Raw genomic sequence first — 72089 nt, forward strand, 5'->3', positions numbered from 1 at the left:
TTTAGTTAAATACGTATGGTCTGGTGTTCTATTTTTCATAAAAAAAAGTATGAAAAATTACCAGACAACGAAATTAAATACTACTTCTTTATAGACCATTAATCAAACTCTAAAAGCCATTTCTTTTTCATCTCCAATTCAATTATCAGTAAAAAACTTGAGAAACGTTATGTAAAGGTAATTAATATTTTAAAAGTAGTAAACAGGAAAGCGGTGGTGGCATGTTAATAAAAAAGAAAACGATTAAAAGTCGTTTCAAAAATGAAATTATTTAGAATTCTAAGTTGTTGCTTATATGAGAAAAAGGTCAGATTCAGCTGCAGAGGTTATCAAACTTAAAAATGTCAGAACTCAGAGTTAAATCCATTTTAAGAATGTGGTGGAATGATGTGGAAGGAAATCAAAATGAGTATGTTTCACAGAGAATTAATTACTGCTTGTTTCGAAAACCGGGGGGAAAAATAAGGAGGGTTTCTAACATGAATTGAGACTCTACCCTTGAAATATTCCATTTCCGCTACAATGAATGACGTGATGGAGTTTCTCGGTCTTCTCAATGAACTAAAAAAAATATTTAGACTTTATAAATGCGATGTAAATTAACCTTTTTCTTTACTTTACCTCGCAATTCATTAAATTTAAAATTCATGGTCATTGTTTGCAAAAGGAAGTAAACAGCAGCAAATTAAAAAGGGAAGATATTTTTTGTATTTTCGCAAGAGTAGCCTGGAGGTAATCTGATGTGAACACGTGCATGCTTTGGAGTAAAAGACCGTTCTCACTGCATGCGAATTGAGAGCTCGTCCGCATCCATGTTTTTATTCTTCGCATTCAATGAGAATGGTAATGAAAAAGGTAATATCCGACATTTGTCTCACGCAGAGCGGAATGTCGGAGATCAAAAGTTAGGACACGCTACTCGATGGCAGCTTCACTGAAGAACATTCTACTCTGTCGAAGCTGTACGAGAGTGAAGTTTTTCGATGGTGCTTTCATTGAGTAGTATTTCCATGCGTATGACCTGCGACATTCCACTAATTAAGGGGAAGGGCAGTGATAATTCCAGTGCATACAATTACTCATTGTTTGCAGGTGATAACATCAGACACTTACAGTCTCATAATTGTTCCTTGAGAAAATGCAAAATTTATTTTATTTCTAGAATAGCTTTCATTTTGACCTGTTATACTAAAATGAGGGGAGGACAAATTTAAAATACATATCCAAAATTATCATGCTTACTTCTTTTTGCATATTTCACTTTTCACTTTTTCACTTTCTGTTGCATGTTTCCTTTCTCTAATATCTTGATACTTTTTTAATGAATATTTTATTACTTATATATATATAATTTTATCATTTCTTTATCCTTTTCCCCTTTTTTAATCCATAATAGTTTTTTTTACTGTTTTTTTTAATAAATTTTGTTTTTTTATATTTACTTGGTTTTTATATATGCATTAAATTTTTTAAATTTATTTGTTTTCTATTTATTTTTCTACTGAGCTGTATAACTAAACAAAGCTTGAAATTTTCTTGAAAATGCACAATCGTTTTGCTGTCTTTAATGAAATTTGATGTAAATTTTTTTTTATTTCACAACTTAAGGCTCTTATTGTCTGTTGACTAATATTTTTAACTTATATTTTAATAAATCTTTAATATTTAAATGTATTTTTGTATTTAAAGCTACCAATTACAAAATTTAATTCTGGTTAGTTACAATGTTCAACTAACTAATAAATTTGCATTTGAGTTGAACTAATAAAGATAATGTGATGAAATTCTTTCATGACGAATTGTGCTCTATTTATTTTGGACGACTAGATAAATTGACGTGACAACTGATAATTTGACCAGTTTTGATGAAAAAAGTAAATACAAAACCTCGAAATTTCGAATTGAACTCAGAAGACAAACTTCAGAGAGATGAATACAAAAAAAAATTTGTACGAGACACAAATGAGCGTATTACACAAATGAATGTAATTTATGATTTGTATTTTATTAGGTATATTGTTTTTAAAGGTCAAATTATACATGATGCAAATGCAGTTCCAAAGGCAGAATTCTGCTGTTAATTGTTTTAAAGGAGAGTTCCTTATAGAGATTTGGGAGTTATTTATTTAAAATTGCAGTTGAGAAAGCTATATTGAATTTTTCTGCTTAAAAATAAAACAGCCTTAATTTTCCCCCAGGGGGTTTGTTTTAACTCTACAATGCGGTACTTTTTCTTTTTGTAAAATCTTTTATTTTTAAAATTATCTTTCAAATTATTACGAATTTCTTGCTTCCTTGAAAGAAAAAAAAATACTTCTTTACAAATTAATGCAATTTTTAAATTTGAAAAATGACTAAATAAAAATACTTCTGATTTTCACAAAAGTTTCATTTTTTTTAATGTATCATAAAAAAGAACTAATGCCTGAATAAGATTGCAGAGTTAAGGCAAATACGGGCTTCACGAACCCGGGTGCCCCAGTGACGTCCATCTTCCTTTATTTGCTTTATTTCGAGAGTAAATATATTCTGAAAACTACTGAAATTTCGCTAATTTTGACATTTTATCTTAAGGAATAGTTTTTAAATATGTAACTGCAAAAATTTTTAAAGCTCATTTGCCCAAATATGCTGTTTAAATCATTGATATCTTATTTCATATCCTTTCGAAACTAAGTTCTGAGATCTCTATAACCGAATTATTTGTATGCAAAGGAAGATGAACGGTATTTTGCGCGTGACCTAGTTATATTATTTCAGAGAGTTTTTGAAACTTTTTTTTTCTTCTGGGTTTTGGTGCTTTAGATGAGTTTTACTGAAAGTAAATTAGATTACAAAAGTATTCTTAAAAATGAAGGTATCACTCCTTCAAATGTACAGACTTTATTATACAGAGACTACAGACTTCTGTGTGAAATATTGGTATTTTAATTTTGGAAGTCTGAAAATGTAGGAATTATGAGTGTTGCTTCATTATCCAAATTTACTTATTTTGAAAGAATAATTCAGTGGGTCGAGTTTGTATAAAAAAAAAACTTTTCGAGCTTGGAGAGTTTAATGTATTTTTTTGAAAAAAATAAAAATGGGTGCTCTTTCCATGGAATTCCAATGAGCTTTGAATTTTAGAGCTTTCTATTGATTTTGCTAAACTGTTACTACATACTAGTTTTTACTATATACAGTCAGGGTGCGTAGCATTTTTAAAAAGTGCTTAAAGGTGCTTATTTTTGATTTACGTTTCTTTAAAAGCCCTTAAAGGTGCTTTTTTTATTTGGGGTACGTAAAAAGTGCTTAATTTTCTAATTTTTAAAAAGAGATTTTTTCATTGTCGTATCGATTGGCGTTCTAAATTACAAAAAATGTATAATTTTCACAATTTTCTCTGCAATATTTATCAGAAACTAGTCATTTTATCATGATTATGTAAAGTTTTTGACAATGTTTCCTTGGATAGATCCTAATTATGAATTTTATTTATTTATTTTTTTTTTTTGGAGAATGCTTAAAAATATTTTTGGGTGCTTAAAAAATACATAAAAGGTGCTTTTTTTGTTGAAAAATCTAGCTACACACCCTGATACTATATGTTTCTTTACGTATGGAAAATCAAATTCCGTTGTTTTGAATTTTCTAATACACTTGTTTTTTTTTCAAATATGTTTAATTATTAACATTTACAGTAGGTGTATTAATGAGAGTGATAATTACCTTAGAACAATTACACTTGGAACAAATTCATCTAAAAAATGTGCCTAGTTAATTTTGTTTTTTCGGATCATATTTTTACATCAGAAGGGAACGTGAATTGTTCCCCAAATTCAAAATTAAAACAGTGCCCGCCGTATATTTGTTTTTACCACAATGTATATTTGTACTGTATATTTGTTTTTTCTAGAATAGAAAGTTTCTGTGAATGTAGGGAGCATTGTGATGGAATTATGCCATTCAAGTGTTTTCAAAACACACTTCAAATTTCTTAACAGAGTAAACTGCTCAAGAAATAATATCTGGCTTTTAAATGATGAAAGCATATTGTGAACGTTAAGAGAAAATTGCGAATCATATCCTGTTTATTAACGTATATTTTTCAAAAAAAAAAATTCTTTATTTTGGTACTGAAATTCCTTACTGTTTTCAAGAAAATAAATTTTCCCCTTGGAAGCGGATTCTATAAAAAAAAAGCTTCTTCAACTCCAGAAATTTTCTATTTATCATTTTTAAATTTATGTATTTATAAATTATGAAGATGGAAAAATCTGGATTTTTGCACTCTGCTGCTGTAATGTTTCAAAAAAAAATTAAATGAAGGAATGAAAATTACCGATGTCTTTAAAAATTAATAAATAGAAAAATTTGATGAAAAAATTAATGAATCAGAAATCTTTTTAAGAACTTAAGCAATATGAATATTTTCTCAAAAATAAAACAACCTAACAAACCAGATTAATTGTGTCAAACAATTTATTATAGTGTTGCTTTCTTTATATTCTTATTATTATAATTATAAGTCGAATTTAATAAATATTGGTATTAGCAATTGAACAGTCGTAGCACTTTTTATTTTAGCCGCTTTTTTTTTGGTAAATCGAAATTCTAAATTGTTAAAAAAAAAACTACTGATATTTATGTAAAGTATTTCTTATAAAGCAATTTTCAAAATATGAATCACAAAATATGAATTTACAGTTTATTAAGAAACCATTAAAAATATTTAATACACAAAAAATTTGAAATAATTCCTTTTTGGGTGAAAAAAATTGGGGATTAATCGCAATTTTTTTAATAATATTTAGTCACCCTGTGGCTGGCGTGACCGTTAATTTTACCTCATATTTATTTTCTTCATTTCTTTTCATTTTGGATTTTAAAAAAATTATCTATCAAATGAATGGGTTTTCCTAAAAATGGCAAAAAATGTATAATTGTATTTAATGATTATTGAGTATGATAACTGAATGATCATTCAATTATCACGCTCAATATACAGCGAAGTCATTTTGATGTATTTTATTCAGCTAAGTATTTCATCATCTTTATTTTTAGAATACATTGATTTACTCAATAAATTTTGTTTTGTGTAATTAAGCAGAAAATCAAAATAACTGAACTACAAGTACGAAACCTTTGTATGTGTAAAGAAAGAAAATTATTATTACTCTCATTTTTAAATATAGAAGGTTGAGTTCCTTGGTTTTAAAAGTGCAGAATTTCAGATTTTGCATTTTTCGGAGGGAATAAAGATACATGGTTAATTTGTCTTACTATTTGTTTTTTGAGAGTTCTTAAATTTTAAACGCCCACGTTTTTAAATTGAAAGAAAAAGTTCAATTAAATGTTTTAAATAACTAAAATAATATATGAACTTTATTTAAATTTAATTTATTTAATTTTTGAAAATTTCATAATGACTGTTGCTTTCTAATTTTAAAGTTCTTCCATGATATCATAACCAAGCAATATGTTACTAAAAATTTTATATATTTATTCTTATCAAATTTTCGTTTTATATTGATGTGATTAATGATTTGGAGAAAAATTAATTCTATTTTATCCACATATTGCGCATTTTACCAAATCAAAAAATTTCGGAAGTTAAATTTTAATAGTTGATTTAATAAAATGTATAGTTATTTCCTTCCTGGATTTACAAAAACTGCTTAAATTCTGTCAAAGCCAAGCAAAGTATGGTTACTTAAATTTTGAATCCTCTTATTCAGAAAATCATTATTTATAATATCGTGTCATGTAAATGCATAAATGTAGATGTGTCCTGTATCTAAGTATACAGGATGCATCATAAATGTGCTTGCTATAAATGTATTTATTGATAAGCGAAGAAAATTTCCTCCAAATTTGTCTTAAAATATATTTTTAATAAAGAAAAAATATACATTTTAAGACAAATTTGAAAGATTAATAAATAAATAATAAAAGATTGATGCACTTGAGGCTGAAGAGGCTCTCTTTTAGTTTTATTTCATTTTAATTTGTACTAAAATAATACACAGTGAAAACTTTTACCAATTATGCTATTAGAATATTAAAAAGTTATTCTATGGAAGGTTAATGAAGCAAAACAACTTTATATTTTGTAACTTTTAATTTATTAACATTTTTTATTCTTTCATGGCGAAATTCTCTTTAGCTTAGTCTGTTACATAATTTATGTTAATTTTTTCCAAAATAGAAAGTTTTAATAGATTGATTAAACTTTGTGGTTTCAGTCAAAATATGACTCTTGCTTTCTAAAAAATATTTTATTTATTTATTTTTCAAAGTATTTCGTATTCAACTAATATCACAGCTATGCAAATTAATAATAAGTTTTAAAACTTTCTATTTACTATTATGAACTTTTATTATGTGCTTCTACTATGGAGTATACATATTGGTTCATGATATGAGTTTATATGTTTAGTGTATGCTTTTTTTCTATGAGGCTCTTATATATATGGAGTATACTTCTACTATGGAGTATACTTCTGTATTGATTCATCTTATAAGCCTATATGTTTATTGTAAGCTTCTGCTATGAAGCTTTTATGTATATTTGTTAATGTTTCTAATATTTATTACATACCTTTTATATTCTACTGTATTTTTTTAAAAATAGAAAGCGTCTAAAAAGTGTTAGTTGGCTTGAAATTCAGTTCAGGAGTTTTGAATTACCCATAGACTGATAAAATTGGATTAGACTGTTCGCGCACCCCCACAACTCCCTCTGAAGGACCCCCCCCCCTCATCACAAGAATATGAATTATTAACGTTGATTGGTTGTTGGTGGATTTAACAAGAATAATAAAGTTTATTTTATTTCCTTATTAACTCAGCGGCTTTGTTACCTTCTCCTTTATCACTACTTTAAATGAAAGGCTGTCCAATAAAGAAAAAAATGCTTAATTTTTGTTTACTTTTCGAAATAATATAAAACTACACTAAAATTTAATAATTTTTAAGCAAATTTAAAATTTTCAAAAATATCAAAAACATTTTCCTTCCTTCATTCCTTAGATAACGTATTTTCAAAAAGTTCATTGCTTCGTGTTTCCTTTACATCGGAAAAACCGTCAGTATAAATTATTTAATTACTTCAAAACTAAGACGCAATTTAAAGAGACGCGAAGCGCATTTCGCATTTTCCGACTTAAGTGTACGTAGCTACGAAAAATAATACTAATAATTTTTTTGTTAATAGTTCTACTAAACTGATTTACGTGACGCAAAAAGCAACAAAAAAAACTTGAACTTGAACTTTCAATAATTTAAAAATTTATAATCGCAAAGGGAATGTCAAAATGTTCCATAACTCTTTAGAAATGTGCAAAATTTCTTGTCTCATAGTTTTTAATAATTGTCTTGTCTCATAGTTTTCGAGTTATGGTAGGAGACACGTTCAGCCAAAATTTTCCGAAACGGCGTGTGATTGCGGCCATATTTTTTTTTTTTTTTTTTTTAAATAGAGGTTTCTGTCAACTGCGTTTATCTTCTCTGTGAAAATTTACTTAATTTGAATAATTTTAAATTGAACGAATATTTCTAAGCAAAGTATTTCGCTTTCAGATTTAACTGAATTCAGTTATAAGTTATATATATTTATATATAAGATAAGCTAAAATATTGAGAAAATATGGAAAAAATAAAAAAATAATGACCAGAAGAAAATTATCGAAAATATTTTTTAAAAGTATTTAAAAAAATATAATTTTTGATATCTAAAAAAAAAAAATTAAAAATCCGGAAAACAATACAAAGAAAAGATACAATCTCTTCTACAGCCCACACGATTATATCCGCAAAAATGAGTGCTTTCTAATATTGTATTAATATAGCCGAAGCAATATATATCAATACAATAGTGTGAGGAGCACTCAAAAAAATTGAAACCAAATTCGAACACATTAAGTAAAAAATATATGCGAAAAAACAAACAAATATATCAAGCAAAAAACAGAAAATAAAATGTAAAGAGATTAGAGAACAGTACACGAAAGGAAATCCACGTAGTGAAGAGCGAATTAAAATGAACTTACGCGTACCGGAATCTTTCAAGAATGATTTAAAATATCTTCGTAATAAGATTGCCAGATTACAAAATATGAAAACCGAAGCATAAATAAAGTGATATCTTATGGCACGTTCTTACTGCAATACTGAAGCGCGTCTAACTTGTTGGTTACCTTGGATGGGCCCAAAAATGGATGTGCGCTAGGTAATAATATTATACAGGATAATTTAAAGTTTGTAATTTATAAGTTTAATAATTAAAGTAATATTAGAAAATTAATAATTATTTCAAAAAGAAGAAAAGAAACAGGATTTTCTCGTTTTGAATTGATTTTTAGCAGGCGCCAAATTATTATTACTGCTGAAATCCAAAAATTAGGCTCAAAGAGCAATGCCCTAAAACACACGAAATTAGAAAACCGAACTAAAAACGGAGACAAAAAGACGGAAAGTAAGTTAAGTTAATAGTAGATAATATATATATATATAAAAATATAAAATTATCATAGAAGATGTGTTTTAACTTAAATACTAAACATAAAATGTTTTTTGTGTGCTTTAATTAACAAAATAGAACTTTTTTATTATGAACATGTTTATGCCATTTAAAAAAATAGCTTTAAAAATTTTCTGCTAAATATAATTATTTTTACCAATAAATAAATTAATTTATTAATTTTCATCGCGTGTGACTAATAAAATGCAAATTAAATTCCGACATAAGAAATTTATCACCTAGATTGCGCCAACTTAAGAGTGTCCAAGCATTTTGATAGGAAATTTTATGTTGCGAAAAGTAGTTTTTTTTTTCCTTTTCTAAATAATAAAATAAAGGTTTTTGTTTTATTCTTCACTTCAGTTTTTGTTCCCTTACAAAATGCCCCAAATCTTCCCTTAATATTAACCTATAATTTTGAAACTCTGTTAGATATTAATTATGGCAAGCTAAATAATTATAGACAAAAAATTTGTATTTTATCCAGACGGCTCTCCCCAGCTGCCATTTGAGCAGTTACAGCTTAGCAGTTTATTCCCAGCTGCTAATTGGACAATTCAGCAGTCTACCAATATTATTTGTCTATGGAAAAACTTCTCTGAATGATAAGCTAACTTGATTGATTCGAGAAATTCTGTTTTATGCTATAAAACAGAAGGTAATATTTTAAGTAAATATGGATAATGAAGAGATTTGTTTGTCTTCTGAGTTCAAGGTTCGAAATAATCCCCCAAAAAATAACACTTCCCACTCTATTAATTTGTGGATAATCTGTTTATCAAGGGTGATATAATATAAACATTTAAACAAACGCTTAGAAATACCGAATAATTAAACAGTCTTAGATTTATTGTTTTTTTCTCCCTAAGAAAAAATAATTAATCAGCCTAAATTTCAAACCCTTCATATTTTTGTTTTGTTTTTGTTCAGATTTACTAAAATGGATTGAGCTAATTTAAAGCTAATCCCCTTTTATTAGATATCAATATCAAAATTACATATTGTGCCTTTTCTTTTTTACAATGTATGACAAAGTGTAGTTTGAGGTTTATCAAAACATTTTTTTTAAATTCAGAGATATTATTTTTGTTTTAACTCATATTTTTTTACCTGGATTATAATTTTATAGTTTATTTGTATGAAAAAAAATTTATTTTTGATAATTCTTACTTTTTTTCGATCACAACATTTAAGAGACGAAAATTGTTGACTATAACTTTAGTACGTCTAAATTTGCACGTCTCTACTTATTACCTCTTTAAAAATGTTTACAATATTTACTCTTTAAATTTCTTGTTTTATTTCAGGGTCTAATGTAAATTATTTTTCAGGTGGAACTAATAAATATTTTAGATTAATTTTAGTTCTCAAAAAGTGTTGGCAATCGATTTCTTTCACGTGAATGAGTTCCTTAGTGTCTGCTACTAATAGATAGAGATGAAGATGGCAGGAAATCTTAAGAAAACACTGAAACTTCAACTTTTTCTAAATTAGGTAAGGCTTGACAAATATTTTTGAACTAATGATAATGTATTCAAGACAATTCATTTTGTAAAAATTATTTTTCTCGACAACTTGCGTTTTATTGGAGTCAGGGTTGGCTTTTTGTCGGCAGAAACTGGTTATAACCGCTAAAAACTGGCAGAAACTAAAAAAACTTCTATATTAGTTCTAGTAATTGCTTATTGACATTTTGTTTAAGTAAACTGAAGTAACTGTAACAAACTTTTTAATTCATTGTTTGTAAATATATATATTATTTTGTTTATATTAAATATAAATAGTGCAGTATATCAAATATTTATATAAAATAAAGAATAATGCAATGTAATAATAAATATAAATACTAGATTTTAGGTTATTATATTAAACTCTGAAATTCAGTAATTATTATCATTTAATTCTTAACGTAACTGAATAGAGCTATTTTCAAATAGTTTTTTTTTCAAGACATAATTTGCATGGCAACAATCCAATTATTATAACAGTAACAGTTTTAATATTTTGTGGATGGCAATGCCTGCTAGTTCTGCTGGACTTGAGAGAATCTTCTCGAATTTCTCGTTCGTGCATAGCAAATTGAGAAATTGTTTAGGTTTAGAAACTGCATCAAAAGTTGTCTTTTGTTATAGATTACTGCAGAATGCAAACAATGTAATAATTGATTTTGAATGGTGATAATTTTGTAAATAAATTGTACTTTGTTTAACATTTACTTGTTTTTTCTATGAATTATCCATTATATGTCAATCTCAGTACTTACCTTTATGTCATTTTCTGAATTTCTGCCACAAATGTGGCAGAAAAGGGTTTCTGCCATGCCAGTTTTAACCGGTTTCTACCAGTGGTTTTAACCACCTCGGCAGAAACTTGCCAACCTTGGTTGGAGTGGTATGTTACTACACCACTAAGTGTATTGAATTTACGGCAAAGTTAAGTTTCTGTCGTTTGATGGCAATCTTTGTATTTCTCTTTCAGTTAACGTAAATGACGTCATTTTATATGTAGTTAGTGGGGCCTGTTGCCTAACAAGTGAGTCATGTATTTTTGGCAGTGCCAGCTGAATGGTTGCAAAGGCAACTTCTAATCTATTTAAGTCCTTTTGTTTTCTAACATAACTGATTGGCCAAAATCACAATCACATAAGTAATGCTAATAATAATGTTATAATAGCAACTACTCTACCTCTCTTATATAAGACTGGCGAGTTAAGAACCGAAATTCTGTTTACCCGTCTTTTGATTGACGGTCATTTGTTTCATGTAATAAAATATCAGCAGCTTTTCCATATCACAAAGGGCCGGGATAGCCTGGTTGGTATAGGGCACTGGGCCCATGTGCAAGAGGTCGCGGATTCGATTCCTTCCCTGCCAGCCGATGACTCCCTCGTGTAGTAAATGGTGAGTGATGCACATTTAATCTGTCGAGTCACTAAGTCATCCATGTTCTCATAACAAATCATACCTCCAGGCATGCTGATCCAAGAGTTTCCTTGTTTTCTGAATTGGGTTTTAAATTATAAGACTACGGAGTTGAACATTAGTAGTCGTAAACCCGAACTCGGGTCGGCTGTTCAACGACGGTAGTAAAAAAGGGAAAAAAAACACAAACTAAATGGATCTTGAATTTAATTTAGCACATCAGTGAGAGCGGAAAATCATACATTAAATTCCGTTTCTGAAGATACAAGAGAATCTGTGTATTAAAGTTTTAATGTATTCAATGCTTATATCTATCTTCCATCTTGCCTCTTTCTTTAAACCTTTAAACAATGATCCCTCCCACGTTTATGAGCCACTGCATTAAAGTGTACTTGACAATAAAAATTTAAGACAGTGGATGATCAATTGTAAGTTCAGAGGTGATTGTGATCCGGAAAAAATCGGGATTTCCTGATTTTTTGCTAACTACGATCCAGAAGTTTCCGGGAATCCAAGGTGTAGAAGTTTCAAGAAATCATCGATCACATTTATATATAAAAATTCTAGTATGCTTTGTTTAAAAATAATAGAACTAGAATTTATTCTTAGCTCTCTTTCATTTGTAAATTTTCTTTTTCTTGTGGAATAATAAATGTGATTAGAGATAAAAATTTACTTATAAGTAATTATTCATTCAAATTATACTACATATAATTTATTTAGAATTTGATGTTTGAAAATATCAAAAATTATTTAAATTTATAAAGATATTTTGTATATATATTTTGAAATGCGTCATTAATAATTTAACTCAAGAAATTTTCCAGATTTTTTAGTTGGACTCACAATTACCTCTGTAAGTTTCAATATATTTTAAAATTATCACCTCAAAATTTTTTTTTGTTAAAATTTTTAAATAGCTTCTAGTTTAGAAATCAGTTATTCTACAGTTTAACAAGCTGATAACTGATTTCTGCCCTGTGTGCGGCTCTTTTGCCGGAACACAAGGATGAACCGGCAAAATTCCAAAATATTGTTTCATTTCACAAATTAATCAGCTAATCAGTAAACTAGCTACGTAATCTGCTTATTACCTACTGGGCTCTAGTTGAACTCAAAGCAATATCTTTTCTGGAAAAGCAATGTCTCCGTACACTTAAATTGCATCAATGAACACATTAGTTGACAGAATCAATCACTTTCAAAAATATAATAAAAAGAATCGAATGGTTTAAAGTATTATTACACTTCAATAAAAAGAATGTCGTCAATGAATCAGGTCAATGATTAAAGAAATCAAATTAGTTGATAGAATGCGAGTAACAAATTTTTGAACTTTAACGATGGTTGGTTGGTTCTAATGCCACTTGCCACACAGGCAAGCCTGCTTGGTGAAAGGCAGAGTGTGCCATTCTTGTTTTTCAGTGGCGCCATCTATGGCCAAGAATTCGACTTCGCCACACCATACGTCACACCTGTTTATAAGGCGGACCCATTCATTCATCCTAAGATCATAATTTTGACCTGAATCAGAGAACGATCAATCTCCAATCAAGTATCCCCAGAGGTATTGATTTGTTATGGGAACATGGAGGACTTTGCGACTCGACAGAATTTTAGCTTGCATCAGTCATCAACTACACGGGGAGTCTTAGGCCGGCGAGGTTCGAACCCACGAACTCTCGGACATGGGCCCAGCGCCCTACCCCTACCGACCAGGCTATCCCGGCACTTTAACGATGAGTAAGCCATTAATAGACGCAGTACCTTATAAAAATGCGGAACTTAATTCCGCCCCTTAACGAAGCAGAACAGTCAATCTGCAAATTTAGAAAGTAGGGATTCTCGGCTCCGTCATTTTAGTTTTCTTAACATTAAGATAATTAAGAAAAGGGAAGCAAAAATAATCCATTGAATTATAATAAATTCTATACCAGGGATGGCCAACCTGCGGCTCGCGAACGACATGCGGCTCTTTGAAGGATTATTTGTGGCTCTCGATAAATGTACTGAATTTACAATTGCAGGGGAAAGATAAAATAATATCTGACCTCTCTCACAGTGTATCTTTAGTTTTCGAACTAAATTACAACTTTTTCAAAAGGATATTAAAAATAAAACATTTTGTCATTTTCCTCGAATTAGAAGAAATTGTTCCAATATTAGACAAGAAAAACTTAACGAGTATATAAAAAAAGCTGGAAGGAATATTGATGGAATTCCAAAATAGATTTCAAGACTTGAAATATTTTAAATTGTCTCCTGATTTTTTACTGAATTAACATTTGAAATTAACATAATTCAAGGTGAGTTTTCCATTTCCAATATAATTATGGCCCAAAAAGCATCTGGAGAATTAGAATTAATAAAGATGCACGAAGATCAAGCTCTATAATTAAAATGTAAGTCGAAGTCGATTACTGAATTTTGGAAATTTGTACCAGAATTGAAGTATCCTGAATTAAAAAAGGCTACTTGTCGAATTATTTCAGTATTCGGAGCAACGTACTCATGTGAATCATTTTATTCCACTTTAAAATTCCTGAAATCCAAACACCGATCAGTATTAACTAACCAGCATCTCAAAGAATTACTGAGAAGTGCTGTCACCAATTATTCACCAAATTTTAAAGAATTATCATGAGAAGTAAAATGAAGTGTTTAACTTTTAATATTTAAACTCAAGACACATATTTTGTGCTTTTATTTACATGTTTTCAATAATTATAATTTCTGTAAAAAATAAATTTACACCTTTTTTGCATGCCATTTAAATATGTATTTAATTGCGGTTCGCGAAAAATTTCAAATTTTGAAAAATGGCTCGACTATCAAGGAGCTTAGCCACCCCTGTTCTATAGCTTATTGAACATTGAGATGTAATGATTTCAATTTAATGATGTTAAATTTTTCCCCTCAGGTTACCAAAAATTAATTTGCAAGAAGCGATGTAAGTAGGTGTTCATGATTTCAGTGTTATGTAGCTGAATGCTATTCGTAAGTTTTAAAGTTTTATTTTATTTGCAATTTATTCAAAGAATGGTATGAGACTTTTCTTTGTAAAGGTAAGTTTTCTGATAATATTTCTTTTTAAGGCAAGTTCTTTTATTTAGAAGTTCTTTTTGGTGCGATATTCTAATTAATCGCAAAGTGTTAGAGTAGCTACTCTAATGATGCGTTATTTCTTCTCGTTAAAAAAATGACAAAATTTTGTCTGGGTTTTTCTTTTCTGGTTCCTATATTTTCGTTAAAGCGTTCCTGATAGACATCTTTACCACTTAGGTAGTGAAATTCGTCATCCCAACATCCGCTTTCGACTGCATGCGAAGAAATTCATTCATTCCGTCATCGCGTTGCATCTGCGTTTCCTACTTTTAGTTTGTTTGTTTTTCAGTCTTTTCAATTTGTTTTTTATTTTTAATTTTTTCATTGTGTTTCCCAAGCTTTTTTCCCCACTGTTTCTCTTACCCCCCAAATTTTTTATTTTTCTAGATTGTTTCAATTCTTTTCTCCAATTTCTTTCCTTTGTGCTTTTTCCATTTTTTTCCCGTTTTGTTTCTTCCAATTTTTATTTTCGTTGTGTCATTTCCCATGTGTCCATTGTATCTTTTTCAAAAAAAATTTTTCTTATTGTATTTTTCTAGGATGATTCAATTATTTTCTTCAATTTCTTTCCTTTGCCCTTTTTCCATTTTTTCCCGTTTTATTTCATCCAATTTTTATTTTCGTGGTGTCATTTTCTATGTTTATATTGTATCTTTTCAAAAAAAAAATTTTTACATTTTTCTTGGTTGATTCAATTGTTATCTTCAATTCCCTTCCTTTGTACTTTTCCATTTTTTTTCCCGTTTTGTTTCATCCAATTTTTATTTTCGTTGTGTCATTTCCCATGTGTCCATTGTATCTTTTTCAAAGTTTTTTTTTCTTATTGTATTTTTCTAGATTGTTTCAATTGTTTTTTTCAATTCCTTTCCTTCGTACTTTTTCCATTTTTTCCCGTTTTGTTTCATCCAATTTTTATTTTCGTGGTTTCTTTTCCCATGTGTCCATTGTATATTTTTCAAAGTTATTTTTCTTATTGTATTTTTCTAGATAGTTTCAATTGTTTTCTTCAATTCCTTTCCTTCGTACTTTTTCCATTGTTTTCCCGTTTTGTTTCTTCCAAATTTTATTTCCTGGTCTTATTTTTCATGTGTCCATTGTATTTTTTCAAAAAATTTTTTTGCATTTTTCTAGGTTGATTCAATTGTTTTCTTCAATTCCTTTCCTTTGTACTTCTTCCATTTTTTTCCCCGTTTTGTTTCATCTAATTTTTATTTTCGTATTGTCTTTTTCCAAGTGTCCATTGCATCTTTCCTTTTTTTGTATTTTTCTAGATTGTTTCAATTGTTTTCTTCAATTCCTTTCCTTCGTACTTTTTCCATTTTTTCCCGTTTTCTTTCATCCAATTTTTATTTTCGTGGTGTCATTTTACATGTGTCCATTGTATCTTTTCAATTTTTTTTTTTTGTATTTTTCTAGATTGTTTCAATTGTTATCTTCAATTCCCTTCCTTTGTACTTTTTCCATTTTTTTCCCGTTTTGCTTTATCCAATTTTTATTTTCGTTGTGTCATTTCCCGTGTGTCCATTGTATCTTTTTCAAAGTTTTTTTTTCTTATTGTATTTTTCTAGATTGTTTCAATTGTTTTGTTCAATTCCTTTCATTCGTACTTTTTCCATTTTTTACCCGTTTTGCTTCATCTAATTTTTATTTTCGTGGTGTCATTTTCTATATGTATATTGTATCTTTACAATTTTTTTTGTGTTTTTCTAGATTGTTTCAACTGTTTTCTTCAATTCCTTTCCTTCGCACTTTTTCCATTTTATTCCCGTTTTGTTTCTTCCAAATTTTATTTCCTGGTCTTATTTTCCATGTGTCCATTGTATTTTTTGAAAAAAAATTTTTGCATTTTTCTAGGTTGATTCAATTGTTTTCTTCAAATCCTTTTCTTCGTTCTTTTTCCATTTTTTTCCCGTTTTGTTTCTTCCAATTTTTATTTTCGTTGTGTCTTTTCCCATGTGTCCATTGTATATTTTTCAAAGTTTTTTTCTTATTGTATTTTTCTAGATTGTTTCAATTGTTTTTTTCAATTCCTTTCCTTTGTACTTCTTCCATTTTTTCCCGTTTTGTTTCATCCAATTTTTATTTTCGTGGTGTCTTTTCCCATGTGTCCATTGTATATTTTTCAAAGTTATTTTTCTTATTGTATTTTTCTAGATTGTTTCAATTGTTTTGTTCAATTCCTTTCATTCGTACATTTTCCATTTTTTTCCCGTTTCGTTTTATCTAATTTTTATTTTCGTATAGTCTTTTTCCAAGTGTCCATTGCATCTTTCCTTTTTTTTTGTATTTTTCTAGATTGTTTCAATTGTTTTCTTCAATTCCTTTCCTTCGTACTTTTTCCATTTTTTCCCGTTTTCTTTCATCCAATTTTTATTTTCGTGGTGTCATTTTCCATGTGTCCATTGTATCTTTTCAATTTTTTTTTGTATTTTTCTAGATTGTTTCATTTGTTATCTTCAATTCCCTTCCTTTGTACTTTTTCCATTTTTTTCCCGTTTTGTTTCATCCAATTTTTATTTTCGTTGTGTCATTTCCCATGTGTCCATTGTATCTTTTTCAAAGTTTTTTTTTCTTATTGTATTTTTCTAGGTTGATTCAATTGTTTTCTTCAATTTCTTTTCTTTGCCCTTTTTCCATTTTTTCCCGTTTTTTTTCATCCAATTTTTATTTTCGTTGTGTCATTTTCCATGTGTCTATTGTATATTTTTCATAGTTTTTTTTAAATTGTATTTTTCAATATTGTGTCAATTGTTTTCTTCAATTCCTTTCCTTCGTACTTTTTCCATTGTTTTCCCGTTTTGTTTCTTCCAAATTTTATTTCCTGGTCTTATTTTCCATGTGTCCATTGTATTTTTTCAAAAAAATTTTTTGCATTTTTCTAGGCTGATTCAATTGTTTTCTTCAATTCCTTTCCTTCGTTCTTTTTCCATTTTTTCCCGTTTTCTTTCATCCAATTTTTATTTTCGTGGTGTCATTTTCCATGTGTCCATTGTATCTTTTCAATTTTTTTTTTGTATTTTTCTAGATTGTTTCATTTGTTATCTTCAATTCCCTTCCTTTGTACTTTTTCCATTTTTTTCCCGTTTTGTTTCATCCAATTTTTATTTTCGTTGTGTCATTTCCCATGTGTCCATTGTATCTTTTTCAAAGTTTTTTTTTCTTATTGTATTTTTCTAGGTTGATTCAATTGTTTTCTTCAATTTCTTTCCTTTGCCCTTTTTCCATTTTTTCCCGTTTTTTTTCATCCAATTTTTATTTTCGTTGTGTCATTTTCCATGTGCCTATTGTATATTTTTCATAGTTTTTTTTTATTGTATTTTTCAATATTGTGGCAATTGTTTTCTTCAATTCCTTTCCTTCGTACTTTTTCCATTGTTTTCCCGTTTTGTTTCTTCCAAATTTTATTTCCTGGTCTTATTTTCCATGTGTCCATTGTATCTTTTCAAAAAAAATTTTTGCATTTTTCTATTTTGATTCAATTGTTTTCTTCAATTCCTTTCCTTCGTTCTTTTTCCATTTTTTTACCGTTTTGTTTCATCTAATTTTTATTTTCGTATTGTATTTTTCCAAGTGTCCATTGCATCTTTTCAATTTTTTTTTGTATTTTTCTAGATTGTTTCAATTGTTTTCTTCAATTCCTTTCCTTCGCACTTTTTCAATTTTTTCCAGTTTTGTTTCATCCAATTTTTATTTTCGTGGTGTCATTTTCCATGTGTCCATTGTATCTCTTCAATTTGTTTTTGTATTTTTCCAGATTGTTTCAATTGTTTTCTTCAATTCCTTTCCTTCGTACTTTTTCCATTTCTTTCCCGTTTTGTTTCATCCAATTTTTATTTTCCTGGTGTCATTTTCCATGTGTCCATTGTATGTTTTCAACTTTTTTCTTATTGTATTTTTCTAGATAGTTTCAATAGTTTTCTTCAATTCCTTTCCTTCGTACTTTTTCCATTTTTTCCCCTTTATGTTTCTTCCAATTTTTATTTTCGTTGTGTCATTTCCCATGTGTCCATTGTATCTTTTTCAAAGTTTTTTTTTCTTATTGTAGTTTTCTAGGTTGATTCAATTGTTTTCTTCAATTTCTTTCCTCTGCCCTTTTTCCATTTTTTTCCCGTTTTGTTTAATCCAATTTTTATTTTCGTTGTGTCATTTTCCATGTGTCCATTGTATATTTTTCAAAGTTTTTTTTTCTTATTGTAGTTTTCTAGGTTGATTCAATTGTTTTCTTCAATTTCTTTCCTCTGCCCTTTTTCCATTTTTTTCCCGTTTTGTTTAATCCAATTTTTATTTTCGTTGTGTCATTTCCCATGTGTCCATTGTATCTTTTTCAAAGTTTTTTTTTCTTATTGTAGTTTTCTAGGTTGATTCAATTGTTTTCTTCAATTTCTTTCCTCTGCCCTTTTTCCATTTTTTTCCCGTTTTGTTTAATCCAATTTTTATTTTCGTTGTGTCATTTTCCATGTGTCCATTGTATATTTTTCAAACATGTTTGTTTCTTATTGTATTTTTCTAGATTGTTTCAATTGTTTTGTTCAATTCCTTTCATTCGTACTTTTTCCATTTTTTTCCCGTTTTGTTTCATTTAATTTTTATTTTCGTATTGTCTTTTTCCAAGTGTCCATTGCATCTTTCCTTTTTTTTTGTATTTTTCTAGATTGTTTCAATTGTTTTCTTCAATTCCTTTCCTTCGTACTTTTTCCATTTTTTCCCTTTTTTTTCTTTCATCCAATTTTTATTTTCTTGGTGTCATTTTCCATGTGTCCATTGTATCTTTTCAATTTTTTTATTATTGTATTCTTCTAGATAGTTTCAATAGTTTTCTTCAATTCTTTTCCTACGTACTTTTTCCATTTTTTTCCCATTTTGTTTCTTCCAATTTTTATTTTCGTTGTGTCATTTCCCATGTGTCCATTGTATCTTTTTCAAAGTTTTTTTTTCTTATTGTATTTTTCTAGGTTGATTCAATTGTTTTCTTCAATTTCTTTCTTTTGCCCTTTTTCCATTTTTTTCCCGTTTTTTTTCATCCAATTTTTATTTTCGTTGTGTCATTTTCCATGTGTCCATTGTATATTTTTCATAGTTTTTTTTTCTTATTGTATTTTTCAATATTGTGTCAATTGTTTTCTTCAATTCCTTTCCTTCGTACTTTTTCCATTTTTTCCCGTTTTGTTTCATCCAATTTTTATTTTCCTGGTGTCATTTTCCATGTGTCCATTGTATATTTTTCAAAAGTTTTTTTTTCTTATTGTATTTTTATAGATTGTTTCAATTGCTTTCTTCAATTCCTTTCCTTCGTACTTTTTCCATTTTTTTCCCGTTTTGTTTCATCCAATTTTTATTTTCGTGGTGTCATTTTCCATGAGTCCATTGTATGTTTTCAATTTTTTTTTTGTATTTTTCTAGATTGTTTCAAATGTTTTCTCCAATTTTTATTTTCGTGGTGTCTTTTCCCATGTGTCCATTGTATATTTTTCAAAGTTTATTTTCTTATTGTATTTTTCTAGATTGTTTCAATTGTTTTCTGCAATTTCTTCCCTTTGCTCATTTTCCATTTTTTTCCCCTTTTTGTTTCATCCAATTGTTATTATTCCGTTTGATGATGGTGCTTTGTTGTTCCTTATTTTATTATGTTTTTTCACAGTCTATTCTTGGAACACTTAATTTTTTTTTATTGTATTATTCTTCCGTTTACTTGCAGTGTTTTGTTTTTCGCCCTATCACTGTGTTTCTTTTCCAATACTTCATTAAGTTTAATTTCCTTTTTTTCGGTATGTTTGTTTTCCGGTTTTTCATTATATTTGTTTTCCGTTTTTTCATTATGATTGTTTTCCCTTTCTTCATTATGTTCTGTTATATTCCTTTGTTTTATTTATTTTCATGGTGTTTTATTTTCAGTTTTTTCATTACGTATGTTTTCTGTTTGTTCCAGAAACTTTATTTTTTGTTTTTTTTCTCTCGTTTGTTTTGGTTGCTTTGTTTTTAGTCTTTTCCCTATTTTCCACATTTTCATTACATTTCGTTTCATATGTTTATGATGCATTGTTTTTTTTTACATACATTCATGTTTTTTCCCCCTTTTGTTTACAGTGTTTTCTACCTTTTTCCATTATGTTTTATCCCGTTTTATCTTTGTTTCTTTCTTCATTTAGCAGTATTCTTTTTCGCTTTTTCATTGAGTTTGTTTTGTTTTCGATTTTTTTTATTATTTTGTTTTTTCTTTTATTCTTGGAGGTGCTTTTTTTCATGCTTTCATTGATCTTGTCTTTTTTTTTTTTTGTATGAAGTGTTTTGTATATTGCCTTTTCATCGTTTTTGTTTTCTCGTTATTCATGGCGCTTTATTTTCGTTCGTTCAAGATGCTTTGTTTTCCATTTTTTCATTATGTTTTCGGTTTGTTTTTGATGATTTGTTAGTTTTATCTTTTCATGGTATTTGTTTTCCGTTTCTCTATTGTTTTACTTTCATATGCTCACGGTGCTTTGTTTCTCTTTTTTTTAAACCTTTTTTGCCCATTTGTTCTGGGTGCTTTTTTTTCTAGTGATTGTCTTAAAATTATATTAGTTTTGTTTTTTGCTTTTATTATCTGTTTTTTCATTGTTTTTTTTTATTTTTCTTTTTTTTCTTTTTTTTTTTAGGTTTTCCGTTTTTTTTATCTATTTGCTCAATCTGCTTTGCTTTTTGTCTTTTCATTTGCCTTTAGTGTTTCTTTTTACGTTTTTTCATTTGATCGCGTCGGCTTTTTCTTTTTTTCGTCTTTTCATTTTTTTCCCTTTGTTAATGGTGGTTTTTTTAATATTTTCATTGAGCTTGTCTTGCAATGTTTAATTTTTTGTCCCCATTTTTACTATGGTGTTTTTCTTTTCATTTTCTTCCTATCATTTGTTTTTGTGCATGCTTCTTGCGCTTTATTTTAATTTTAAAACATTTAATTATTCCAAGTTTGCTTTCGATCTCCTGCAAAATTAATGATATTTAACAAGCTATGCTGTTTTTAATACAACATGTTTTAGATTTTTAGGATTATTTTGCATAGAACTATGATTGAATCATCCAAAAGGGTCCTTATCTAACATTGTTAATTGTTATTTGGATGCGGATCGATGAAACAATGTCGGAAATTTGAAGACTTATGCCGTAAGTAAAGCATATGTTTTTCGTCTTTTTTTTTTTTTTATTTCTTTTTTTTCTTTTTTTTATTATGAAACAGCAGATTATATATTTATATAACACAATAAATAAATACGAAATGGACAGAAAGAAGTAAGAGAAAAACGGAGAAAATTAGGAAAATAAATAAATTTTATTTAAATGAATATGGAGTAATGTTTATTTATCCAAAAAGCAAGTAGACAAACTCTTTCAAAATTTGATTTTAAAAAACAATAGATGGCCCCACTTAAGTAATTAAATTCTATATGACGGGTTGAGATTTCGTTCGTTATTTCTCGCTCCCGTGATATTGACGGGCTGGAAGCTAATTCATTTTCTTTTATTTTTTCTGTCCAGAAAAACATTTTATTTCTACTCAAGATAAAATTTATTTTTTAAGCTAATCCAAGCAATAAGCTAATCCATTTATAAGCTAATCCAATATCGCAATTTGTGTTTTCGAGTTCTTAAAGTCCAATATGGCGATTCATATATGTAATTTAATTATGCAGGGTGTTTATAAAGTCCCGGACAAATTTTGATGTTTAGTAACTCATAAAGTAATAAAGATAGATTAAAATTAATAACATAATGGTTAGATAGACTCAAAAAGTTTCATGACCCTTGTCAATGAACTTCCACGTGTGCCCCCTTCATCGCAAGGAGAATATCAAGTCGATAGTCAATTTCACGCAAGATAGCGGCAAGCATGTCGGCATTCACGGAGGCTATTGCGGTTGTAATTCTGGCTTTTAGGTCTTCAATGTTCGACACGATCCTCCTGTAAACATTGTCCTTTATAAATCCCCAAAGAAAAAAATCCAGCGGCGTTATATCAGGTGATCTGGGTGGCCAAGGAATTGGACCTCCTCGCCCAATCCATCTTCCTGTAAAATGGTCATTCAAAGAACTACGAACGATGATACCCCAATGAGGTGGTGCACCATCTTGTTGCAAAAAGACATGTGGCTGAAGCTCTTCTAATACGAAGTTTTCCAGCATGTTTAAGTATACGATTGATGAGACCGTCTTTTCTGTAAAAAAGAAAGCTACCTGGCGTGAAATTGACTATCGACTTGATATTATTCTCCGTGCGACGAAAGGGGCACACGTGGAAGTTCACTGACAAGGGTCATGAAACTTTTTGAGTCTATCTAACCATTTATGCTATTAATTTTAATCTATCTTTATTATTTTATGAGTTATTAAACATCAAAATGGGTCCGGGACTTTTTGACACCCTGTATATCTTAGTTCAAAAAATTATATTAAACATGTATAGTATATAAATTGATATCCTGTGTTCAAGTTTTTACATACTGTTCAATTGTTTGTTCGAGTTTGCAACTTTCTGAGATTTCCACTTTGTGTCACAATCACCCATGCCTTTATTTACGAATGAATTGAAATTAGTTATGAATTTCTAATTTTGATTATTCATTAAAATTAAAAATTAATTATGAGTTTTAATGATAAATTAAAATGCGTGATTTCTTTAAAAATCTCATCATGATGACCAACAAATATTTTAAACACCCAACATCTTTACAAATATCTTAAACATTTCTATTTATATGAGGTCGTTCAAGTGAAGCCCGTTCTTTAGTCTCCCTCTCTCTTCTTGTCCGCAAAAATAAGCAAATCCCGTCCTCTGTTTCAGGGGGAACCTCACCCTGAAATATGAAAATATTAACGTTTTTCTTGAATTTTTTTTTAAGTAATAGAGACAATGCAGAGACTCCATGTTTTTTTAATGTTATTTAGCTAAAATTTAAGTCTATTTTAAAAAAATTTCTTTCACAAAATAATAAAAAATAAGTTGGTGGCAGCTCCGTGCGTGGCCGGTCATCCAAAAGTAGCACCTCACTGGCCTCATGAATTTAAAAGTCCTGAAGCATAGGAAAACGATTTTGCTTAGATTTTCTGAAACATAAAGACATTATCTAAAAAGTAGAGTAGCGGTTTTTTGATTTTCGCAAAATAACCAAAATGGCGGCAACTTAAAAAAAAATTAAGTTTTTCATTAAAAAAGTATTCATTAAAATACTCATATAAAATCGAAATATAAAAATATCAAAAGTATCCTATGATACTTTCTAAAGAATATATTTTTACATAATTCAAAATAAAGAACAGCTTATTTCGTTGTATAGATCCATGAGAAAAACGTTAGGCCAGGTCAGAAAAACAGCGTTTTGAGAAAAACGCATTTAAAGTTTTGACTTATGGTAGGAGAAAACGTTTAATTTCATATATATAATGGTCGATAAATGAAATGCCTACAATAAGTTTCTATATACAGTCAACAGAATGGATGAGACACAAAAAGAATGTCGACCCTCCTAATCCGGCCGAGCGGACCTTTCTACTTGCTTAGCGACGACTCTCTATTTTCCTGTATAACTTCCAAACGAAGTTAGGTACCGAAAAATCGTTTTAGACAGACATTAGGAAGAGTACAAAGATTCGAAAAATGCAATAAAAATTTTTTCGAATTTTTGAAATATTTAGGGTGTGGCCCCCCTCCCTTTAAGTTAGTAAGTAACAACGCACTAATTTGCTCTAATTTTAACTTTTTCTGAAGTAATCTAATTTAAATAAATAATATAACTTTTAAACGAAAAAATAGATATTTCAATTAATTTTATAAAATATTTTTTTAAGGACTCTTTGCTGTTTTTTTTTTCTGAAATGGCTAAAATTTTTGAACTCTGACGAACATAAAAGCAATTTGTGTCCAAAATTTTTCTTGCTTCGAACTTTTTCTCCTATTATTTAAAATGTAATTTTCGAAAGTTAAGATTTTTCTTTTTCTTTTTCTTTTACCTTTAAAAAAGACTTTAAATTATTATGTGATTTAAATGACATACGTAAGCAGGGCCTGATTATCGCCTAGACCCAATAGGCATGGGCCTAGGGACCCCAATTTCTGAGAGGCCTCAAAAGTTAGTAAAAAATCTGATGTAAGGTGGGATAGCTTTGTGTTACCTTAGGTACTAAATGAAAAATGATTGCAGTTTACAATAAAAGAATACTTCAGCTAATCAGTGACTTTTAGCAAAAATCACTCATTTCAATTGTTAGTGGTCACCAGACTATTTTTATTTTGGCATAACATTGCTTTATATTTTCCTTTAATTTATAGATACGTAAACTTCATCTTAGAAAAATAATCTTCAATTGTCTGCTTTCAAAGTTTCTTAGAATAGTTCTCTTGAATCATGCAGTTCAATAGATTCTTTTCTATTGTTCGAACTAATTGCTCAAAATATTATGTAAACGTCAGTAATTTAATTTCAAAATAATTTTTAAGGGGCCCGGAGAATTTGGTAGGCCTTGGGGCCTGAATTTGTCCTGATCGGTCCCTGTACGTAAGTATTGCTCTCATCCTGCCTGCCCATTGTCAACCACTATAAGCAAATTAAAAAACCTCATCCACTTTATGTTCTTAAATAATGTTTGAACGGCCCATATTATCGTGTTGCATAAATATTTATATAATTTTAATCAATATGTGGTATTTTTTCAGCTTTCGAAATCTTAAGGAAACATGAATCCAACCAACAGATGGCATCATAGTTTTTTTAAAGGTAAGTCATATTAACACTCAAAGGATTTAATAATCTTCGTCTTCATATATAGCATTTATATAATTTATATAAATTATCAGGAAAATAATAATGATACATAATACAAAGAAAGAAATATAGCACTTCCAATACTTAAATGAAAATGCATTCAAGAATTAGCCTAAATATTATATTTGTCAAAAACGTTAACAATAAAAAAAATCGTTTTCGTTCAGAATTGCTTGACACCTTCTAGTTAGATTTAAAAAAATTATTTCTTAAAAAAAAGGTTTCTTATTAGGAGGGAAAAATTTGCTATAGAAATAAATTGAAATGATTAATTTTTCTTCTGTGCGCGTTCAAATCTTGACGTATACTGGCGAAAAATGGATTGAAACGTTTTTAATGAATTATAGGTAACAATTATGACTATCACGTCCTGATAGTGAACAACAGTGTTTTCTAATAATGCAAATAAAACGGTGTCTTGGGATATTCATCCACTTTTAGATGCACCTGGATAATTTTTTTTTAGATTTTTTTCCGCATATGCGCTGTTTAAAGCAACCACTTCAATTACTCTTATCTGGCGCAGTTTTTATTATTATTTTTTTAATTTTAAAGCAATAATTTCGTTATCAGTTTAAAATTGATTCAAACGCTTTGTTTAATTTTTTTAAATATTTAAGCTATAGCAAAAGTGGCACCAGACCTAGTATGTATTTCGGACATTTACCAAAGGTCTGGTCATACTAGGTCTGGTTAAGTGCCATTACCCGATATATACTACACTGATGTTTTTTTAAGGTCAAGTGCCATTGGCCGGTATACCCTACACTGATGTTTCTTTAAGGTTCAGTGTCACTGCCCGGTATACATTTGCCCAGGATAACCTACACTGAAGTTTTTATAAGATCAAGTGCCACTGAACGGTATACCCTACACTGATGTTTTTTTAAGGTCCAGTGCCACTACCCGGTATACCCTACACTGATGTTTGTTCTAATCTATCGTCAGTAAGTATGAAAATATCGAATAAATGTAATTATATCCACGCGTAAATTAATATCAAATCGGATGTATTAAATATTTCTGCCGTTCACCAAAGCGACTAATTTGATTATCAACATTCACCGGTGAAAGTCAACAACCTCCGATTTCGGTCATTTACAGTAACATGCACATAGTTTACATAATAACCTCATCAGGACTTTCATACTTTGCCTGAATAGCATTTCAAAAAATTGGTTTTGTTGGCGATGATCTCGCAAGACCATAAAGAATCACGCATAGTACAGGTATTAACCTCGAAGGAAAAGTGGATGAATACACCAAGGAAAGTACCCTTTGTTTAAAAAAAAGTCTCAAAGTATAAAAAATTAAATTTGTTGAAGCGTAGGTAAAATTTGTTCATTCTGTTATGGTCCTTAAATGCTGTTAAAATAAAATTGTATATCATTAAATAAACTCTATAATTTTCTGTGCATAAACAGCGCCAAATGTAAAGTAAAGCGTGAAACATAAAGTAAAGTAAAAAAAAAAAGGCAATATATAAAAAAGTAAAATATGAAAAATAAAATGCGAAGCACAGAGTATAACACAAAGCCAAAAGTATATAGTGAAATGTATAGAAACAATGTAAAAAATAAAAAAAGCTCAAAATGTCAGGCAAAGTTTAAAGTATGGAGTGAGGCGTATAAAATTTAAAAAATAGAGTATAAAGTAAGGATTAAAGTAAAAAAAGGGAAATTAAGACAGTTTGTTGTACAGTGTGAAGTAAACTAAAGCGTTAGGTAAAGCATAAGGTAAATGTTAAATTATAAAGTGAGGCGTATAAAATTAAAAAAATAGAGTATAAAGTAAAGATTAAAGTAAAAAAGGGAAATTAATACAGTTTGTTGTACAGTGTGAAGTAAACTAAAGAGAGGTTAATGTTAAATTATAAAGTGAGGCGTATAAAATTTAAAAAAAATACAGTATAAAGTAAAGATTAAAGTAAAAAAGGGAAATTAATACAGTTTGTTGTACAGTGTGAAGTGAACTAAAGCGTTAGGTAAAGTATAAGGTAAATGTTAAATTAAGAGTGAGGCGTATAAAATTAAAAAAAAATAGAGTATAAAGTAAAGATTACAGTAAAAAAGGGAAATTAATACAGTTTGTTGTACAGTGTGAAGTAAACTAAAGCATAAGGTAAATGTTAAATTAAGAGTGAGGCGTATAAAATTAAAAAAAAATAGAGTATAATGTAAAGACTAAAGTAAAAAAGGGAAATTAATACAGTTTGTTGTACAGTGTGAAGTAAACTAAAGCGTTAGGTAAAGCATGAGGTAAATATTAAATTATAAAGTGAGGTGTATGAAATTAAAAAAAATAGAGTATAAAGTAAAGATTAAAGTAAAAAAGGGAAATTAATACAGTTTGTTGAACAGTGTGAAGTAAACTAAAGCGAGATGCATAAGGTAAATGTTAAATTATAAAGTGAGGCGTATAAAATTTTAAAAAAATAGAGTATAAAGTAAAGATTAAAGTAAAAAAGGGAAATTAATACACTTTGTTGTACAGTGTGACGTAAACTAAAGCGAGATGCATAAGGTAAATGTTAAATTATAAAGTGAGGCGAATAAAATTTAAAAAAATAGAGTATAAAGTAAAGATTAAGGTAAAAAAGGGAAATTAATAAAGTTTGTTTTACAGTTTGAAGTAAACTAAAGCGTTAGGTAAAGCATAAGGTAAATGTTAAATTAAAAGAGAGGCGTATAAAATTTAAAAAAATAGAGTATAAAGTAAAGATTAAAGTAAAAAAGGGAAATTAATACAGTTTGTTGTACAGTGTGAAGTAAGCTAAAGCGAGGTTAATGTTATATTATAAAGTGAGGCGTATAAAATTTAAAAAAAATACAGTATAAAGTAAAGATTAAAGTAAAAAAGGGAAATTAATACAGTTTGTTGAACAGTGTGAAGTAAACTAAAGCGTTAGGTAAAGTATAAGGTAAATGTTATATTAAGAGTGAGGCGTATAAAATTAAAAAAAATAGAGTATAAAGTAAAGATTAAAGTAAAAAAGGGAAATTAATACAGTTTGTAGTACAGTGTGAAATAACTTAAAGCGAGATGCATAAGGCAAATGTTAAATTATAAAGTGAGGCGTATAAAATTAAAAAAAATAGAGTATAAAGTAAAGATTAAAGTAAAAAAGGGAAATTAATAAAGTCTGTTGCACAGTGTGAAGTAAACTAAAGCGTTAGGTAAAGCATAAGGTAAATGTTAAATTAAAAGTGAGGCGTATAAAATTAAAAAAAAAGAGTATAAAGTAAAGATTAAAGTAAAAAAGGGAAATTAATACAATTTGTTGTGCAGTGTGAAGTAAACTAAAGCGAGATACATAAGGTAAATGTTAAATTATAAAGTGAGGCGTATAAAATTTTTAAAAAATAGAGTATAAAGTCAAGATTAAAGTAAAAAAGGGAAATTAATACAGTTTGTTCAACAGTTTGAAGTAAACTAAAGCGAGATGCATAAGGTAAATGTTAAATTATAAAGTGAGGCGTATAAAATTAAAAAAAATAGAGTATAAAGTAAAGATTAAAGTAAAAAAGGGAAATTAATAAAGTCTGTTGCACAGTGTGAAGTAAACTAAAGCGTTAGGTAAAGCATAAGGTAAATGTTAAATTAAAAGTGAGGCGTATAAAATTTAAAAAAAATACAGTATAAAGTAAAGATTAAAGTAAAAAAGGGAAATTAATACAGTTTGTAGTACAGTGTGAAGTAAACTAAAGCGAGATGCATAAGGCAAATGTTAAATTATAAAGTGAGGCGAATAAAATTTAAAAAAATAGTGTATAAAGTAAAGATTAAGGTAAAAAAGGGAAATTAATAAAGTTTGTTGTACAGTGTGAAGTAAACTAAAGCGTTAGGTAAAGCATAAGGTAAATGTTAAATTAAAAGTGCGGCGTATAAAATTTAAAAAAATAGAGCATAAAGTAAAGATTAAAGTAAAAAAGGGAAATTAATACAGTTTGTTGTACAGTGTGAAGTAAGCTAAAGCGAGGTTAATGTTATATTATAAAGTGAGGCGTATAAAATTTTAAAAAAATACAGTATAAAGTAAAGATTAAAGTAAAAAAGGGAAATTAATCCAGTTTGTTGAACAGTCTGAAGTTAACTAAAGTGTTAGGTAAAGTATAAGGTAAATGTTAAACTAAGAGTGAGGCGTATAAAATTAAAAAAAATAGAGTATAAAGTAAAGATTAAAGTAAAAAAGGGAAATTAATACAGTTTGTTGTACAGTGTGAAGTAAACTAAAGCGTTAGGTAAAGTATAAGGTAAATGTTAAATTAAGAGTGAGGCGTTTAAAATTTAAAAAAATAGAGTATAAAGTAAAGATTAAGGTAAAAAACGGAAATTAATAAAGTTTGTTGCACAGTGTGAAGTAAACTAAAGCGTTAGGTAAAACATAAGGTAAATGTTAAATTAAAAGTGAGGCGTATAAAATTAAAAAAAATAGAGTATAAAGTAAAGATTAAAGAAAAAAAGGGAAATTAATACAGTTTGTTGTACAGTGTGAAATAAACTAAAGCGTTAGGTAAAGCATAAGGTAAATGTTAAATTATAAAGTGAGGCGTATAAAATTTCAAAAAAAATACAGTATAAAGTAAAGATTAAAGTAAAAAAAGGGAAATTAATACACTTTGTTGTACAGTGTGACGTAAACTAAAGCGAGATGCATAAGGTAAATGTTAAATTATAAAGCGAGGCGTATAAAATTTAAAAAATGGAGTATAAAGTAAACATTAAAGTAAAAAAAGGAAATTAATACAGTTTGTTGTACAGTGTGAAGTAAACTAAAGCGAGATGCATAAGGTAAATGTTAAATTATAAAGCGAGGCGTATAAAATTAAAAAAAATAGAGTATAAAGTAAAGATTAAAGTAAAAAATGGAAAATACAGTTTGTTGTACAGTGTGAAATAAACTAAAGCGTTAGGTAAAGCATAAGGTAAATGTTAAATTATAAAGTGAGGCGTATAAAATTAAAGAAAAATAGAGTATAAAGTAAAGATTAAAGTAAAAGAGGTAAATTAATACAGTTTGTTGTACAGTGTGAAGTAAACTAAAGCATAAGGTAAATGTTAAATTAAAAGTGAGGCGTATAAAATTTAAAAAAATAGAGTATAATGTAAAGACTAAAGTAAAAAAGGGAAATTAATACAGTTTGTTGTACAGTGTGAAATAAACTAAAGCGTTAGGTAAAGCATAAGGTAAATGTTAAATTATAAAGTGAGGCGTATAAAATTAAAGAAAAATAGAGTATAAAGAAAAGATAAAAGTAAAAAAGGGAAATTAATACAGTTTGTTGTACAGTGTGAAGTAAACTAAAGCGTTAGGTAAAGCATAAGGTAAAAGTTAAATTAAAAGTGAGGCGTATAAAATTAAAAAAATAAGAGTATAAAGTAAAAAATGGAAATTAATACAGTTTGTTGGACAGTGTGAAGTAAACTAAAGCGTTAGGTAAAGCAAAAGGTAAATGTTAAATTATAAAGTGAGGCGTAAAAATTTAAAAAAATAGAGTATAAAGTAAAAAAGGGAAATTAATACAGTTTTTTGTACAGTGTGAAGTAAACTAAAGCGAGATGCATAAGGTAAATGTTAAATTATAAAGTGAGGCATATAAAATTAAAAAAATAGAGTATAACATTAAGATTAAAGTAAAAACGGGAAAATAATAAAGTTTGTTGTACAGTGTGAAGTAAACTAAAGCGTTAGGTAAAGCATAAGGTAAATGGTAAATTATAAAGTGAGGCGTATAAAATTAAAAAAAAATAGACTATAAAGTAAAGATTAAAGTAAAAAAGGGAAATTAATACAGTTTGTTGGACAGTGTGAAGTAAACTAAAGCGTTAGGTAAAGCATAAGGTAAATGTTTAATTATAAAGTGAGGAGTATAAAATTAAAAAAAAATAGAGTATAAAGTAAAAAATGGAAATTAATACAGTTTGTTGGACAGTGTGAAGTAAACTAAAGCGTTAGGTAAAGCATAAGGTAAATGGTAAATTATAAAGTGAGGCGAATAAAATTAAAAAAAATAGAGTATAAAGTAAAGAATAAAGTAAAAAAAGGAAATTAATACAGTTTCTTGTACATTTTGAAGTAAACTAAAGCGAGATGCATAAGGTAAATGTTAAATTACAAAGTGTGGCGTACAAAATTAAAAAAAAAAATAGACTATAAAGTAAAGATTAAAGTAAAAAAGGGAAATTAATACAGTTTGTTGTACAGTGTGAAGTAAACTAAAGCGTTAGGTAAAGCATAAGGTAAATGTTAAATTATAAAGTGAAGTAAACTAAAGCGTTAGGTAAAGCATAAGGAAAATGTTAAATTATAAAGTGAGGCGTATAAAATTAAAAAAATAGAGTATAAAGTAAAGATTAAAGTAAAAAAGGGAAAATAATACAGTTTGTTGTACAGTGTGAAGTAAACTGAAGCGAGATGCATAAGGTAAATGTTAATATGTAAAGCTAGGCGAACAAAATTAAAAAAAATAGACTATAAAGAAAAGATTAAAGTAAAAAAGGGAAATTAATACAGTTTGTTGTACAGTGTGAAGTAAACTAAAGCGTTAGGTAAAGCATAAGGTAAATGTTAAATTATAAAGTGAGGCGTATAAAATTAAAAAAATTGAGTATAAAGTAAAGATTAAAGTAAAAAAGGGAAAATAATACAGTTTGTTGTACAGTGTGAAGTAAACTGAAGCGTTAGGTAAAGCATAAGGTAAATGCTAAATTGTAAAGTGAGGCGTATAAAATTAAAAAAAATTGAGTATAAAGTAAAGATTAAAGTAAAAACGGGAAATTAATAAAGTATGTTGTTCAGTGTGAAGTAAACTAAAGCATAAGGTAAATGTTAAATTATAAAGTGAGGCGTATAAAATTTAAAAAAAATAGAGTATAAAGTAAAAAAGGGAAATTAATACAGTTTGTTGTACAGTGTGAAGTAAACTAAAGCGTTAGGTAAAGCAAAAGGTAAATGTTAAATTAAAAGTGAGGCGTATAAAATTAAAAAAAATAGAGTATAAAGTAAAGATTAAAGTAAAAGAGGTAAATTAATACAGTTTGTTGTACAGTGTGAAGTAAACTAAAGCGAGATGCATAAGGTAAATGTTAATATATAAAGTGAGGCGTATAAAAGTAAAAGAAAATAGACTATAAAGTAAAGATTAAAGTAAAAAAGGGAAATTAATACAGTTTGTTGTACAGTGTGAAGTAAACTAAAGCGTTAGGTAAAGCATAAGGTAAATGTTAAATTATAAAGTGAGGCGTATAAAATTAAAAAAATAGAGTATAAAGTAAAGATTATTAATTTCCCGTTTTTACTTTAAAGTTTGTTGTACAGTGTGAAGTAAACTAAAGCGTTAGGTAAAGCATAAGGTAAATGGTAAATTATAAAGTGAGGCGTATAAAATTAAAAAAAAAATAGAGTATAAAGTAAAGATTAAAGTAAAAACGGGAAATTAATAAAGTTTGTTCTACAGTGTGAAGTAAACTAAAGCGTTAGGTAAAGCATAAGGTAAATGTTAAATTATAAAGTGAGGCGTATAAAATTAAAAAAAAATAGAGTATAAAGTAAAGATTAAAGTAAAGAAGGGAAATTAATACAGTTTGTTGTACAGTGTGAAGTAATTTAAAGCGTTAGGTAAAGCAAAAGGTAAATGTTAAATTATAAAGTGAGGCGTATAAAATTTAAAAAAATAGAGTATAAAGTAAAGATTAAAGTAAATAAGGGAAATTAATACAGTTTTTTGTACATTTTGAAGTAAACTAAAGCGAGATGCATAAGGTAAATGTTAAATTATAAAGTGAAGTAAACTAAAGCGTTAGGTAAAGCATAAGGTAAATGTTAAATTATAAAGTGAGGCGTATAAAATTAAAAAAAAATAGAGTATAAAGTAAAAAAGGGAAATTAATACAGTTTGTTGCACAGAGTGAGGTAAACTAAAGCGTTAGGTAAAACATAAGGTAAATGTTAAATTATAAAGTGAGGCGTATACAATTTAAAAAAAATTGAGTATAAAGTAAAGATTAAAGTAAAAAAGGGAGATTAATACAGTTTGTTGTACAGTGTGAAGTAAACTGAAGCGTTAGGTAAAGCATAAGGTAAATGCTAAATTGTAAAGTGAGGCATATAAAATTAAAAAAAATTGAGTATAAAGTAAAGATTAAAGTAAAAACGGGAAATTAATAAAGTTTGTTGAAGTAAACTAAAGCGTTAAAACTAAAGTTAAAAAGGGAAATTAATACAGTTTGTTGTACAGTGTGAAGTAAATTAAAGCGTTAGGTAAAGCATAAGGTAAATGTTAATATATAAAGTGAGGCGTATAAAATAAAATAAAAATAGACTATAAAGTAAAGATTAAAGTAAAAAAGGGAAATTAATACAGTTTGTTGTACAGTGTGAAGTAAACTAAAGCGTTAGGTAAAGCATAAGGTAAATGTTAAATTATAAAGTGAGGCGTATAAAATTAAAAAAATAGAGTATAAAGTAAAGATTAAGGTAATAAAGGGAAATTAATACAGTTTGTTGAACAGTGTGAAGTAAACTAAAGCGTTAGGTAAAGCATAAAATAAGTGTTAAATTATAAAGTGAGGCGTAAAAATTTAAAAAAATAGAGTATAAAGTAAAGATTAAAGTAAAAAAGGGAAATTAATACAGTTTTTTGTACAGTGTGAAGTAAACTAAAGCGAGATGCATAAGGTAAATGTTAAATTATAAAGTGAGGCGTATAAAATTAAAAAAATAGAGTATAAAGTGAAGATTAAAGTAAAAACGGGAAATTAATAAAGTTTGTTGTACAGTGTGAAGTAAACTAAAGCGAGATGCATAAGGTAAATGTTAAATTATAAAGTGAGGCATATAAAATTAAAAAAAATAGAGTATAAAGTAAAAAATGGAAATTAATACAGTTTGTTGGACAGTGTGAAGTAAACTAAAGCGTTAGGTAAAGCATAAGGTAAATGTTTAATTATAAAGTGAGGAGTATAAAATTAAAAAAAAATACAGTATAAAGTAAAAAATGGAAATTAATACAGTTTGTTGGACAGTGTGAAGTAAACTAAAGCGTTAGGTAAAGCAAAAGGTAAATGTTAAATTATAAAGTGAGGCGTAAAAATTTAAAAAAATAGAGTATAAAGTAAAAACGGGAAATTAATAAAGTTTGTTGGACAGTGTGAAGTAAACTAAAGCGTTAGGTAAAGCATAAGGTAAATGTTTAATTATAAAGTGAGGCGTAAAAATTTAAAAAAATACAGTATAAAGTAAAGATTAAAGTAAAAAAGGGAAATTAATACAGTTTTTTGTACAGTGTGAAGTAAACTAAAGCGAGATGCATAAGGTAAATGTTAAATTATAAAGTGAGGCGTATAAAATTAAAAAAATAGAGTATAACGTGAAGATTAAAGTAAAAACGGGAAATTAATAAAGTTTGTTGTACAGTGTGAAGTAAACTAAAGCGTTAGGTAAAGCATAAGGTAAATGTTAAATTATAAAGTTAGGCGTATACAATTAAAAAAATTGAGTATAAAGTAAAGATTAAAGTAAAAAAGGGAAATTAATACAGTTTGTAGTACAGTGTGAAGTAAACTGAAGCGTTAGGTAAAGCATAAGGTAAATGCTAAATTGTAAAGTGAGGCGTATAAAATTTAAAAAAAATTGAGTATAAAGTAAAGATTAAAGTAAAAACGGGAAATTAATAAAGTATGTTGTTCAGTGTGAAGTGAACTAAAGCGTTAGGTAAAGCATAAGGTAAATGTTAAATTATAAAGTGAGGCGTATAAAATTTAAAAAAAATAGAGTATAAAGTAAAAAAGGGAAATTAATACAGTTTGTTGTACAGTGTGAAGTAAACTAAAGCGTTAGGTAAAGCAAAAGGTAAATGTTAAATTATAAAGTGAGGCGTATAAAATTAAAAAAAATAGAGTATAAAGTAAAGATTAAAGTAAAAACGGGAATTTAATACAGTTTGTTGTACAGTGTGAAGTAAACTAAAGCGTTAGGTAAAGCATAAGGTAAATGTTAAATTATAAAGTGAGGCGTATAAAATTTTAAAAAAAATAGAGTATAAAGTAAAAAAGGGAAATTAATACAGTTTGTTGTACAATGTGAAGTAAACTAAAGCGTTAGGTAAAGCTTAAAGTAAATGTTAAATTATAAAGTGAGGCGTATAAAATTACAAAAAATAGAGTATAAAGTAAAGATTAAAGTAAAAAAGGGAAATTAATACAGTTTTTTGTACAGTGTGAAGTAAACTAAAGCGTTAGGTAAAGCATAAGGTAAAAGTTAAATTAAAAGTGAGGCGTATAAAATTAAAAAAAATAGAGTATAAAGTAAAAAATGGAAATTAATACAGTTTGTTGGACAGTGTGAAGTAAACTAAAGCGTTAGGTAAAGCATAAGGTAAATGTTTAATTATAAAGTGAGGAGTATAAAATTTAAAAAAAATAGAGTATAAAGTAAAAAATGGAAATTAATACAGTTTGTTGGACAGTGTGAAGTAAACTAAAGCGTTAGGTAAAGCAAAAGGTAAATGTTAAATTATAAAGTGAGGCGTAAAAATTTAAAAAAATAGAGTATAAAGTAAAGATTAAAGAAAAAAAGGGAAATTAATACAGTTTGTTGTACAGTGTGAAATAAACTAAAGCGTTAGGTAAAGCATAAGGTAAATGTTAAATTAAAAGTGAGGCGCATAAAATTTAAAAAAAATACAGTATAAAGTAAAGATTAAAGTAAAAAAGGGAAATTAATACAGTTTGTTGAACAGTCTGAAGTAAACTAAAGTGTTAGGTAAAGTATAAGGTAAATGTTAAATTAAGAGTGAGGCGTATAAAATTAAAAAAAATAGAGTATAAAGTAAAGATTAAAGTAAAAAAGGGAAATTAATACAGTTTGTTGTACAGTGTGAAGTAAACTAAAGCGTTAGGTAAAGTATAAGGTAAATGTTAAATTAAAAGTGAGGCGTATAAAATTTTAAAAAAATACTTTATAAAGTAAAGATTAAAGTAAAAAAGGGAAATTAATACAGTTTGTTGAACAGTCTGAAGTAAACTAAAGTGTTAGGTAAAGCATAAGGTAAATGTTAAATTATAAAGTGAGGCGTGAAAAATTAAAAAAAATAGAGTATATAGTCAAGATTAAAGTAAAAAAAGGAAATTAATACAGTTTGTTGTACAGTGTGAAGTAAACTAAAGCGAGATGCATAAGGTAAATGTTAAATTATAAAGCGAGGCGTATAAAATTTAAAAAATAGAGTATAAAGTAAACATTAAAGTAAAAAAAGGAAATTAATACAGTTTGTTGTACAGTGTGAAGTAAACTAAAGCGAGATGCATAAGGTAAATGTTAAATTATAAAGCGAGGCGTATAAAATTAAAGAAAAATAGAGTATAAAGTAAAGATAAAAGTAAAAGAGGTAAATTAATACAGTTTGTTGTACAGTGTGAAGTAAACTAAAGCATAAGGTAAATGTTAAATTAAAAGTGAGGCGTATAAAATTTAAAAAAATAGAGTATAATGTAAAGACTAAAGTAAAAAAGGGAAATTAATACAGTTTGTTGTACAGTGTGAAATAAACTAAAGCGTTAGGTAAAGCATAAGGTAAATGTTAAATTATAAAGTGAGGCGTATAAAATTAAAGAAAAATAGAGTATAAAGAAAAGATAAAAGTAAAAAAGGGAAATTAATACAGTTTGTTGTACAGTGTGAAGTAAACTAAAGCGTTAGGTAAAGCATAAGGTAAAAGCTAAATTAAAAGTGAGGCGTATAAAATTAAAAAAAATAGAGTATAAAGTAAAAAATGGAAATTAATACAGTTTGTTGGACAGTGTGAAGTAAACTAAAGCGTTAGGTAAAGCATAAGGTAAATGTTTAATTATTAAGTGAGGAGTATAAAATTTAAAAAATAAGAGTATAAAGTAAAAAATGGAAATTAATACAGTTTGTTGGACAGTGTGAAGTAAACTAAAGCGTTAGGTAAAGCAAAAGGTAAATGTTAAATTATAAAGTGAGGCGTAAAAATTTAAAAAAATAGAGTTTAAAGTAAAGATTAAAGTAAAAAAGGGAAATTAATACAGTTTTTTGTACAGTGTGAAGTAAACTAAAGCGAGATGCATAAGGTAAATGTTAAATTATAAAGTGAGGCATATAAAATTAAAAAAATAGAGTATAACATTAAGATTAAAGTAAAAACGGGAAAATAATAAAGTTTGTTGTACAGTGTGAAGTAAACTAAAGCGTTAGGTAAAGCATAAGGTAAATGGTAAATTATAAAGTGAGGCGTATAAAATTAAAAAAAAATAGACTATAAAGTAAAGATTAAAGTAAAAAAGGGAAATTAATACAGTTTTTTGTACAGTGTGAAGTAAACTAAAGCGAGATGCATAAGGTAAATGTTAATATATAAAGTGAGGCGTATAAAATTAAAAAAAAATAGACTATAAAGTAAAGATTAAAGTAAAAAAGGGAAATTAATACAGTTTGTTGTACAGTGTGAAGTAAACTAAAGCGTTAGGTAAAGCATAAGGTAAATGTTAAATTATAAAGTGAGGCGTATAAAATTAAGAAAATAGAGTATAAAGTAAAGATTAAAGTAAAATCGGGTAATTAATAAAGTTTGTTGTACAGTGTGAAGTAAACTAAAGCGTTAGGTAAAGCATAAGGTGAATGTTAAATTAGAAAGTGAGGCGTATACAATTAAAAAAAATTGAGTATAAAGTAAAGATTAAAGTAAAAAAGGGAAATTAATACAGTTTGTAGTACAGTGTGAAGTAAACTGAAGCGTTAGGTAAAGCATAAGGTAAATGCTAAATTGTAAAGTGAGGCGTATAAAATTAAAAAAAATTGAGTATAAAGTAAAGATTAAAGTAAAAACGGGAAATTAATAAAGTATGTTGTTCAGTGTGAAGTAAACTAAAGCGTTAGGAAAAGCAAAAGGTAAATGTTAAATTATAAAGTGAGGCGTATAAAATTAAAAAAAATAGAGTATAAAGTAAAGATTAAAGTAAAAACGGGAATTTAATACAGTTTGTTGTACAGTATGAAGTAAACTAAAGCGTTAGGTAAAGCATAAGGTAAATGTTAAATTATAAAGTGAGGCGTATAAAATTTTAAAAAAAAATAGAGTATAAAGTAAAAAAGGGAAATTAATACAGTTTGTTTTACAGTGTGAAGTAAACTAAAGCGTTTGGTAAAGCTTAAAGTAAATGTTAAATTATAAAGTGAGGCGTATAAAATAAAATAAAAATAGACTATAAAGTAAAGATTAAAGTAAAAAAGGGAAATTAATGCAGTTTGTTGTACAGTGTGAAGTAAACTAAAGCGTTAGGTAAAGCATAAGGTAAATGTTAAATTATAAAGTGAGGCGTATAAAATTAAAAAAATAGAGTATAAAGTAAAGATTAAGGTAAAAAAGGAAAATTAATACAGTTTTTTGAACAGTGTGAAGTAAACTGAAGCGTTAGGTAAAGCATAAGGTAAATGCTAAATTGTAAAGTGGGGCGTATAAAATTTAAAAAAATTGAGTATAAAGTAAAGATTAAAGTAAAAACGGGAAATTAATAAAGTTTGTTGAAGTAAACTAAAGCGTTAGGTAAAGCATAAGGTAAATGTTAAATTATAAAGTGAGGCGTATAAAATTAAAAAAATAGAGTATAAAGTAAAGATTATTAATTTCCCGTTTTTACTTTAAAGTTTGTTGTACAGTGTGAAGTAAACTAAAGCGTTAGGTAAAGCATAAGCTAAATGGTAAATTATAAAGTGAGGCATATAAAATTTAAAAAAAATAGAGTATAAAGTAAAGATTAAAGTAAAAACGGGAAATTAATAAAGTTTGTTCTACAGTGTGAAGTAAACTAAAGCGTTAGGTAAAGCATAAGGTAAATGTTAAATTATAAAGTGAAGTAAACTAAAGCGTTAGGTAAAGCATAAGGAAAATGTTAAATTATAAAGTGAGGCGTATAAAATTAAAAAAATAGAGTATAAAGTAAAGATTGAAGTAAAAACGGGAAATTAATAAAGTTTGTTGTACAGTGTAAAGTAAACTAAAGCGTTAGGTAAAGCATAAGGTAAATGTTAAATTATAAAGTGAGGCGTATAAAATTTAAAAAAAATAGAGTATAAAGTAAAAAAGGGAAATTAATACAGTTTTTTGTACAGTGTGAAGTAAACTAAAGCGAGATGCATAAGGTAAATGTTAATATGTAAAGCTAGGCGAACAAAATTAAAAGAAATAGACTATAAAGAAAAGATTAAAGTAAAAAAGGGAAATTAATACAGTTTGTTGTACAGTGTGAAGTAAACTAAAGCGTTAGGTAAAGCATAAGGTAAATGTTAAATTATAAAGTGAGGCGTATAAAATTAAGAAAGTAGAGTATAAAGTAAAGATTAAAGTAAAAACGGGAAATTAATAAAGTTTGTTGTACAGTGTGAAGTAAACTAAAGCGTTAGGTAAAGCATAAGGTAAATGTTAAATTATAAAGTGAGGCGTATACAATTAAAAAAATTGAGTATAAAGTAAAGATTAAAGTAAAAAAGGGAAAATAATACAGTTTGTTGTACAGTGTGAAGTAAACTGAAGCGTTAGGTAAAGCATAAGGTAAATGCTAAATTGTAAAGTGAGGCGTATAAAATTAAAAAAAATTGAGTATAAAGTAAAGATTAAAGTAAAAACGGGAAATTAATAAAGTATGTTGTTCAGTGTGAAGTAAACTAAAGCATAAGGTAAATGTTAAATTATAAAGTGAGGCGTATAAAATTTAAAAAAAATAGAGTATAAAGTAAAAAAGGGAAATTAATACAGTTTGTTGTACAGTGTGAAGTAAACTAAAGCGTTAGGTAAAGCAAAAGGTAAATGTTAAATTAAAAGTGAGGCGTATAAAATTAAAAAAAATAGAGTATAAAGTAAAGATTAAAGTAAAAGAGGTAAATTAATACAGTTTGTTGTACAGTGTGAAGTAAACTAAAGCATAAGGTAAATGTTAAATTAAAAGTGAGGCGTATAAAATTAAAAAAAATAGAGTATAATGTAAAGACTAAAGTAAAAAAGGGAAATTAATACAGTTTGTTGTACAGTGTTAAGTAAACTAAAGTGTTAGGTAAAGCATAAGGTAAATGTTAAATTATAAAGTGAGACGTGTAAAATTAAAAAAAATAGAGTATAAAGTCAAGATTAAAGTAAAAAAAGGAAATTATAACAGTTTGTTGTACAGTGTGAAGTATACTAAAGCGAGATGCATAAGGTAAATGTTAAATTATAAAGCGAGGCGTATAAAATTTAAAAAAATAGAGTATAAAGTAAAGATTAAAGTAAAAAAGGGAAAATACAGTTTGTTGTACAGTGTGAAATAAACTAAAGCGTTAGGTAAAGCATAAGGTAAATGTTAAATTATAAAGTGAGGCGTATAAAATTAAAGAAAAATAGAGTATAAAGTGAAGATTAAAGTAAAAGAGGTAAATTAATACAGTTTGTTGTACAGTGTGAAGTAAACTAAAGCATAAGGTAAATGTTAAATTAAAAGTGATGCGTATAAAATTAAAAAAAATAGAGTATAAAGTAAAAAAGGGAAATTAATACAGTTTTTTGTACAGTGTGAAGTAAACTAAAGCGAGATGCATAAGGTAAATGTTAATATATAAAGTGAGGCGTATAAAAGTAAAAGAAAATAGACTATAAAGTAAAGATTAAAGTAAAAAAGGGAAATTAATACAGTTTGTTGTACAGTGTGAAGTAAACTAAAGCGTTAGGTAAAGCATAAGGTAAATGTTAAATTATAAAGTGAGGCGTATAAAATTAAAAAAATAGAGTATAAAGTAAAGATTAAAGTAAAAACGGGAAATTAATAAAGTTTGTTGTACAGTGTAAAGTAAACTAAAGCGTTAGGTAAAGCATAAGGTAAATGTTAAATTATAAAGTGAGGCGTATAAAATTTAAAAAAAATAAAGTATAAAGTAAAAAAGGGAAATTAATACAGTTTTTTGTACAGTGTGAAGTAAACTAAAGCGAGATGCATAAGGTAAATGTTAATATATAAAGTGAGGCGTATAAAATTAAAAAAAAATAGACTATAAAGTAAAGATTAAAGTAAAAAAGGGAAATTAATACAGTTTGTTGTACAGTGTGAAGTAAACTAAAGCGTTAGGTAAAGCATAAGGTTAATGTTAAATTATAAAGTGAGGCGTATAAAATTAAAAAAATAGAGTATAAAGTAAAGATTAAGGTAAAAAAGGGAAATTAATACAGTTTGTTGAACAGTGTGAAGTAAACTGAAGCGTTAGGTAAAGCATAAGGTAAATGCTAAATTGTAAAGTGAGGCGTATAAAATTAAAAAAAATTGAGTATAAAGTAAAGATTAAAGTAAAAACGGGAAATTAATAAAGTTTGTTGAAGTAAACTAAAGCGTTAGGTAAAGCATAAGGTAAATGTTAAATTATAAAGTGAGGCGTATACAATTAAAAAAATTGAGTATAAAGTAAAGATTAAAGTAAAAACGGGAAATTAATAAAGTATGTTGTTCAGTGTGAAGTGAACTAAAGCGTTAGGTAAAGCATAAGGTAAATGTTAAATTATAAAGTGAGGCGTATAAAATTTAAAAAAAATAGAGTATAAAGTAAAAAAGGGAAATTAATACAGTTTGTTGTACAGTGTGAAGTAAACTAAAGCGTTAGGTAAAGCATAAGGTAAATGTTAAATTATAAAGTGAGGCGTATAAAATTAAGAAAATAGAGTATAAAGTAAAGATTAAAGTAAAAACGGGAAATTAATAAAGTTTGTTGTACAGTGTGAAGTAAACTAAAGCGTTAGGTAAAGCATAAGGTAAATGTTAAATTATAAAGTGAGGCGTATACAATTAAAAAAATTGAGTATAAAGTAAAGATTAAAGTAAAAAAGGGAAAATAATACAGTTTGTTGTACAGTGTGAAGTAAACTGAAGCGTTAGGTAAAGCATAAGGTAAATGCTAAATTGTAAAGTGAGGCGTATAAAATTAAAAAAAATTGAGTATAAAGTAAAGATTAAAGTAAAAACGGGAAATTAATAAAGTATGTTGTTCAGTGTGAAGTAAACTAAAGCATTAGGTAAAGCATAAGGTAAATGTTAAATTATAAAGTGAGGCGTATAAAATTTAAAAAAAATAGAGTATAAAGTAAAAAAGGGAAATTAATACAGTTTGTTGTACAGTGTGAAGTAAACTAAAGCGTTAGGTAAAGCAAAAGCTAAATGTTAAATTAAAAGTGAGGCGTATAAAATTAAAAAAAATAGAGTATAAAGTAAAGATTAAAGTAAAAGAGGTAAATTAATACAGTTTGTTGTACAGTGTGAAGTAAACTAAAGCATAAGGTAAATGTTAAATTAAAAGTGAGGCGTATAAAATTAAAAAAAATAGAGTATAATGTAAAGACTAAAGTAAAAAAGGGATATTAATACAGTTTGTTGTACAGTGTGAAGTAAACTAAAGCGTTTGGTAAAGCATAAGGTAAATGTTAAATTATAAAGTGAGGCGTATAAAATTAAGAAAAATAGAGTATAAAGTAAAGATTAAAGTAAAAAAGGGAAATTAATACAGTTTGTTGTACAGTGTTAAGTAAACTAAAGTGTTAGGTAAAGCATAAGGTAAATGTTAAATTATAAAGTGAGACGTGTAAAATTAAAAAAAATAGAGTATAAAGTCAAGATTAAAGTAAAAAAAGGAAATTAATACAGTTTGTTGTACAGTGTGAAGTATACTAAAGCGAGATGCATAAGGTAAATGTTAAATTATAAAGCGAGGCGTATAAAATTAAAAAAAATAGAGTATAAAGTAAAGATTAAAGTAAAAAAGGGAAAATACAGTTTGTTGTACAGTGTGAAATAAACTAAAGCGTTAGGTAAAGCATAAGGTAAATGTTAAATTATAAAGTGAGGCGTATAAAATTAAAGAAAAATAGAGTATAAAGTGAAGATTAAAGTAAAAGAGGTAAATTAATACAGTTTGTTGTACAGTGTGAAGTAAACTAAAGCATAAGGTAAATGTTAAATTAAAAGTGAGGCGTATAAAATTAAAAAAAAATAGAGTATAAAGTAAAAAAGGGAAATTAATACAGTTTTTTGTACAGTGTGAAGTAAACTAAAGCGAGATGCATAAGGTAAATGTTAATATATAAAGTGAGGCGTATAAAAGTAAAAGAAAATAGACTATAAAGTAAAGATTAAAGTAAAAAAGGGAAATTAATACAGTTTGTTGTACAGTGTGAAGTAAACTAAAGCGTTAGGTAAAGCATAAGGTAAATGTTAAATTATAAAGTGAGGCGTATAAAATTAAAAAAATAGAGTATAAAGTAAAGATTATTAATTTCCCGTTTTTACTTTAAAGTTTGTTGTACAGTGTGAAGTAAACTAAAGCGTTAGGTAAAGCATAAGGTAAATGGTAAATTATAAAGTGAGGCGTATAAAATTAAAAAAAAAATAGAGTATAAAGTAAAGATTAAAGTAAAAACGGGAAATTAATAAAGTTTGTTCTACAGTGTGAAGTAAACTAAAGCGTTAGGTAAAGCATAAGGTAAATGTTAAATTATAAAGTGAGGCGTATAAAATTAAAAAAAATAGAGTATAAAGTAAAGATTAAAGTAAAGAAGGGAAATTAATACAGTTTGTTGTACAGTGTGAAGTAATTTAAAGCGTTAGGTAAAGCAAAAGGTAAATGTTAAATTATAAAGTGAGGCGTATAAAATTTAAAAAAATAGAGTATAAAGTAAAGATTAAAGTAAATAAGGGAAATTAATACAGTTTTTTGTACATTTTGAAGTAAACTAAAGCGAGATGCATAAGGTAAATGTTAAATTATAAAGTGAGGCGTATAAAATTAAAAAAAAATAGAGTATAAAGTAAAAAAGGGAAATTAATACAGTTTGTTGTACAGTGTGATGTAAACTAAAGCGTTAGGTAAAGCAAAAGGTAAATGTTAAATTATAAAGAGAGGCGTATAAAATTAAAAAAAATAGAGCATAAAGTAAAAAAGGGAAATTAATACAGTTTGTTGTACAGTGTGAAGTAAACTTAAGCGTTAGGTAAAGCATAAGGTAAATGTTAATATATAAAGTGAGGCGTATAAAATTTAAAAAAAATAGACTATAAAGTAAAGATTAAAGTAAAAAAGGGAAATTAATAAAGTTTGTTGCACAGAGTGAGGTAAAATAAAGCGTTAGGTAAAGCATAAGGTAAATGTTAAATTATAAAGTGAGGCGTATACAATTAAAAAAAAAATTGAGTATAAAGTAAAGATTAAAGTAAAAAAGGGAGATTAATACAGTTTGTTGTACAGTGTGAAGTAAACTGAAGCGTTAGGTAAAGCATAAGGTAAATGCTAAATTGTAAAGTGAGGCATATAAAATTAAAAAAAATTGAGTATAAAGTAAAGATTAAAGTAAAAACGGGAAATTAATAAAGTTTGTTGAAGTAAACTAAAGCGTTAAAACTAAAGTTAAAAAGGGAAATTAATACAGTTTGTTGTACAGTGTGAAGTAAATTAAAGCGTTAGGTAAAGCATAAGGTAAATGTTAATATATAAAGTGAGGCGTATAAAATTAAAAAAATAGAGTATAAAGTAAAGATTAAAGTAAAAACGGGAAATTAATAAAGTTTGTTGTACAGTGTAAAGTAAACTAAAGCGTTAGGTAAAGCATAAGGTAAATGTTAAATTAAAAAGTGAGGCGTATAAAATTTAAAAAAAATAAAGTATAAAGTAAAAAAGGGAAATTAATACAGTTTTTTGTACAGTGTGAAGTAAACTAAAGCGAGATGCATAAGATAAATGTTAATATATAAAGTGAGGCGTATAAAATTAAAAAAAAATAGACTATAAAGTAAAGATTAAAGTAAAAAAGGGAAATTAATACAGTTTGTTGTACAGTGTGAAGTAAACTAAAGCGTTAGGTAAAGCATAAGGTAAACGTTAAATTAAAAGTGAGGCGTATAAAATTAAAAAAAATAGAGTATAAAGTAAAAAATGGAAATTAATACAGTTTGTTGTACAGTGTGAAGTAAACTAAAGCGAGATGCATAAGGTAAATGTTAAATTATAAAGTGAGGCGTATAAAATTAAAAAAAATAGAGTATAAAGTAAAGATTAAAGTAAAAAAGGGAAATTAATACAGTTTTTTGTACATTTTGAAGTAAACTAAAGCGAGATGCATAAGGTAAATGTTAAATTATAAAGTGACGCGTATAAAATTAAAAAAATAGAGTATAAAGTAAAGATTAAGGTAAAAAAGGGAAATTAATACAGTTTGTTGAACAGTGTGAAGTAAACTAAAGCGTTTGGTAAAGCATAAGGTAAACGTTAAATTAAAAGTGAGGCGTATAAAATTAAAAAAAAAAATAGAGTATAAAGTAAAAAATGGAAATTAATACAGTTTGTTGGACAGTGTGAAGTAAACTAAAGCGTTAGGTAAAGCATAAGGTAAATGTTTAATTATAAAGTGAGGAGTATAAAATTAAAAAAAAAATAGAGTATAAAGTAAAAAATGGAAATTAATACAGTTTGTTGGACAGTGTGAAGTAAACTAAAGCGTTAGGTAAAGCAAAAGGTAAATGTTAAATTATAAAGTGAGGCGTAAAAATTTAAAAAAATAGAGTATAAAGTAAAAACGGGAAATTAATAAAGTTTGTTGTACAGTGTAAAGTAAACTAAAGCGTTAGGTAAAGCATAAGGTAAATGTTAAATTATAAAGTGAGGCGTATAAAAATTTAAAAAAAATAAAGTATAAAGTAAAAAAGGGAAATTAATACAGTTTTTTTGTACAGTGTGAAGTAAACTAAAGCGAGATGCATAAGGTAAATGTTAATATATAAAGTGAGGCGTATAAAAATTAAAAAGAAATAGACTATAAAGTAAAGATTAAAAGTAAAAAAGGGAAATTAATACAGTTTGTTGTACAGTGTGAAGTAAACTAAAGCGTTAGGTAAAGCATAAGGTTAATGTTAAATTATAAAGTGAGGCGTATAAAATTAAAAAAATAGAGTATAAAGTAAAGATTAAGGTAAAAAAGGGAAATTAATACAGTTTGTTGAACAGTGTGAAGTAAACTGAAGCGTTAGGTAAAGCATAAGGTAAATGCTAAATTGTAAAGTGAGGCGTATAAAATTAAAAAAAATTGAGTATAAAGTAAAGATTAAAGTAATAACGGGAAATTAATAAAGTTTGTTGAAGTAAACTAAAGCGTTAGGTAAAGCATAAGGTAAATGATAAATTATAAAGTGAGGCGTATAAAATTTAAAAAAAAATAGAGTATAAAGTAAAGATTAAAGTAAAAAACGGAACTTAATACAGTTTGTTGTGCAGTGTGAAGTAAACTAAAGCGTTAGGTAAAGCATAAGGTAAATGATAAATTATAAAGTTAGGCGTATAAAATTAAAAAAATAGAGTATAAAGTAAAGATTAAAGTAAAAACGGGAAATTAATAAAGTTTGTTCTACAGTGTGAAGTAAACTAAAGCGTTAGGTAAAGCATAAGGTAAATGGTAAATTATAAAGTGAGGCGTATACAATTAAAAAAAATTGAGTATAAAGTAAAGATCAAAGTAAAAAAGGGAAATTAATACAGTTTGTAGTACAGTGTGAAGTAAACTGAAGCGTTAGGTAAAGCATAAGGTAAATGTTAAATTATAAAGTGAGGCGTATAAAATTTTAAAAAAATACAGTATAAAGTAAAGATTAAAGTAAAAAAGGGAAATTAATACAGTTTGTTGTACAGTGTGAAGTAAACTAAAGCGAGATGCATAAGATAAATGTTAAATTATAAAGCGAGGCGTATAAAATTAAAAAAAATAGAGTATAAAGTAAAGATTAAAGTAAAAAAAGGGAAATTAATACAGTTTGTTCAACTGTGTGAAGTAAACTAAAGCGATATGCATAAGGTAAATGTTAAATTATAAAGTGAGGCGTATAAAATTTAAAAAAAAATACAGTATAAAGTAAAGATTAAAGTAAAAAAGGGAAATTAATACACTTTGTTGTACAGTGTGACGTAAACTAAAGCGAGATGCATAAGGTAAATGAATTATAAAGTGAGGCGAATAAAATTTAAAAAAATAGAGTATAAAGTAAAGATTAAAGAAAAAAAGGGAAATTAATACAGTTTGTTGTACAGTGTGAAATAAACTAAAGCGTTAGGTAAAGCATAAGGTAAATGTTAAATTAAAAGTGAGGCGTATAAAATTTTAAAAAAATACAGTATAAAGTAAAGATTAAAGTAAAAAAGGGAAATTAATACAGTTTGTTGAACAGTCTGAAGTAAACTAAAGTGTTAGGTAAAGTATAAGGTAAATGTTAAATTAAGAGTGAGGCGTATAAAATTAAAAAAATAGAGTATAAAGTAAAGATTAAAGTAAAAAAGGGAAATTAATACAGTTTGTTGTACAGTGTGAAGTAAACTAAAGCGTTAGGTAAAGTATTAGGTAAATGTTGAATTAAAAGTGAGGCGTATAAAATTTTAAAAAAAATACTTTATAAAGGAAAGATTAAAGTTAAAAAGGGAAATTAATACAGTTTGTTGAACAGTCTGAAGTAAACTAAAGTGTTAGGTAAAGTATAAGGTAAATGTTAAATTATAAAGTGAGGCGTATAAAATTAAGAAAAATTGAGTATAAAGTAAAGATTAAAGTAAAAAAGGGAAATTAATACAGTTTGTTGTACAGTGTTAAGTAAACTAAAGCGTTAGGTAAAGCATAAGGTAAATGTTAAATTATAAAGTGAGACGTGAAAAATTAAAAAAAATAGAGTATAAAGTCAAGATTAAAGTTAAAAAAGGAAATTAATACAGTTTGTTGTACAGTGTGAAGTAAACTAAAGCGAGATGCATAAGGTAAATGTTAAATTATAAATCGAGGCGTATAAAATTAAGAAAAATAGAGTATAAAGTAAACATTAAAGTAAAAAAGGGAAATTAATACAGTTTGTTGTACAGTGTTAAGTAAACTAAAGCGTTAGGTAAAGCATAAGGTAAATGTTAAATTATAAAGTGAGGCGTATAAAATTAAAGAAAAATAGAGTATAAAGTAAAGATTAAAGTGAAAGAGGTAAATTAATACAGTTTGTTGTACAGTGTGAAGTAAACTAAAGCATAAGGGAAATGTTAAATTAAAAGTGAGGCGTATAAAATTTAAAAAAATAGAATATAATGTAAAGACTAAAGTAAAAAAGGGAAATTAATACAGTTTGTTGTACAGTGTGAAATAAACTAAAGCGTTAGGTAAAGCATAAGGTAAATGTTAAATTATAAAGTGAAGCGTATAAAATTTTTAAAAAATACTTTATAAAGTAAAGATTAAAGTAAAAAAGGGAAATTAATACAGTTTGTTGAACAGTCTGAAGTAAACTAAAGTGTTAGGTAAAGTATAAGGTAAATGTTAAATTATAAAGTGAGGCGTATAAAATTAAGAAAAATTGAGTATAAAGTAAAGATTAAAGTAAAAAAGGGAAATTAATACAGTTTGTTGTACAGTGTTAAGTAAACTAAAGCGTTAGGTAAAGCATAAGGTAAATGTTAAATTATAAAGTGAGACGTGAAAAATTAAAAAAAAACAGAGTATAAAGTCAAGATTAAAGTAAAAAAAGGAAATTAATACAGTTTGTTGTGCAGTGTGAAGTAAACTAAAGCGTTAGGTAAAGCATAAGGTAAATGTTAAATTATAAAGTGAGGCGTATACAATTAAAAAAATTTGAGTATAAAGTAAAGATTAAAGTAAAAAAGGGAAATTAATACAGTTTGTAGTACAGTGTGAAGTAAACTGAAGCGTTAGGTAAAGCATAAGGTAAATGTTAAATTATAAAGTGAGGCGTATAAAATTTTAAAAAAATACAGTATAAAGTAAAGATTAAAGTAAAAAAGGGAAATTAATACAGTTTGTTGTACAGTGTGAAGTAAACTAAAGCGAGATGCAACAGATAAATGTTAAATTATAAAGCGAGGCGTATAAAATTAAAAAAAATAGAGTATAAAGTAAAGATTAAAGTAAAAAAGGGAAATTAATACAGTTTGTTCAACACTGTGAAGTAAACTAAAGCGATATGCATAAGGTAAATGTTAAATTATAAAGTGAGGCGTATAAAATTTTAAAAAAAATACAGTATAAAGTAAAGATTAATGTAAAAAAGGGAAATTAATACACTTTGTTGTACAGTGTGACGTAAACTAAAGCGAGATGCATAAGGTAAATGTTAAATTATAAAGTGAGGCGAATAAAATTTAAAAAAATAGAGTATAAAGTAAAGATTAAAGTAAAAAAGGGAAATTAATACAGTTTTTTGTACAGTGTGAAGTAAACTAAAGCGTTAGGTAAAGTATAAGGCAAATGTTAAATTATAAAGTGAGGCGTATAAAATTAAGAAAAATAGAGTATAAAGTAAAGATTAAAGTAAAAAAGGGAAATTAATACAGTTTGTTGTTCAGTGTTAAGTAAACTAAAGCGTTAGGTAAAGCATAAGGTAAATGTTAAATTATAAAGTGAGACGTGAAAAATTAAAAAAAATAGAGTATAAAGTCAAGATTAAAGTAAAAAAAGGAAATTAATACAGTTTGTTGTACAGTGTGAAGTAAACTAAAGCGAGATGCATAAGGTAAATGTAAAATTATAAAGCGAGGCGTATAAAATTAAGAAAAATAGAGTATAAAGTAAACATTAAAGTAAAAAAGGGAAATTAATACAGTTTGTTGTACAGTGTTAAGTAAACTAAAGCGTTAGGTAAAGCATAAGGTAAATGTTAAATTATAAAGTGAGACGTGAAAAATTAAAAAAAATAGAGTATAAAGTCAAGATTAAAGTAAAAAAAAGGAAATTAATACAGTTTGTTGTACAGTGTGAAGTAAACTAAAGCATAAGGTAAATGTTAAATTAAAAGTGAGGCGTATAAAATTAAAGAAAAATAGAGTATAAAGAAAAGATAAAAGTAAAAAAGGGAAATTAATACAGTTTGTTGGACAGTGTGAAGTAAACTAAAGCGTTAGGTAAACAATAAGGTAAAAGTTAAATTAAAAGTGAGGCGTATAAAATTAAAAAAAATAGAGTATAAAGTAAAAAATGGAAATTAATACAGTTTGTTGGACAGTGTGAAGTAAACTAAAGCGTTAGGTAAAGCAAAAGGTAAATGTTAAATTATAAAGTGAGGCGTAAAAATTTAAAAAAATAGAGTATAAAGTAAAGATTAAAGTAAAAAAGGGAAATTAATACAGTTTTTTGTACAGTGTGAAGTAAACTAAAGCGAGATGCATAAGGTAAATGTTAAATTATAAAGTGAGGCGTATAAAATTAAAAAAATAGAGTATAACGTGAAGATTAAAGTAAAAACGGGAAATTAATAAAGTTTGTTGTACAGTGTGAAGTAAACTAAAGCGTTAGGTAAAGCAAAAGGTAAATGTTAAATTATAAAGTGAGGCGTAAAAATTTAAAAAAATAGAGTATAAAGTAAAGATTAAAGTAAAAAAGGGAAATTAATACAGTTTTTTGTACAGTGTGAAGTAAACTAAAGCGAGATGCATAAGGTAAATGTTAAATTATAAAGTGAGGCGTATAAAATTAAAAAAATAGAGTATAAAGTAAAGATTAAAGTAAAAACGGGAAATTAATAAAGTTTTTTGTACAGTGTGAAGTAAACTAAAGCGTTAGGTAAAGCATAAGGTAAATGTTAAATTATAAAGTGAGGCGCATACAATTAAAAAAATTTGAGTATAAAGTAAAGATTAAAGTAAAAAAGGGAAATTAATACAGTTTGTAGTACAGTGTGAAGTAAACTGAAGCGTTAGGTAAAGCATAAGGTAAATGTTAAATTATAAAGTGAGGCGTATAAAATTTTAAAAAAATACAGTATAAAGTAAAGATTAAAGTAAAAAAGGGAAATTTATACAGTTTGTTGTACAGTGTGAAGTAAACTAAAGCGAGATGCATCAGATAAATGTTAAATTATAAAGCGAGGCGTATAAAATTAAAAAAAAATAGAGTATAAAGTAAAGATTAAAGTAAAAAAGGGAAATTAATACAGTTTGTTCAACAGTGTGAAGTAAACTACAGCGATATGCATAAGGTAAATGTTAAATTATAAAGTGAGGCGTATAAAATTTTAAAAAAAATACAGTATAAAGTAAAGATTAATGTAAAAAAGGGAAATTAATACACTTTGTTGTACAGTGTGACGTAAACTAAAGCGAGATGCATAAGGTAAATGTTAAATTATAAAGTGAGGCGAATAAAATTTAAAAAAATAGAGTATAAAGTAAAGATTAAAGAAAAGAAGGGAAATTAATACAGTTTGTTGTACAGTGTGAAATAAACTAAAGCGTTAGGTAAAGCATAAGGTAAATGTTAAGTTAAAAGTGAGGCGTATAAAATTTTAAAAAAATACAGTATAAAGTAAAGATTAAAGTAAAAAAGGGAAATTAATACAGTTTGTTGAACAGTCTGAAGTAAACTAAAGTGTTAGGTAAAGTATAAGGTAAATGTTAAATTAAGAGTGAGGCGTATAAAATTAAAAAAAAATACTTTATAAAGTAAAGATTAAAGTAAAAAAGGGAAATTAATACAGTTTGTTGAACAGTCTGAAGTAAACTAAAGTGATAGGTAAAGTATAAGGAAAATGTTAAATTATAAAGTGAGGCGTATAAAATTAAGAAAAATAGAGTATAAAGTAAAGATTAAAGTAAAAAAGGGAAATTAATACAGTTTGTTGTACAGTGTTAAGTAAACTAAAGCGTTAGGTAAAGCATAAGGTAAATGTTAAATTATAAAGTGAGACGTGAAAAATTAAAAAAAAATAGAGTATAAAGTCAAGATTAAAGTAAAAAAGGGAAAATACAGTTTGTTGTACAGTGTGAAATAAACTAAAGCGTTAGGTAAAGCAAAAGGTAAATGTTAAATTATAAAGTGAGGCGTAAAAATTTAAAAAAATAGAGTATAAAGTAAAGATTAAAGTAAAAAAGGGAAATTAATACAGTTTTTTGTACAGTGTGAAGTAAACTAAAGCGAGATGCATAAGGTAAATGTTAAATTATAAAGTGAGGCGTATAAAATTACAAAAATAGAGTATAACGTGAAGATTAAAGTAAAAACGGGAAATTAATAAAGTTTGTTGTACAGTGTGAAGTAAACTAAAGCGTTAGGTAAAGCATAAGGTAAATGGTAAATTATAAAGTGAGGCGTATAAAATTTAAAAAAAATAGAGTATAAAGTAAAGAATAAAGTAAAAAAGGGAAATTAATACAGTTTTTTGTACATTTTGAAGTAAACTAAAGCGAGATGCATAAGGTAAATGTTAAATTATAAAGTGAGGCGTATAAAATTAAAAAAAAATAGACTATAACGTAAAGATTAAAGTAAAAAAGGGAAATTAATACAGTTTTTTGTACAGTGTGAAGTAAACTAAAGCGTTAGGTAAAGCATAAGGTAAATGTTAAATTATAAAGTGAGGCGTATACAATTAAAAAAAATTGAGTATAAAGTAAAGATTAAAGTAAAAAAGGGAAATTAATACAGTTTGTAGTACAGTGTGAAGTAAACTGAAGCGTTAGGTAAAGCATAAGGTAAATGCTAAATTGTAAAGTGAGGCGTATAAAATTAAAAAAAAATTGAGTATAAAGTAAAGATTAAAGTAAAAACGGGAAATTAATAAAGTATGTTGTTCAGTGTGAAGTGAACTAAAGCGTTAGGTAAAGCATAAGGTAAATGTTAAATTATAAAGTGAGGCGTATAAAATTTAAAAAAAATAGAGTATAAAGTAAAAAAGGGAAATTAATACAGTTTGTTGAACAGTCTGAAGTAAACTATGGTGTTAGGTAAAGTATAAGGTAAATGTTAAATTAAGAGTGAGGCGTATAAAATTAAAAAAAATAGAGTATAAAGTAAAGATTAAAGTAAAAAAGGGAAATTAATACAGTTTGTTGTACAGTGTGAAGTAAACTAAAGCGTTAGGTAAAGTATAAGGTAAATGTTAAATTAAAAGTGAGGCGTATAAAATTTTAAAAAAATACTTTATAAAGTAAAGATTAAAGTAAAAAAGGGAAATTAATACAGTTTGTTGAACAGTCTGAAGTAAACTAAAGTGTTAGGTAAAGCATAAGGTAAATGTTAAATTGTAAAGTGAGGCGTGAAAAATTAAAAAAAATAGAGTATATAGTCAAGATTAAAGTAAAAAAAGGAAATTAATACAGTTTGTTGTACAGTGTGAAGTAAACTAAAGCGAGATGCATAAGGTAAATGTTAAATTATAAAGCGAGGCGTATAAAATTAAGAAAAATAGAGTATAAAGTAAACATTAAAGTAAAAAAGGGAAATTAATACAGTTTGTTGTACAGTGTGAAGTAAACTAAAGCGTTAGGAAAAGCAAAAGGTAAATGTTAAATTATAAAGTGAGACGTGAAAAATTAAAAAAAATAGAGTATGAAGTCAAGATTAAAGTAAAAAAAGGAAATTAATACAGTTTGTTGTACAGTGTGAAGTAAACTAAAGCGAGATGCATAAGGTAAATGTTAAATTATAAAGCGAGGCGTATAAAATTAAAAAAAATAGAGTATAAAGTAAAGATTAAAGTAAAAAATGGAAAATACAGTTTGTTGTACAGTGTGAAATAAACTAAAGCGTTAGGTAAAGCATAAGGTAAATGTTAAATTATAAAGTGAGGCGTATAAAATAAAATAAAAATAGACTATAAAGTAAAGATTAAAGTAAAAAAGGGAAATTAATACAGTTTGTTGTACAGTGTGAAGTAAACTAAAGCGTTAGGTAAAGCATAAGGTAAATGTTAAATTATAAAGTGAGGCGTTTAAAATTAAAAAAATAGAGTATAAAGTAAAGATTAAGGTAAAAAAGGGAAATTAATACAGTTTGTTGAACAGTGTAAAGTAAACTGAAGCGTTAGGTAAAGCATAAGGTAAATGTTAAATTATAAAGTGAGGCGTATAAAATTAAAAAAATAGAGTATAAAGTAAAGATTATTAATTTCCCGTTTTTATTTTAAAGTTTGTTGTACAGTGTGAAGTAAACTAAAGCGTTAGGTAAAGCATAAGGTAAATGTTTAATTATAAAGTGAGGAGTATAAAATTAAAAAAAATAGAGTATAAAGTAAAAAATGGAAATTAATACAGTTTGTTGTACAGTGTGAAGTAAACTAAAGCTTTAGGTAAAGCATAAGGTAAATGTTAAATTATAAAGTGAGGCGTATAAAATTAAAAAAAATAGAGTATAAAGTAAAGATTAAAGTAAAAAAGGGAAATTAATACAGTTTTTTGTACAGTGTGAAGTAAACAAAAGCGAGATGCATAAGGTAAATGTTAATATCTAAAGTGAGGCATATAAAATTTTAAAAAAATAGACTATAAAGTAAAGATTAATGTAAAAAAGGGAAATTAATACAGTTTGTTGTACAGTGTGAAGTAAACTAAAGCGCTGGTAAAGCATAAGGTAAATGTTAAATTATAAAGTGAGGCATATATACAATTAAAAAAAAATTGAGTATAAAGTAAAGATTAAAGTAAAAAAGGGAAATTAATACAGTTTGTTGAAGTAAACTAAAGCGTTAGGCAAAGCATAAGGTAAATGTTAAATTATAAAGTGAGGCGTATAAAATTAAAAAAAGCAGAGTATAAAGTAAAGATAAAAGTAAAAACGGGAAATTAATAATGTTTGTTGAAGTAAACTAAAGCGTTAGGTAAAGCATAAGGTAAATGTTAAATTATAAAGTGAGGCGTATAAAATTAAAAAAAATGGAGTATAAAGTAAAGATTAAAGTAAAAAAGGGAAATTAATACAGTTTGTTGTACAGTGTGAAGTAAACTAAAGCGTTAGGTAAATGTTAAATTATAAAGTGAGGCATATAAAATTAAAAAAATAGAGTATAAAGTAAATATTAAAGTAAAAAAGGGAAATTAATACAGTTTGTTGTACAGTGTGAAGTAAACTAAAGCGTTAGGTAAAGCATAAGCGTAATTAAAATTTAAAGAGTAAAATGGAAACTATTGTTAAACGCGTATACTTCAAAAAGTTTAAGTGAAGTATTACGTAAAATAAAAATTGTGCAGTATATCGTTAAACCTATTATGTATAAAGTAAAGAGTAAATATAATGTAAAGTTAAAAACAAGGTATATTTAAGCGTAAAATATGAACAATAAAGTAAAGCATAAAATGTAAAGTAAGAACCAAAGTATTGTATAAAATAATATTAAACGTAACATATAAAGTATATTGTAAAATAAGAAGTTGGAGAAGTAAAAATTAACGCAAAGCATAAAATAAAAAGTGAAGCCTATAGTATAAAACGAGTAAGCGCAAAGTTAAAAAAATTACTATGTTAGACACAAAATAAAGCACGAGGCTCAGAATAAAGCTTCAAGTCGGAAGTACAGTTCAAAGTTTGATGAAGATTGTAAAAAATTGATAGGTAAACATTATATAGCAGAATAATTTAGCTCAAAGTAAAAGCATGAAAATAACTAAGCGTAAAATTAAGTTACTGCAAATCGTAAATGTATTGTTAAGAAGAAAAGTGAATAAAATGAAAGGCATCAAAAGTGTAAACAAGAAAACTAAAGCATATAGCAGAATATTAAGTCAAGTAAAAGTAATAAATGTGTTAAATTAAAAACTAAAAGAAACATAGTTTAGAGTAAATTATACTGTAAATTAGAGTATAAAGTAAATACTTAAAGTAACGTTTAAAATTAAAAGTGCAGAGACGACTGAAACGCAAAATAAAGTGAAAAGTAAAGAAAAATAGAGCATTGAATTAGTAGGTAAAATAAAGCGTGAAAAATAATATGCAGCTGAAAATAAAAAGTAAAGCGTAAAAAATAATGTAGCGTATAAAGCAGAAATTGTTAAGTAAAGGGAAAAATATATAGCCTAAAGAGTAAAATATAAAAGCGTAGAGAGTAAAATCTAAAGAAATGCGTAAATTAAAAGGTTAAGTTAAGCTTAAAATATAAATAAAGCATAAAAAGTAAAGCTAAATGTGTTTCTCGGAAAGTAAAATAAGGAAAAAAGTGTATTTTTTAAAGCGTGAAAAAAGTTGTGAAATATAAAGTAAAATATATTAAGTATATACGCTAATTGAGGCTTGAAGTTGAGGCTTAAATAAATTAAAACTGCGTATAAAAAACGCTAATTATATTTCAATATTAAGTGAAGTGTAAAGTAAAAATAAGTGTAATATAACTTATAATGTTTGGTAGATAGAAACGTAAAAAAGCACCTAAAGTAAAGCAAAGCGTGAAATAAAAAGTTTGCAATATAAAGCGTAATATAGACTGAAAAGTAAGCCGAAATGCAAATTAAAAAATAAACCATTTTAAAAAAAAGAAATGTAAAGATTAGTGTGAAATATAAATTGCAGTGTTAAAAAGGTGTTAATTTAAGCATAAAGAAAAGTAGCGCTTAAAATATAACAAGAGTGTGTAAAAGTAATGGATTAAAAAATGTAAACGAGTAAAAGTTACTCATAAGAGAAATGCAAGTAACGCATAAAAAAAGTAAAGAAAGCTTCGAGTAAGTAATGAAGTAGTGAAAAGTAAGGAATAACCAAAAGTATGGCATAAAATTCGGAATTTTAACGCATAAAGACGTAGCGCGTTAATTATAAGGCGGACAATAAATAAAGACAACAAACACATAAGAAACGATAACTGCTTATGAGAAACTTGCAGAAAAGCAAAGAAAAATTTTACAAAAAGCGTGTAAATTAATGCATAAGAAACTAACACGCGAAAAAGTCATGTATAGGAAAATTAACGAGTAAAATATAAATTAAAGGAAAACTTAAAGTATAGAGCAGGGGTTTCCTACTTACGTGAGGCCGGGGGCCACAACTAAAAACACAAATCAAATGGCGGGCCGCAACTTTATCAAAATTTTATGTTGGACTCTTATGTTTAAAGGAACATTAAATATTACTGTCAGATTTTTACCAAGTTCTACGAAACAAACCTATTAAATTGCAAATTAAAATAAGAAGTAGATTTTTAAAAATATTTAATTGTCATTAACAATATTTTCAAAAATATTAAATAAATAATAAAAATTCGCGCTGCAATAGCTTCAATGTGCACCTATGTATTAAACAATTAATGTGCAACAGATTTCAAATTGTTAAGATATAAAACTTTAAAAAGGTTGGTATTAAAACTTCCACAGTAGCACACAAAATGCTCAATGAGAAAATTGAGGTTGGTCTGCTGCAACCACCAGAGAATAGATATTTGCATTTAAAATTTACAAATGTGTGTGTAAATATTTTAGTACAAAATGAGTGGTTTCAAAAAGTTAAATCGGTGAATTTCTTCGAGAAAATTTCTGATACACACATGCTAATTTATCTTCACAAAATACAAAAAAGTGAAATAAAAAAGAGCAACATACACGATTATTTTTGTATTTGAATAAATATTTTCTTGGATACAAAACCTGAGAAAAAATTTTTTTGCTCTGTTGGTATGTTAAATTTCACAGAAGCGAAGAAATTAGGTTTTTTTTAACGAGAAAAGTATTTTAAACCCATAAAGATTTTTACGAAAATTGTCCGCAAAAAAATGACAACTAATATATTTTAGCTCGCGGGCTACAAAGAAAGGTTCGCGGGTCGGATGCGGCCCCCTGGCCGCCAGTTGGAAACCCCTGGTATAGAGTAATCAAGGTGGTAGATGAAAAGTAAAAGTAACGCATAACAAAAACAATGCGTAAAGAAAAGTTACTAGTAAAATGTAAGGCTTATTTAAAGCGAGCTCGTGAAAGTAATGCAAAACGAAAATAAAGAAAACTGACACGTAAAACATAATTAAGCGTTAAAATGCTTGTATATTACGTAATGTTATATGTATATTAATATGTATATTACGTAAATGCTACGCATCAAGAAAAATACCGTTTAAAGCATAACGTGGAAAAGAAATACTTTACAAAATTTACGCCTAAGATATAAAGTAAAAGAAAGCTTTAAGTATGGAGTAAAAAATACACTAGAGTAATACAAAAAAATAAAAGTATAGTATTAAAAAAGTAAACTTGTAAAAGCAACGCATAAATAAAAGTAATGTAAAAATGTAATACGTATAATGATTAAGCGTAAAGAAAGAGTAACACATATGAAAGTAATACATAAAATATCGAAAAAAAATTATTAACCAGTAAAGGTTACGCAGCGGAAAAGTAAATATAAAGTAAAATGTATGCAAATTAAAATATAAATAAAAATAAACCGTTAAAGTGCTGCATAAAACTTAACGCGTCAAAGAAATTCATAAGTAAAAGAAAAAAGTAAAATTATAGAAAGGAACAAGTAAAAGTAAATTATATAACACGTAAAATGAGTTGTCTAACGTGTAAAAGTAAAAATAGCGCATAAGAAAAGTTACCACGTAATAATAATGTATGAAAAAAATAACTTTAAAAAGGTTATTACTTATAATTTAAAGAAAATAACTTATTAAAAGTTAAGTTAACCCTTCAAGAAAAGAAATCTTAATCGGTTTCAAAGATAAATATCATATTCTAAAAAAGTTAAGCAAATTTAGAGTTGGTCGTTTTTCTTACATTTTCGCTGTTTTTTATATTAAGAGAATGAGCAATACATTTTGGTTTAATAACTTTTAAATGATATAGTTAAAAATTGGAACTTCTAATCCTTTTTTCAAGGTAACGTGGTTCCGAAAAATATTAAACAGCTTAAAATGTTAATTATGCTATCGCAATATAATAATGTTCAATGTGATGCCAAAGTCAGCAAATAAGTTAAAATATTTTAATTTCATACTTTTTAATTATTTTAAATAGGTCCTTCTCTGAAATGTTTGGCTCCCTTTTTATTGATTAAAGTAGTGTTAGGATAAAAATCGTGCAGAAACCATTAAAACATTAGTAGAATCATTTACGAATAAAGTGAAATTAGTTATAAATTTCTAATTTAATTAATATAAATTTCTAATTCAAAAATAAACAAATCACCTCCTCTGCTTACGTAAGAAAGTAACAACGCACTAACTTACTCTAATTTTAACTTTTTCTGAAGCAATGTAATTTTAGAATTTCATTCAAATAAATAATGTAGACATTTCAAGAAAATAGTAGACATTTCAATTAATTTTATAGAATTTGAGAAGAATATTTTTATGGTTGAGATTAATATTTATATAAAATTCTTGAACACATAAAAAAAAAATTTTGCGAAAATTTTTCCTTCGCCAAAATTTTATTCGAAATTGTTTCTAGCGTAATTTTTCTCAAATTATAATTTTTGTCTCGGTTTTTCCCTTAAAAAAAGCAACTTGAAATTATGTGACTTTAATGACATACGTAAGCATTGCTTTCATCCTGTCTGCCCTTTGTCAACCACTGTAAGCAAATTAGTAAACCTCATCCCCGTTATGCCCTTAAGTAATGTTTAAACGACCCTTATTATCGTGTTGCATAAATATTTATATAATTCTAATTAATATGTCTTATTTTTTCAGCTTTCGAAATCTTTAGGAATCATAAATCCAACCAAGAGCCGACATCATAGTTTTTTTAAAAAGGTAAGTTATATAAACAAAAATAAATCTATGTTTGTCAACAAGCGTAGGATCTAAAGTAAGATATAGCAAAATGCGTTTCAAGAAGAGTCAAATATGTATAAAATAAGATAAAATGTGTGTTAATTAATGCCTAAAGTAAACAAACTATATAAAGTACGTAAAAATTAATAAAGTATAGACTAAGGTAAAGTTTAGAGTAAAGCCTCGATTAAATGTGAGTAAAAAAAGTCGATTTTAATGTGAAGTATTAAAAAAAACTAAAGCATAAAATAAAAATATAGCTTATAATATTTAGTAGGAAAAAAAAGTAAAGCGCATTTAAAATAAAAAGTAAAGAAAACCCTATAAGAAAAAGCGCGTGTAATGCGAAGCTTAAACGAAATGTAAAACTTAATATAAGAATAAAGCAGAGTAAAAAGTAAAGCATAAGGTAAAGCACAAAGTAAACTATAGGATAAAGAGAAGCACAACAAATAGAAAGTTAAAAAAGAAAGAGTGTAAAATAAAGTAAGTCGTGAAATATAAAATAAAATTTAAAACATTATGCCTAAGCTGAAGTATAAAAAATATAAAGTGTGAAATATAAAGTACCGTCAAAAGTAAGCTATTTGAAGCATAATATAACTAATGCGCAAAAGTAAAAGTAATGCATAAGAAAAGTAGCACTTGAAGTATGGAATAAAGAAAATAGAACAACATAAGGCATAATAAAAGGTATAAGTAACGAATAACAAAAATTACGCCCAGAGAAAAATACCTCTTAAAATAGAAATACGCATGAAAAATGCGAGTTTATTAAGTAACGCAAGAGGAAAAGTATTGCATATGACATAACACTTAAAAAATTAACGAGTAAATGTGAAACATATAAGATAAAACTTGCAAACGTAGCTTATATTTAAAAGTGTAAATTGAAACAAATGAATTGAAAATATAACGTCAATGCGACGCTTAAAAGAAACGTGTAATTAAATGAAGACTAGAAAGTCACGCTTAAAAAAAGTAACTCGTAAAAGTGAATTTTTTAATGCATAAAAGTATGTATAGCTCATAAAAGTAAAAATAACGCTTAAGAAAAGTAACGCGTAGAAAAGATGTATATAATGCACAAGAATAGAAACGCGAAAAAATAAATCCTAAAGAATAAAAATAGAAAGAAAACGTGTAATGGTAAAAGTAAACTTTTGAAGAGAAAAATACGTTAAAAAGTAAAGGGAAATATAATAGAGCAACGTGTAAAAATACTGCACTACAAAACAAACGTCTTAGAAATGTAAATTCTTAAACGTAACGCTTTAAGATATGTAACGCCTGGAATATAATGACGAGTAAGTGAAGCTCCAGATGGGGAAAAAAACGCGTGAAAGTAACGCTGAAACTTGCCTAAGACACGAAAGAATAATGCAAAAGTAAAGTTGTAAAATGAACAATAAAGTAAATGTAAGCCATAAAAATAAAGCATTAAGGAAGAAACTCATAAGAAAAGCAAAAATAACGTTAATACAGAAATTTAAGACGTATAAGTAACGCATATAGAAAAGTAAAGTTTACATTATAAAGGTAAAATGTTTAAAATAAGATGTGTATAAAAAAATGCATCGAAGAAGTAACACAGAAGAAACGTAAATTCGTAATTGTAACCACAAAGGTACCGTATAAAAAATTGAACGCGTAAGATAAACGCAGAAAGTGTAAAATCTGAAACAAACATGAAACTTAAGACATAAAAAAGTAAATGTGAAAGTAACTCTTAAAACTAATTGTAAAGCATAATGAAAGTAACACGTATAAAAAGCAAATATGCCATGTAAAATGAGCCTCGTATTCCTCGTAAATGTAACTCACAACAGAAGTAAAGGGTAAAATATAATATCGCGTATGAGAAAAAGTTACCGATAAGAAAAAGCTTGGCCTAGTAAAGCATAAAAAAACTAAATGCGTAAAAATAATGCAAAAAAGTATTAAAAGGTAAATTAAGAGGTATTTGAAAATTGCCCATAAAGAAAAGTAACAAGAAAAGGGTACGTGTAAATTCTAAATTCGCTTTAACAATTTAAAGGAATTTGGACGGAAAGATTCAAAACAAGTTCACAAGAAAAGTAACATATGAAAAAATAATATTCTGAAGAGTAACACATTAAAAGAAGCAACGCATAAAATATAATAACACGTGATGGTAACGAATAAAAAAGGTCGCTTTTTAAAAAAGTACAAGTGAAAAAAAGCACAAAAAGTAAACACGTAAAAGTAAGGCTAAAAAGAAAATATAAAATGCTTAAGAAAAGTTAGGTAAAAAATTAACATTAAAGGCAAATACGCGCAATTAATAATAATGCGTAAAAATAATGAAAAGAAAATTAAATGGGTAATAAGTAAAGCATAAAGAGAAGTTGAGAATAAAATAGAAATAAATTGTGCGTAACTTGAAGCATTAAGAAAAGTAACACAGAAGAAAAATGTGTAAAATTATTACATTAAAAAATATAACGCATGAAATATACCCGTGAATTTAAATCGAAAAAGTTGCGCATACGAAGTAAATCCATAAATATAACGCGTAAAGAAATGCTAACATAACATGTAAAGTAAAAGACGTTTTTAACGCTTAGAATAAAAGTAACGCAAAAAAGTGAGGCACAACGAAAAAACAAGTAAAAGTAGCGCATTACAAACTGAAGTAATGGATATACAAAAGTAAGGAATCTATAAAAAAAAAAAAAAAGCAACGCTTAAATAAATACAAATACGTAAAACTTTATAATACGTAATATATAATTCGTGAAAGTTAAAGAAAAACGCAGAAGAAAAGTAAATTAACGCATAAAAGTGTAATGCTTTAAAAACTAAAAATTGTGCAATTTTAAGCATAAAAAAAATCGTTATGCGATAAAATAACGAATAAAAAGTAAAGTGTAATGTACGATAACGCAAAAATTGAGCTAATGCGTGAAAGTAACAAGTAAAAGTAAGTAGCACATATGCAAAATAAATGCTCAAAATTACTACGTAGTAAAAGTAACTAAGAAGAAAACTAAACGAGGAAATATAACGCATACAAAATTTAACCCTTATTGTAAAATAGCATGTAAAAAGAGCGTATACCGTGCAAATCTAATTCATAAGGAAGGAATGAGATATATTAGCATGGTACTTTTTCCTTCATGAAATTTTTTTTTTCGTTTATGCTTAAAATATAACAACGCATAAAAAAAAAAAAAAAAAAAAAACCTTAATAAAAAAAAAATTAACACATAAAAATCTTAAAAAGTAAATTATACAATTTATAAATAATCCGTAAAGGTAAGTAACTCTAAATATTAACTCATAAGAAAAGTAACGCGTTAAAAAATAAAGTGTAAAAAGTAAAGTAAAAATAGTTAGTAAGTAGTAAATCATTAGTAAACGCGTAAATTGAGCTAATGCGTGAAAGTAACAAGTAAAAGTAAGGCGCACATAAGTAAAATAAGTGCTTAAAATTGCTGCATAATAAAAGTAAAAAATTAGAAAACTAAATGAGAAAATGTAACACATAAAAAATGTAACTCGTAAAAAATGTAACTCGTATCAAATGTACAATAACGCGTAAAAAAAGCGCGTATACCGTGCAAATATAATTCATAAGAAAGTAATGAGTTACATTTGCACTTTTTTCTTCGTAAAACAAATATTTGTTCTTACATGCAAACAATATAATATCGTATGGAAGAAAAAACCCGTAAGATAAGTTTTAAAAGAATTTGCATAAGAAAATAAACGGAAAAAATTAAATAACGTGTTAAATTAAAAATAATCTTGAAAAGTAAAGCCTAAATATATTAAAAAATAATTAATAAAATTTATAAATAACCCATAACGAAAAGTAACCCGAAAGAAAAGCGTAAAAGAAACACATAACTAAAGATGCTTGTATTATAACGCGTAAATGTAACGATAAATAGGACTAATCCGTTAATTTCACAAGTAAAAGAAATAACGCATGAACAAATAAATGCTTAAAACTACTGCATAATAAAACCAAAAGCGTAAAAGTGACAAATAATAAAACTGAACACAAAAACATAACGCATAATGAAATGTAACTCGTAATTTACTATAACAAGTACAATGAGCACGTATGCCGCACTAATGTAAATAATAATAAGGAAAACAGAGTAACACAAAAAAGTTAAATAAACACGTTGAAGTAGTGTTATTTTAACACGTTTATTTTATTTTTTCGTAGAAAAAGTAGAGAATAAGAAATAATAATGTGTTTAAACTGAAGCAAAGAGAAAAGTAACTCATAAAAATGTAAACGTGGCAAAGAAACATATGAAGAAATGCGTAAAATCTAAAATAACAGTGAGACTTGAAGCATAAAGAAAAGTAACGCTTAAAAGTAAAAGTAACACATATGAAAAGAAAATGTGGGAAAGCCTTTAGTAAAGGGAATGAAAAAGAGCGACTCGTGAAAATAAGACAAAAGTAAATATATAAAGCGCAAAAGTTCCTCGTAAATAAAAATCAGGCGTAAAGAAAAAGTAAATCATAAGAAAAATAACGTGTAAAATGTGAAGCATAAGATTATTAAATTAAGGCTAGGGTTTTGGGAATTTGAATTCCAAATCTGTCAAACTTTTATTAAGAGGAAGCACGCTTTGGTGCCTAATTACATAACTTAATAAACATACTAATTAATTAGCATATTATTTAAAGCATTAGCCATTCATTAAAACAAAAGTTTTTCAGGTTGATATCCCTATTTTCCAACTCACTATTCAAAGCAGTTTACACTAATAATATTATTTTCAATTTATTGTTATCCTGTTTCTGTCTAAGTTACAGTTTTTGTAATTTAATTCTTTTAGAAGTAATTTTCGCGCTTAATTTTTAAATTAGTTTTACTTTAGAATTACATTCGTATTGGTTAGTACATTTTATTAATATTTTTAGTTTATGTCGTCCAATGGCAGAATTAAATTTTATAACATGCAGAATTTTTTTTGTTTTGTTACGTAATTAGTAAAAAGTTGTGTAAAGTAAGCTTGTGTTTTTAGAAGAAGAAAAAAATTACATAAATTTTTATAAGATTTAATCGAATATTACTACAACTAATATTTGTCATTCATAATTAGTTTTGTCAAAATGTACTTAATTATATGTAATAATTCACGTATCACGTTATAATTCACGTTAAAATGTAATAATTCATGTATCGTTTTACTTAATTACATTAGTATCAGTTAAATATCATGTTAACATATTTATTTAATCTCGTTTAGTTGCAAAATTAATTTGTTTAACTTATAAATTTTAACAATGTTATGCAAGTTAATCTTATATAATGTTTTATTTCCAAAGGTTAAATGTGGAACACGAAAAATTTGATCCGGACCTCAGAAATAGCAGAAAATGATTCAATAGAAAGACGTCAAGGTTGCACTTCTATGGAAATCTGACTTGACAGCAGAGTCAAACAACGCTCTAGAACAGTGATTACCAACTGGCGGCCCTCGGGCCGCATCCAGCCCTCAAATTTTTTTGTGGCCCGCGAACTGAAATATATTAATTTTAATTTTTTGCGGAAAATTTTCATAAAAAATCTATATGGGTTTAAATTACTTTTCATTCGTTTAAAGAAACATAATTTCTTCGTTTCTGTGAAATTTAACATACCAACGGTGCAAAAAAAAAAATTTCTCAGGTCTTGCATCGTAAAAAATATTGTGTATGTTGCTCTTTTTTTTTTTTTTTTTTTTTTTTTTTTTTTGTATTTTGTGAATATGATTTAGCATGTGCGTATCATAAATTTTCTCGAAGAAATTCTCCCATTTAACTTTTTGAAATCCCTCATTTTGGACGAAATTATTTACGTTTGTAAATTTTAAAACGCATAAAAGAGGGAATGGATATCATGTTTTATCTAAATTCCTTGAATTGAATATCACATGAGCGGAAAAGAAGAAAAAAAATTAATTTCAGGTGCTCGAGAATTTTTTTTTTGTTGTTGCGATAATTCCTAATCCGTCGGGAAAAAAAATTTTAGTTTATCAGAGAATTAAATTAAAAGGAAAAGAAAATCTTGTCACTAAGTTCTGGCTAAGAGAAGTTACTTGTTATTTTGCTTTTTAATATTAAAAAAACTTCGATAAAACTCTGACAGTAATATTTAATGTTCTTTCAAACCAAAAAGAGTCGTATATAAAATTTTGATAAACTTGCAGCCCGCCATTTGACTGGTGTTTTTAATAGCGCTCCTCGGCCTCATGTAGGTTGGAAACCCCTGCTCTAGAAGCTAGTTTTTCCTTTGTCAAAAGTTTTAAAAAGTGGAAGGAAAGGTATTTCAAGTCTGTAACTTCATATCTGGAGATCTCACCATGATCCGGGATTTACTAGAAGTCGTAATACAGACTAAATAGACTATACAAAACAATTAACATTTCCTTATCAATTTAAAACCCCACCATCTGTTGAAATGGTGTTGTCTCAAGGAAATTGTTTTCCTTCTTCCCCAATCTTAATCTCTAATTTGTCAAAGGAGAAAGACATTTAATAATTAATACTAAAATAATGTGACAGCACTTTTTTAATATTCGTTATAAATAATATTATACAGGATATTCATGTACAGGTGGATGTAATTAAAATAATATTTTGTGTTGTGTCTTCATTAACCTCCAAAGCATAAACTTTAAAATTAAATCTGGTCCTCGCAAATACAATTAATTTAATGGCGCAAGAACCGAAAATGCTGTGCTGAACATAAAGTAGTAAATTGTAAGAACGTGTTTTTTTTTCTTTTTTTTTTTGCGCATAAGTGTAAATTAGAATAATAAACATAAGAGAATAATAATCTGTATAAGCTTTTTTAACATGAAATAATTTAGTATTTATCATCAGAGCACCTAAAATGCAATTTAATTAACTAGCTGAAATATTCACTATTAATGACAAGCATATGCAGGGGTCTATCCAGGCCGAATTTACTACCGTTTAGCGGTACCTTCACAAATTCAATTTTAGGTGAAACGGTAGTTTCACAAATTCAACTTTAAGAAAAACGGTAGTTTCACAAAATACATTTTCTTAAAATTTTATTTTTGTATCCCTTAAGAAACGATAAATCTATATTTTTACCATGTTTTAGTATTGATTTTGTAATATAATTTTTAATTTTTCACAAATTATGTCTAAATTTTCACAAAATAGGTACCTTTCAGAAAAACCTAGACAGACCCCTGATATGTTTATTATAAATAAACTAATGAATAAATTGCTTAAACAAGAAACAAAAAAAAAAACGCTCGCAAATTGACTTATTGTAAAAGCGAAAATTTCTTTAATAGCAGACTTCATAACATGTTAAAGAAATCACTAAATTATTTTTAAAATTGGTTACTCTTATTAGTAAATAGACATACATACAATATAATCAAAATGAAATGAAACTATTTGGAGAAATTCATAAATTAAGAGTTAGAATTCATTATTTGAAAGCTTATTAGATATGTTCCTTCTAGCTAGATTAATAAATAATAGTCGAACAATTTTATATGTATACTAGTCAATAAGTAAGAAATTCAGTTGAGTAGTCTTTTAAAATAGTATTTTTTAAATTCTAGTGGCGCCATCTATCAATCTATGAAATAACTATGGTTCTGATTTGTATTTTATATACATTTATTTATAATATATATAAGAAAATAATATTTAAACTATGACTTGAGACAAATCGTGGGAAAGAATAAGCTATTTTCCCTTATACTAATACTATCTACAATAATTTAGTATTTCGCTTTAGATAACTTTTATACTATTTTTTACTGTGTAGTCAGAAAAGTAATATATTTAAAGCAATTCCTTTAGTATGTAACACTTCTCATTATTAATATCACACATAATTAAAGAATGAGAATTTAAAAATTTATACTCCACTCATATGCGAGTTATTTTTATATTCGTTTAAAAATAAATGTAATATTTCCCTAAAACTCAAGTAAGAGTTTTTAAATTTTTAAAGCTGATTTTTAAAACTTCTCATGTGAGAGTAAAACTTCGAGTTCAGCAAAATATTTTTTTTTTTTTAATTTTACTTCTAATTGAAATTCAGATACATTTTTCTTACACTTATGTTGTACTTTAAATCTCAGATAATCATGCCGCTATCTATAAATCCTACTGCTTTAAGAAACTTCGTTAACATTTAATCCATTGTTTAAGGAAATAGGGTTGCTTCAAAAAATATATATGTATGTATCAGAAAAAATTAGCGGCAAGTGCAACTAACTGTACAAATGCTAAATTTTATTGTAATTTAATATAAATCTAGGTTTTTATCCTCGTAGCAGAACGTTACTGAGTTCTAGCAGAAAGATTTTTCTTTTGAAAAGTAAACAAAAAGAAATATAGTAGCATTTGAATCATGCTTTTAAATAATCACTTTTTGACGCGTTCAATTTATGCCGAATAGTATCGTTTCGATTGTATTTTCGGCAATTATTGATTTTCAAGCGGATTTTAAATGTCCCGATATATTTCAAACAATATTGAAAATTCGAATCGTGCATTTGAGTGTTTACTTTTAAAGGCAATAATTCATCGAATTTTTTATACGATATTATTAATAACAACCTAATCTCGAAACGAAACACTCATTTGAGGAGTCCGATTCGTGAACTTTTGTTGTCGATCTTATTTTCAGCAATAACTATTACGGATTTCATGATTTTCAATCTTTTTTTCTTTATTGAGATAATTATTCACAAAATGCGAAGAAAGAAAGAAATTTTGCTCCTCCACCCCAAACAAAATGCGAGAAAATTACCCTTAATAATAGAATAAAAAAATTATTGCATGTTAAATATATTGTAAACACGACGCAATTGTTATTTTAACATATATGCTAGTTATTGTTTAAAGTACGCAGAAAGATAGATATATTTGTAAATTTCAATTACTTCTCCAGGTCATCGTAGGTATGTGTAAAATTTTAAGTAAACTAAGAAATATTGAGAAAAAGGAAAAAAACCTTGTTTAAATCCTTTTCGATTTAATCTTTTTTTTTTATTATTATTCAAGAAATTTTCCAGAATTTTGACTTGGTCTCGCAATCACCCCTGATTGGTATAAGGATCTCTTCTGAAATAGGTTAATAAATACAAACGAATTTTAAGTTTTTATAACTAAAAATAATTCCATGCAAAAAGGAATTTATAGCAAACGTTAGTTATTGCTATTACTTTATTTTAATAATGGTCGAAAAGTTCGTGAATGGCAAGGTAGGCAGGTTTTTACGCCATTTTAAATCGCGAGATCGATCAAGTATTCTCTAAAATATCAAATTTTAAAAAAATTCGCATGATAAGAATTAATCGATATTTTTCTTTCTAAAAGAGTCAAAACTTTTATTTCTTGTTCTGGCCAAACTATTCGGACCATATTTCCTAGATTATTAAGCCTTATCTTTGAGAGTCGGGGAATCTGAAAAAGTACATTTTCTCGACGAATTTCTAAACTTAAGAAAGTTGCTATAACTCTATCAATAATATTTTTAAAAAAAAGTACTTTTTTTCCGCAGAAACTAGTTTCTTACAGAGTATGCTGATCCATAGGCGTTATTATGTACTATACCAGGGCAGGGCGGCCGCCCGGAGCGCAGTGATGTAGGGGCGCCAAAATGATAGTTAACAAGATTGAGAGGCGGCAGGCGGAATTTATTATTTTTATTTCTAAGCACATAATTCAAATAATATAATATATTTAAACATTAAGGCAAAACCTAGTTGAATGCAATTCAACATGACGAAACCACTCAACCCCAGCCTTTCAAGAATTGATTGTATTTTATATAATATTTTGGTCTTTTTGTATAATATTTTTGGTCTAAAAGACACGCCCAGAAATGAGCTACTTGCTCATTGCAAAGATTTGGAAATAGTTTTAACTGATGGAAATTCAAGCGATCTTAACGCCCTGGAACTAGCCGATGAAATAAGCATTGTTTCGTCATTATTAACAAAAAAGGAAACCCCTGTTGAAGTTCTCAAGTTTATCGCTACACTTAAATTAGCACCAAACCTCAGCATAGCATTAAGAATCCTACTTACATTGCCAGTCACTGTGGCTTCAGGGGAAAGAAGCTTTTCAAAACAAAAAATAATCTCAGAACGATGCAGGCGCAAAATCGTCTCAATGGATTGGCAATGATAGGTTATAGAACACCAAATTAGATTTGAAATCACTGGTTCGTGAGTTTCCCGAAGGAAAAGTTAGAAAAAGGGCATTTTAATTACTTTGGTTAGTTAGAATTTATTTATAATATGGGATATTAGTTTAGTTAGCATTACTACACTTTAATCTTTGTTATTTTGCCTTAAATGCTAAATTGCTTATCTTGTTATCTGATGATTGAGTTTTTAATAAAACGTTTTTTTTTTATTTTTTTTTTCAATGTTTTCTTGACTTTCTGATATGGTCGCATGAGATTTACTTTTAAAAAAAACGGGGGGGGGGGGCGCCAAAATGTCTAGGGACGGCCCTGACTATACGTTAGGTTTTTTGCCCCATCAATGCTCGCAATTTAGTACGTCAGATTGTGTACAGTGCTTCAAATGTAAACCCATTTTAGTTGAACAAATGGATGACCTTCCCCTTCTTTTTTCAATTCTGAACGGGATCTTTGCGGTACCTTTCAAATTAAATCGAATGAAGGGTATTTTTCAAAAGGTATATGTTGTAATTTTCGTATGTAGGTGACTAGGGCCGTGCATTTTGCCTTGTCTAATTTGACATCTGACGCTTTGAATGCAGTTCTTAAGAGATTTTTTGCACGTGCGGAAAAGGTCTAAATCTCATTAGTGATAACGCAACTGACTTTGTTGGTGCAAACTCTGAAATTTAATCTCCTTCTAAAATTCTGCTTTATGTTCTAACCACGAAGTTTCGAAATATTTAGCCAATGAATGAATCAAATAGCCAGTTTATCCCTCCTCGATCCTCTTCGTTTGGGGGTCTTTGGTAAAGTGGAATTAAGAATTTCAAGTATCATTTAAAAAAGAACAATTGGCTTTACTAAGCTTACTCTTGAGGAATTTCTTCATTGACCGTCCAGATAGTACACTTTGTAATGATTTTGATGTGAGAACACCTGGCCACTTTCTAATGGGTCAACCTATAAATGCTATTCCCGAGCCAAATAAAGAAACATTTCAGTCATCTCTGTATAAATATGTTATTTCAATAAGACGAGTGAAACAAATTATAATAACAAAATTTTCGTCTTATTCATTTCAAAACAAATTTTCTGAAACCACTGTAAAAGTTCAGGATACTTGTTTCTTCATTAAGTATCAACCAAGCGATAATTTACCACTGCCTTTTTTTTAAACTTTTATATTTCGGCAAAAATATATTTAAAATATCAAATAATATCTATAGTCTATCACTTGAGATGAAAAAGAAGCATTTTGACGCATTATAGTTAGTTGCAAAATTTTATAAATTTATACGTGTTATTGATCACCAAACTCTAATGTTAAATCGAAATCGTTTTTCCTTTTTTTTTTGTATCTTTAAATAGTACAATTTTTAAATAATTTACTTTAAATTTTGACGCAATATTCGCAATAAATATAGTTATTGTTGCACATAAAGCTTTTTTAAATTGGATTAACTGATTTTGAGTTATCCACGAATATGCAATTTAATTTTATGATGCTTTTTAATTTTTTCAAAACACCGCCATCTTGTGACAAAATTATTTTTAAAAAAAAGAGAGAAATTCGCACGGGCAACATAATCTATATTCATTTAGTTTTAAAAGAAATCAAAAACTATTTCAATTTGGGTATCCTGGGACACAAGCAGAAAAATCCCCAGGATGCAAAGCTCCAGGACCGCCGAAGTTCAATAATATTAAAAAGATTGCATCAGATGTTGCTTTTTTTACCATTTAATTAGAATCTGTATGTGAACTGCTGATTTGCAGAGCTTATACTGTAGTCATAAATTAAAACAGTTTTTATAAAAAGGAAAGTTCTATATTTGAATTGGTCCCGCAGTGGACTGATCGTTAAGACACGGTTCCCAACAGATCACCAAAGTCAGGCATCGCTAACTGCGGTCAGTGTGCGGGTGGGTAACCACTTGGATCAGACTGCGTAGGGACCGAGAGTGTGCGGTATGGGTACTCGTTAAACTGTTCTACCTTAAAGTGCTCGACTTCGCGTGCAGGTCGTTGGGCTACCCCCTCGTGCAGATTATCAAAATTGTGATGGCTTGTCTTCGGATCACCTTCAGGGATGCTTCCCA

Source organism: Parasteatoda tepidariorum, chromosome 8 (assembly GCF_982258835.1).
Source record: "Parasteatoda tepidariorum strain Cologne lab strain chromosome 8, Ptep-v5.0, whole genome shotgun sequence".
NCBI lineage: Eukaryota > Metazoa > Arthropoda > Arachnida > Araneae > Theridiidae > Parasteatoda > Parasteatoda tepidariorum.